This window comes from Melanostigma gelatinosum (assembly GCF_949748355.1).
Source record: "Melanostigma gelatinosum genome assembly, chromosome: 11".
In the NCBI taxonomy this organism is placed as follows: domain Eukaryota; kingdom Metazoa; phylum Chordata; class Actinopteri; order Perciformes; family Zoarcidae; genus Melanostigma; species Melanostigma gelatinosum.
In genome coordinates this window covers 6,642,123-6,714,211 of record NC_136644.1, presented here as the reverse complement: position 1 = coordinate 6,714,211, position 72,089 = coordinate 6,642,123, and the positions used below count along the sequence as shown (strand labels likewise).

Below are 72,089 nucleotides of genomic sequence, written 5' to 3'. Positions count from 1 at the left end.
TACTGTTCGAACTGCAATGGTAAGCCTCATCAAAACGGTTTGCAAGTACGTTGCATGACTAACTGACTCATTTGACAATTATTTCAGCCCTGCATAACTCAATACTTAACTCCAACGCATATAGCTGCATGTCATGGCCATCGAGGTTCCAAATATTCATTTTGAATAGCGTGCAGAAAGAGACACGGCAGGCTCCGGTTGCCTGATGAGCTACGTTTCATACACACGAGTTGTAAATCTGTAACTCCAACTGCAGCACTTCACACCAGACGGGTCTCGTCTGTCATGCAGAGAGACCCCAGCATTCTGACACTACATGCTGCCTGTGTGTGTGTGTGTGTGTGGACATGAGAAGGTGTGAGAGAGATGGAGTGTGTTTTTATGCATATTAAGTCCCCGTAGAGTCACGGTGCGTCTGCAAGAAGGAACAGCAGCGGAGTGTAACTACGTCTTCCTCTCACTCCGCTCTCCCAGCCTATCCATCTGCTTCATCCTCCCTTCCGTCATCTCCCTCTCCACATCCATTCACTTGTGTTCGTTCCTTCCCTGCCTCTCACCCTTTTCTTTCTCACTGTACGCACTCCCTCCCTATTCCTTTCCGCCTTTCTTTTTTTCTCTCCTCCATTTATCTCTCCTTTCATCCGTCATAGCCGCCGCCTCCTTCCTCTCACCCTCCCTCGCCTCTGTTCTTGTATTTGCGTGGTGGGTCTGCGGGGTCCTTGTTATCCAGCACCTATCCAGACATCCCTTCCAGCTGGGAAGCCAGACAGCCAGACAGGATGACAAAAGAGGACCGGAGGAGGGGGAGAGAGACCGACAGCTCGGCAGCTACTGCAGCAAGACCGACACGAAAAAATAAATAAATATATATATATATATATATATAAAAAGCTACCGGGCGGGAGGCGTCCAGAGAGGCAGGACTGAGACACCCAAGCGAGTAGTTTGACAAGACAGACAGAGTGTCAGTAAGAGACAAGCAAACAGGTAGGGAGGCGGATATACAGGCAAGCAAGTAGGAGGCGGACAGGTAGGCAGAGCAGCCAGACGAGCAGGTCGCCACAGGCCGGTGCGTGGCAGCCAGCCCAGAGCTACGAGCCCAGCATCCCAACAGGCCAGAGGGTCAGAGAGCCGCACGGCTGACGAACACCGCCTCCGTCTGGGCCTGGCGCGGTACTGCAAGCGCCGAATGATGATCAAAAAGACGCCACCACCTCCTCCTCCTCCTCCTGAAACCTGAAGTAAGGCTTCGGGTGAGGACGTTAGAGGAACCGGTGTAAGCGTTAAGGTCACGTTGGGGATTGGGGTTGGACTCCACATATGTTAGTGGGAAATTGAAGTTCAACACTGTTTCAACACAGAGCATCAACCAGAAAAATAAAGTTCTTAAATGTGAATATTTGCTGGTTTTCTCAGAGCAAAATTAACATCTTTGGGTTTTGGACTGTTGGTTTCAATGTCCATTTGGGTATCAGGGAACTGAAATGGTAACTTCTCAGTATTTATAGTCATATTATAGGCCATAACAAGTGGATTATATAAAAGGTCCCTGTCAGATTCATTTAGAATAAGAATAATGACTTAGTTTCAGCCCTACTGGATAGGTTTGGTGTAAGGTGACTGACTATTAAAGCAACAAATCCAGAATAATCTTTCAATCTCAGATAAAAAATATATTTCTTAATTCTTTAAGAGATACAAAGTGTAGACTTAATGGACTATGAACTGACACAGTGGCCTCCTATACTAAGACATACAGGAGTAAGTGTCCACAAACTGGACTGTCATTCCCCCAAAGCTTCAAACATGCCGCAGTAATTCAAGTCAGGAGGAAATACGTTCAAACATATGTATTTCCTGAACTGTGCCCTAATAGAAACTGCCGTCTGACAACAAGAATGTCACATAGAGCCGTATTACAGCGACGCTCAGGAAGTGAACTGACTAGATCCAGGCGTTCAGCGCTGGTGCAGCGCTCCAGTTTCACCACATGATGAAGATTTCACTCCAGGCCCAACGCCCTCTGATTCCAATCACTCTGACTCAGCGAAACAAATCCTTCCTCTGCTCGACAGATGTGGCAACGGCTTCTTTCGCAGCAATCCACCCAGAAACAGTAAATATGCTAAGACTTAATTACAGTGCACCTAGATCTGAATTACAAATACCAATAAACTGGATCAACCTTAAACGGCTGCAGATGACACGGTGAGTAAGATAACCTACTTGGAGGAAAAGTCAGAAGCATTGCAGCACTTTATTTGGGGGGGGGGGGGGGGGGGATGTTTCATCACAAAGTTAAGAAACAGTGTGCTTGTGTCACCAGGCAGCTGGAACCTTCACAGGCACGGCTGCCAGCTATTTCCACAGGCGATGTGCATTTCGTTTTGGATGATCTGTCCCCCAGATCCCTAGAACCTGGCCGTCTTCCTACTGGGTCAAAGTCACAATGACAGGAAACCGCGAACCCTCTTCTTCTTCTGGTCCATCGACATGTTCACATCCTCACACAGCCGACAAACAAGCCATGAAATACTATCCACCATTTCCAGAAAGCTTTCAAGTGCCAGGGAGTCATTCAATTTAACGCCGCCAAATTAAATACGCGCTGGCACGGATCGAGCCCGACTGAGGCAAATTTTCCAAAAGGCCCTCGTAGTTTCCATCTTTTACCAATTTCCACTAGTGCACTGCAGATAATTGTTCCAGTTTACCAGAATCCCAGAGCCCCCAAAACAGACAATTTCTTGATGTTCTCGTGCTGGTTAGCTCTGGCCTTGGTTAGCTAACCACAGGCGTCTTCCTGTCCTTGCCAATGTACTGTTACAAGATCAATCGCGAAAAGGCACGGGATTAAAAAGAAAGAAAAGAATAAAATCGTGACTGGAGGTGAGTCACAGAGGAGAAACGGAGCTAAGCGCCCGACTGAACTCGTCTGAACTGGATGTGCAGTCAAGCTCGGCAGGGGGTCATTAAAAGGAGGCGGGACAGGATCCAACGGACACAACACATTACTGGTTGTTTGTTTGGAAGAATGTGAGGGAACAGAGGATTTGGTGACCTAATTGCATCCGGCATCTATAAAGCCTGTTGGATTGGGAGGACATAATATTATTAAATACCGTGAGTAGAGTATTTGGTTACATTTTGGTTCCCTTTCATCGTACACATACATAAGTTTGGGATTCCCCAAGCTCAAACCTGATAACTTGTTTGAATTGCAGTCACAGAATATCTGTCAATATTCAACAATGTCCGTTATTGATTCTCTATGTGGGTTTTTTTTGTCAGCAAATCCCAGGAAAAGACCAAAACCAGCAATGTGTTCGTATGTCTCGCAATACCTTCTGGTTCCCCAACTGTGGCACTCTGCCCAAATGACCATTGCTTCCAAATGACGATATATTATTTATATATATCATAAAACGGGGCTTAAAGATTCATTTCTACAACTTGAATTACCACCTCAGTCAAGTTGCAGTTTCATGTCGTACACACTTCTTCATTTGACCCCATTAGACATGTGAAATTGTCCTAATTAGCGTATCAATTATTACGCTGTGGACAAAAAATGTGTTTTTGTGAGGTCACGGTGACCACCAAATTCTAATCAGTTCCATTTTGAGTCAAAGTGGACGTTTGTTCCAAATTTGTAGAAATTTCCTCCAGACATTTCTGAGACATCGCGCTCACACAAATGGACCGGACGGACAAAAAACGAAAACACAATACCTCCGGCCACGGCTGTCGCTGGAGGCATGAAAAGAATCAGAACACAGCTGGGCACTGTAGTTTTTAGCAAAGGCTACTCAAACAGGAGATTTGTTGGAGACTATTTTAAGCGGCGGATCTGGTTCTCTGGTGACTGATAATGGTGGCAGGACGGCGCTTTAGTCAAGACTGCACGGGTGTGTGGCTCGCTGATGTGTTTCTAATACTATTTGGACGTCAAGACAATACTACACTGTTGGTTCTGTTCCATGAGAGTTGACCTGCAGTCACCACGTGTACAACGAGGCCGGGCGTTCGGCTGCAGCCTCCACATGGAAGCGCACGAAGGATTAGCGGTTCAGGACTGCGGGTTTAGAAAACAACGGTGACAAACGTCTGTCCGCTGCGCCGCAGCACGTTTGCCTCGGTCAGCTGAGAATCCTCCTTCTCTCATCGTCCTGGGTGTCTTCCTGAGCCAGGCTAACAAACCATTATGTTGGCAGATAAATGAAGACGCTGAATGCTAGATGACTGGCCACGCTGGAACCGGAGGAAATAACTGGTGCTGCTGGTGGTGAGTCACATCTGACAAATGTGGCACTTAAAAAAAAAAGAAAAAAAAAGGCCTTGGAGCTGATTTCCCAAAGTCATCTCAGGAGTCTATCTGGCAATCAATACAATAAAACACTGTGGGTGGTCAGTGTATTACCAATACTCTAATAATAATGATGTACTGATGTACAAGCAGAGAGCTGAACTTGACCCACACAGTAACAGCAGTGTGGACGTGGGAGGAAAGGCAGGATGTGGAGAAACGGGTCCATTGAGACGTATCGGGGAATTAATCACTCATCGGGATTACAACACACAATGCAAATCTGATCCCCCCCCCACACCACAACATCATAATGCAAGAGCAGCACAGCTACTGCAGCAATCCGAGGGGAAATCCACCCCAAAGACAAATTGCTTTTGTTTGTTTAAATGCCAGTTTAGTCTCTCACAAAAAAGCTAAATGTGAGCTGCCACAATGACAATGAATAACAGATGGGTTTTGTGAACAGAATCCTCGTACTGAGGGGATTTTTAAATTAGAAAACAAGCATTTTATTTTTTTTGAGTGAAAACCATTTAGGTCACATGCTTGTGGAGACAGCATCGGTGTAACACTTGCCGTCAAAGAGGCTTTGGGTTTGAGAGAGAGAGTTCTTCATGCTCACTAATGATTATTAAACCGTGTTGAGGTCAAACAAATAGCACATGTGAATTCTGTTTCGGAGCAAATCTTTTTCTCTTTAAGGCGAGCCCGATGAATGATCATCGGCGGGATGAATTAAAGAAGACGGTGATGAAGACATTCACAGTCCGACAGTCGGTCCTCCATCCATTTAGTAAACTACCCATCCTGCTCAGGGGGTGGATGGGCTAACGGGGTTTAAGTGCTCAGTGACCATTCAATCCCCATCGGAAGTGTCGGCGAACACCAGAAAAGTACGACATCATCTTCCCCCATCATCACCACCACCACTCCTCCTCCTCCTCCTCCTCCTCCTCCTCCTCATTGGCCCCTCACGTCAACAATGAGCTTTGCATTGATGTTTGGGGAACATCAAAAGCTGCTTCATCTCTTTGATAGTGAACGACCTGATGCTGTATACTTTGAAGGGAAAAATAAAAATAAACCCCAGCGCTCTGCTTTTTTAAGAATCCGACTACAAAGTCTCATCAGAGCTCACGACTGGAGATTATGACCTCAATCTATTATTGACATGGCGTCTGTGGACATGAATGATTTAGTGCCATTAGATGACATTAATCAGTCTAGCAACAGTTTCTCTGCATCTCCATCTTCAGCTGCATTGTGAACGAAACACGGGGGGGGGGGGGGGTCTCCCAAGTCCTTGGGAATGAACCCGATGAACTCCCAAAAAGGTGTGTGGAATAACTGAGAGGAAGCTTCATCTCACAGCGGCTCTCCCATCTAGTGGCCAAGAGCCGTCATCGCTTCTAAAATGTGCCAAATGAAAAGCAGTGGGATGTAAACAGTGGTGTATGAAGCACCCAAAAGCCATACTTGAGTAAAAGTAAAGATACCTTACTGGAAAATGACTCATAGTGACTAATAGTCACCTATTAGAACACTACTTGAGTAAAAGTCTTAAAGTATCTGATATCAAAAGTAATTTTCTGATATTAAATGTAATTAAGTACTGAAAGTAAATGCTGTTGATAAAAAAGCAAGATTATGAAGTTTATTCTTTTAAGTGCTGTGGCCACCATGACCAAGGACATGGAGCTGTGTTGACAATAATTGGGTTGGCTGTGATCCATTCAGGAGCAACAATGTTCAACATAATATATTGTACATAAGTATACTTTTGCATCTACTATGAACTTATCATAATTCTCCGAAAAGCAATATGACACTATGAAGGAGTTGTAACAGTGCGTTTATAAGTATGCTCATTCCGACTAGAGGATGTAGAGGCCAAATGCATAATATTATGTTCAGCAAAACATATCCACTTGATGATCAGGTCAGTGTTTAGAGAAAGGACACCTGCCTTGTAAACTCCTGTGGGCCTGATTTGAACACAATAGACAAAGGTTTTGCTCAAGCTGAATCTGCAATTGGGCGACTGCTACCATCATAACTCCATCTGATCATCCACAACATGACTCAAATATCAAAACATGATCAACACTAAAGCAGCACCGAAAGTAACAACCCAGTCATTACTTGAACCTGAAAAATGTCCTGTTCATCTTCAAAATACAATTCTATTGGAATGTAAAGAAGTTACATTGTATTAGAATGTAAAGAAGTTACATTGTATTAGAATGTAACTTCTTGACATTCTATTAGAATGTCAAGAAGCTACAGTGTATAGAATGATTCTATTGAAGTTATTCCTTTTTTAAATGTTTTAGACGAGTCACGAATCACTTTAAAAGAGTGATTATAGCTGATTTAACTTACAGACATGAGATTGATCTTCTCATGTCGTTCTTTATACAATGATATAAATTCATCCCCGTTTTATTGATATCTTACGACAAGTTACTCATTTTTCGTGCGTTTTTCCTGCAAAAGTCCAGCAACATGAGTCTGTTTTGGCTTGTTACATGCATACTGTCTTTTCAAAATAAACTTCCATCTTCACAGGAAACAACTCAGGTTTAGGCGATGAAACTACTTAGTTCGGTTTAGGAAAAGATCGTGGTTTGCGTTAAAATATCTACGGAAGTGGCGTTGCTTAAGTACGGAACTCACGTCACAAATAAATCAACATTGGCTTCTCGTTTCACACACGGCACAAACTGCGGCCTCCTGGAGGAAACACCAGTGTTTGTTTGACCCATCCACCTCTCCTCATCCCACCCGTCCTGTGTGGAACGCTACTCATGTTGTCGCTCGCTAGCTTATAGCATGTAGCATTCTGGGCATCACTGGGAATCACAACACCGCGGCTTTGAGAGCACTTGTTTGCAATTGCGCATTAACGTGATTAACCAATGATTTAACTTGCTGCTAGGACCACTGATTCACCAAACCTGCGTGCAGTCTGTGTTCCACCACAGTCCCCGACGCTGCTCTCGTGATTCATTTTGTTTCTGAAGATAGATTTGATTTTGTAGCGAGTAACGAAGGTTTCAGGGGAAATGTATCGGAGTAAAAGTATCAGTTTTCTTTGCAAAATGTAGTGAAGTAAAAGTCAACAGAAATATAAATAGTAAAGTAAAGTACGGATATCCAAAAAAACGACTTAAATGCAGTAAGGAAGTATTTCTACTAAAAAGGTAGAAGGGAAATTAGATTTATTGCGGTTGTGAGAAATGAAAGCTGTCCCCAAATTTAAATTGTTGCTTCATGTACTTGTTGTGAACGTGCAAATTCGATAAACAATATAAATTGATAACTAACTATGAAAACAGTGCTCCTACTTCAGGCATTTTAAAATGCAGGAAAAACATGTACATAAAAAACTATTACTTCAGTTCTTGGAATTCGAGCGAAAATGATGAAGACGTGTAAAGAAGAGTAAATGCAGGACCCTCTTCAGTAACAACACTGAAGCGGTACAACAGCAACGTATAGAAGTTTATCTAAAATCATTCCTTAAGATCACAACAGCCTAACAAATTAATATGTTGCAATGTAAAATCTGAATATAAAACATAAAATAAAAGCCACATTGAAAAAAATAATAACCTGAACGCAACCCAAGTGCCACCCTGCAAAACCTACGACAGCATTAATATTTGATTTTGAAGCTTTGCATAGATACTAATCTAAAGACAAAATTTAATTTTCATCCACTTCAAATGAGGTAAAATAAGACAGATCCTGACCAAACTAATATTCTAAGCAGGATCCCCAAATCTGGACAATGCCGACGCGGACGAACTAGATTCACAGCGGAACTCCTCGGCTTCTTTTTTTTGGAACGCGAACACCGATTTCTACCAAACCTATCACACGGCAATACGTCTGGCTTACTCGTCGGCGTCCGCGAACTGGTCTTGGTCGGTGGGGGTGCTGTAGCAGCACCACTGGACGGGGTGCTGGTGGTGCGCGGCCGGGCTGTAATCGGCCATCACCGGCAGGTCGACGGTGTCCGTTTGCTGACGCGTCGAATCCCGGAGAGAAAAGTGGATCACATCTTGTGGACCTGGAGGAGGGAACAGAATACCAGTCAACCATCTGTAGGAAGAGCGAGACAAACGGAAAGGTGAAATTGGTGATATCAATGTCTTAGTTCCCCTTTAGTTGCTGAATTATGTTTTTGTCTCAGTCATTATTGAAGGAAAGAAGAAAGACATCAATATAACAGGTGACTCCAACTGTGTGTATATACTATATGTATTACAGGCATTTTGTGACATCAGCATATGGTGTACATACAGTGCTGTGGAGGCAGAAATTGTAATATTTAGATGTTTTTTCTTTACCGTAGGGTTCGAAGCCATAACAGTTCTTTTCCCAGTCATTCAGAGTGACCTCCTTGATCTCCTTTTCCCAGTCCTCCTCCTCTCGCGGTGGCATCAGTGGGAGTGGAGGCTTCTCTAGACAGAAGAGTGCCGTGTTTCTAGAAAAGTCACCAAGGGAAATTAGATATCAGTCGTAGATATGTCTGCCTTCTCTGCTTAAAGGGGCAAAACAATACATTTGAAAAGCTCAACTCAAGATAATCCACAGACCTTGTTGTGAGCCGTCTCATTATATTGGAGAGAAAGCAGACATCTCTACGGACGATATCTCCAAAACTAAGCAACTCACACACCGAAAAACAATCTTGATCGATAAAAAAGGTAAAAGGAAAAATGTGTATTTCTGATTTTGGGGTGAACCGTCCCTTTAAGTGAGTAGAAATCAAAGGTTGCATTTTTCGCATCCCTGTTTGCGGTCACATTTTTTTACGTCACCCGTCTGACAGAACAGATACATCCCCATTGCAACCGATCCAATTGTCTACACCAGCCTTCCTTCATCTAACAACTAACAGCCGTCGTTCAAGTCATATGGGGGAGATTCGACTGATAGGCGTGAGCCTCCATGCCTGAACGATTTATTCAAAAAAGGTAGGTGGCGTACCTCTTCCAACGTTTGTATCTCTCCCTTTTCGTCTGGTTCCTGGCCGTTTGCGACAGGATGATTTGTGGTGCGATTCGTTCAGAACTACAGGGCGAGGCAGCAGCGTCCCCCTTCACCGAGATTTCACCGGGACAGGCCGCACTGCGGACCCCGCCAGCTGCTGAGGCCTCAGTGACGGCTGAAGCGGTGCCTCGCTGTTTCCCGAGTGTCCTTGGGGCCGCTGCTGCCTTTTTACTCTTGCCCTTGTACCAATGGTTAACGTCACCATTAACCACGCACGGTGGTTCGGCACCATTCACCGTGCCGGCCGGCGTGCTCTCGGTGGCTGCGGCCGGCCACCCATTGTGAGCACCGGCTCCATTAACCACACCCGTGCCCTGATTGTTGGCTCTGCAGGTGCTGTGACGCGTTCCTCCTCTTCTACCGGCATAGTTCATATCGTTATGAGGCATCACGACACCTGTGAGGCATACACGAAGCGTTTGATGTCAAAGGATGAAAAAAAAAAATACAACTTGACAATAACTAAAAATCCACCCCAAAATGAATTAATATTGAAAATGAATGTATCAACTATTTAAGATATTCGTGGAAATATTACATTTGGTAACTGTTGGATGCATTGGCATGGAATTTGATACATTCATGGTCCCCAGAGGATGAATCCTAATGACTTTGGTGATCCCCTGACCCCGAAAAATGACAAAATAATACGACCAGTAAATACAACTTTAACTTACACCCTGGTACATTTCAAAATATGTTGCAAAAAGCACTAATATGCAATTTGAATTTCTTTGCAAATGCTGACAGAAATTACTCCGATTTGCACAATTAAGCCAAATATGTTTTGGATGGTCTTGAATAGCTACAGAGGAGAGAAGTGGGAGGATTAATGTTGGACGTCACGGGGTTATGGAAGCAAAAGTCATGTTCTGCTTCAATGTTTGGTGGCTTGGATTTCTTTTTAAATTTGGGCCTTTTTCTTTTACAGCTTTTGCAAATTAGCGACACATACCTTTATTTGTTTTGGTGTGAATTAGGATAGTTATGTTGATAAATTGACATAATTGTGATGCTGACCCCGAGGCCTTGTATGACTACAGTATTAATCCCCCTAAATTAACCTGTATAAATTATTGATTTAATCTTAAATTGAGTTGATATTGTCTTTTGCGGCTGGATTTGCTTCAGTGATTCCTTGAAAACGTCACTGTTTGATACATCAAAAAAGTGAGTAAGCCATGCTCTCTTTAACCTAGCTCATACACTCGGTAATTTAACGCTACTCCCAAGATGTTAATTGGATTTTTCACACCATCGTTTTAAACGTTTCGTCAAAGGTAGCAGCTCCTTTCAGAAACATTATTGGTTAAGCTAGCTAGCTAACGTTTGGCTCTGTAGCTACCTGGTGACTCAAAGCTAACGTTAGCTACCTGCAGCAAGCTAACTCATTAGCTAACTTAGCCTTGTGATTGACCGCTATTGTCGTGTTGGCTGTTGACAGCATGGGGGGAAACAACGATCCAGCGAACACAATACAGCTTCGGGAACCTCACAACCTAACTGTACCACTTACCTGTGCTGTAGCCTGAGGCAAACCTCCCCGGTGTGGCGCACAGTGCGGGAATGGGACGAGGGAAGCGATACGCCCATAGGTGTCTCCAGAAAACAATGTAGTATTTGCAGAGTTGGGTTTGTAGAGTAATTTTAAAATGTTTTAAAGATATCCTAAAATCAGGTTCGAGTATCAAATCCCAACCCCTGTAGGCTTAAATGGTTATTCAGTTAGTTTGTTCGTTCCTTAGCAGAGGAAGATGGCAGAGACTGCCGTAGTTCTGTAATTATCTTATTCCGGGACGTTATTGGTCAAACAGCGACCCCTTGCGGCAGGAAAAGGAGCGTCTCAAACAAAGCGCTTCTCTGCTGCCCATCAGCGCTTACTAATACTCAAATTTGCGCCACATCAAACATATAACGTTACATATCTGTGAAATGTATAGCATTTGTTTTCCTTTACATCATCTGTGACGCAGCAACAAGCCGAAATGTTTTTTTTCTTCCATTTTCCTAATAATTAGACAAAGGAATAATTTGATATCATATAACAATTTTAGACTGGGTTTAAGCTAGGCCCTAATCACACGTGGGTGTAATATTGGGGTTCATACTTTGTTCTGCTGTTCATATGTTTTTTAGATATCTATAGATACCAAGATAAATCCATCCCTCCCTTTAACATGTCTCAACTCCAGCCGTGTTGTCCCACCGCTTCTTCTTCGAATGTTTAAATCTCTGATGGAACCAGCTCTCAATAAACAAGTGATTGTAAATTCTGAGATCAGTGATGTATACCTGGGATAAGTTTTTATTTACAGCTCAGGATGCACAACACAATCAGCAGCATACACTGTCAGCATAGAACAAGGGATTTGTTTGTTTTAGAAATGATACAAATGGAAATATGGACACAAACATAATAGAAAACAAGAAATTTCACGAGACAGCCTCACTGCCAAAGCCATTTTTATTGCTGTTTATCGTGACTACATTGCATTAGATAGCCCTAATAATTCAAAATTTAAGAGCTACAAAAATGAGTTTGCGACAAATTGTACAGCTTAAATTACTGCCTTTTATTTTTAAATCTCGATATGGAACGAGCAGCTATAGAGTAAAAAGATGTGTGAAGCAAAACAAGACACAAATCAGCAGGTATTGGTAAATAAGTTAATATTGCTCATAATGCTCACCATTTGTTTAAGTTAGGAAGACAGTTTACAACCATATAAAAGCCATTTGAAAGCAGATTGTGAAGCAATTGACTTACCAGGGACTAACAAAGAACTGAGACCTGAAACACGACATTCCCGACCGCATTATAAAATCATCACATTGACAAAATATTCCCAAGACGCTAACCTGGCCTGCGCGCCTTACAAAGCGTTGCGCTAACCCGCTTTTCTAATAGGAAACCGAAAAGCGACACGCCGGCTTCCTTCTTGACAAAACTGTAGAAAATAGTTCATATAGTATCAATCTGAAAAAAGAGTGGTGAGTGGCACATGAATACAAAGTATCACTATATATATATATATAATTACAACATTTACAAGTCAAGGAAATATGTCTGACGCAGACATAGAACGCACCTTGGAAAAGCTCTGTGAATCTATAGCGACGTCGTTTTGAAAAATGTCCTCAAAAAGGCACAGACAGAAGAGAGAGGGGAACCATGCAAAAAGGAAACTTCTTTTTTTTTTTTTGTGCAAGGAAGCAAAACTCAAGTTTGGAATAATTACATAATACAGCAGATTGTAATAGTTTCCCTTCTCGCGAACGATGCCCTCTTCATTACAGTACCTGTGTGTAACGACGTATCTCAGAACCAGCGACTCAAAGTCACAGAAAGTGAAATATCCAGTTGTACATTCGTGATATTTACAGTACCAAGAGAGTTTCAGAGGGCTTTTAAAAAACAATCTGCAACCTGTAGGCTTCAATGAGATTGCCAATTCCAGTTTGTTTGTACCAAAAAGTGAGTCTCCTGTGCTGCTCACATACAATATCTGAGTTGATTTCACTGAGCATGGAGACACGCCCTGTACATTCATATCCTTACATTTCTGTGCAACGTCATCGTCTACTGCTAGCAACGATGCACTTTTTATTTTCGAGCAGATTCATTGCTAGCAAATAGCAGCCGTGGAAGTTACAGTTCAAAGACACTCCTAGGTCGCAGCTACCTGCTCCTTAAAGTGACGCTCTAAGGGCCACTTACCGGACTGATTGACTCACTGGAAGACATGTTCTCAAGAATTAACAAAGACAAATTCACCTTCGATTAACCATCACCGACTTCACTTAAAACCTTCCTTCGCTTGCCGTCTGACGCCCCACACCTTCCGCTTCCCTTGTAGTGGTAGGGGCTCTTATTGTTTTCTCCCTCTGACCACTTCTGACACTTTTCTCTAGCCTTTCTTAAAAAAAACACGGCGGTCCGAATTAAATGTCGACATGCGTTCTTCAGAGAACGCCTACGTGACAGGGGAGAAGAGACGGGCAGTTCACAGATCAGGCGACGCTGGTCTGGTCTGCCTTCATGCCTCTAAAAGGGTCTGGGTTTCACTGTATTTTCCTAAAACATCCTATCTGTGGACAATACAGCCGGTATTACACCAGGATACAGGTCTGTCACATTGTTCCAGTTGTCATGCCAAGGTACAGGAGTCCAGTGTACTACATCGGGTGTGTTAAGTGCAGGATGTTCCAGTGGAGAAGTCACCTGTTTTGTCACGCGAGATCAGAAGTTGTTGACAGTAACTACAGTTCACAGAATAGACAGCGGATGAAAACGGAGCAGGGTAGAAGAGTCTCAGTAGCATTGACCGGCAGCCAGGGAGCGATCCCTGCTCGAGAAATAAAACTCCCTTTTAGTTCAGCGCAGGATCCCATTCGAGAGGTTCTCTTCCCGCCACCAACAGCAGGTGGCGACGCGTGTTTATTTATATGTTCCAGTTTCGCGAGCCTGGCTCTGGTTCCCTCTGCTCTCCTGTACAGGTTCCTGACTCGGGATGCGGGTTTCTGTCCAATCAACTGGAATGACCCCCTCCCCCCCCCCCGATTCTCATTCCAGTTGAGTCACTGCTATTCGCCCTTGATCTCCAGGATGGAGGGGTTGTGGTCCAGGATGGACAGGATGATTTTGTCCATGTACTGTCGCAGACGTATGTTGATTTCCTCCTGCTCCTTCAGGGCCTCCATCAACTGTAGAGAGAGACGATTGTGAAACACATTGTCATTTCAGTTCGCCAACACCTATCGCGTACACAAGAGTCTTGGTTTTGCTCTTGTGTCTATTATGACATTTAAAAAAAAAACAGTTTTCTAGCACACAAAACAAAGAAAAGCAGCTACATCTCACCTTACAAGAGGTGGAGCCAGAGAATGTTTGGCATTTTGGTTTAAACTAGATTTACCGGCCTACGGTTGTGTGCCTATAGTAGTAATAATAGTAACTCAGTCAGAAGCTGCTGAAGAATGAAGTACGCCCGTATGTGCACGTGTCCCGCCCTGATCTTCACCTGGTCTCTGGAGGCGTTCTCTATCTCAGCGGCGAGGGACTGGGCCTTGGTCTGCGTGGCGAACAGCGTCTTGGCTTCGTACAGACTGAGGCTGAGGATCTGACCGTTGAGGTCATCGTTCTGCTCCCTCAGCTTCTGGTTCTCCTAAAAAAAGAATACAGACAGAGAATGAGGTCAGTACCCGGACCACGCGAGCTTTGTCAGCGGCGATGATGCTTTTTGATAAAAATAATAATAAAAACGGCCTCTACTCAAGCCTCACTCAACCCACGCGACAAAACACTGCACTTCAGGTGCCTCATCCAGCAGCAAACACAGCAATCTATTTCAGCAACACCTACAGGACATAACATGGGTTACAGAACAAACTGCTCCCCTGCCTTTTGTTGTTTTTTTGCCGTGTTATGAAAGCTCCGTGATTAAGTTGCCTTTGAGCGCTGACAAGAAGTCAGTGTGCCTTTCCCTCGTTCCTCCCCTGAGCCATTGAAGAAGGGAATTGCAGCACTGACCCCGGTTCAGCTCGGGCACGGTCACTCTACTCCGTCGTGATTAGTGGTTAATGGGGAGGTCACAGAAGCAATTTTACCATCAGACCAGGACGGAGCCGAGCCCCAGACAACACCAGGTGCTGGAGTTCGTGGGGGAGAAAGTCCTGGGACACAAATCGCTGGACACACACACACACACACACAGACACATTTACAGAGGTGCATGGGCAAGGATAAGATAGTGAGCTAATCGTCATGGATGTCACAGGGCAGTGCCTCTCACATTACATCTGGATGAGACTCTGATAGATTGAGAGAGGAAGAAGTATCTGCAGATTGAAGCAGGAACAAAGAGAGTATTATCATTCCCCTTCTGGTCTGAGGCCATGGGGGGGGGGGGGGGGGGGGGGATGGAGTTTATTATCTTAGTCCCCGATAGGACACACACACACTGATTGATGCACTTAGCAGCCAGGAGAATAACAATAATTCATCGTGTTAAACGGAAACTATTATAACTTCAGAGTTCTGCAGGGATGCATTTAACTCTGAATCACTGTTTAGGAGCATTGGACACAGTTAAAAGGCTCTAAATTGGCCACTGTGTGTGTGTGTGAGAAATAATTGTTCTTAGACATAATGCGAGGATAAGATGAAGTTGTGTTCATCATGGCGATTACGAAGCTGCAAGTGCCTGAAGGGACTGACAGAGAGTCAGAGACTTAAGAGTAAGTAGCATCGAGCTCGGTCATGTTGAAAAATATGTTTACAAAGCTAAAGTGAACCTGTACCTCATTAAAAATGTGTCACAATTGAAACGCACTTTAAAATAAATCAGGTATTCACACGTAAAGTTCAATCTGTGAGGGTATACTTATGTAGGATGCTTCGAGACCTTGCATCTCATCTAAAGCTGTGCAGCAGCACAGTCTCTCAAATCAATGTGAAATGATTACCTCTGCATCTTAAAGCACGACGCCGCATCACTGTGCTCGAACAAAGACAGCCTTTGGTCAGTACCTGCTTCAGCCTCTTGACCTCGTGCTCGAGCTCCACCTCCCTGGTCCTGCTGTTGAAGTCCGCCAGCCCAGAGGAGAAGCTGCGACTGCGGCCGGTCCTCTCCGCCTCCAGCTTGAAGAGCTGCAAATGCTCCAGCTCGCGGCGCAGGTCCTCAATGAGCTGCGCACAGAGACAGGATGTTACACAACGTCAACGCAGTGTTCTGCAGGTGCACGAGGCGGCAGAACAGACGACCCACTCCGTGTCTGATTGCATAGAACAGCCCCATCCCACCTCCTGCATGGCTTCCTTTTCTTTCTGGAACTGCTGCCTGTTCTGTCTCAGTTTGTCCATCATTTTCTTGTAGAGGTCCATCTCGTCCCTCAGGCGCAGACTGGTGTCCTCCAGCTTGTCCGTCATCCTTTGCTTCTCCTGAGGAAGGACAGTTAGTTTTTGCGCTCGTCAAAATGGACACGCAAACAAAGTTGGCCCCTCCTCCTCAACACCACCAGATACTACGATGTGTAGAAGGACAGAATGACGTAAAAGACAGGATGAAAGTAAACATGGCTTACCTCATCCAGCTTCTCCGTCTGTGATTTGAACCGGCACAAGCTCAGACTCATCTCACTGTTCTCCTCCTCCACCTGCTTCACTCTAAAAACACAAAATCCCGTTACGTCAGTTTACATTCTGCTTTCTCTCAAAGCGTCCAGCTCTTCACACTGAACACCCTCTGCATCGGACTATACACTTCCACGGGTTCATACATTTGCGTAACAACATGCGTGTATGTGTGCTCGGCCATCGGTGTGTTCCCCACCGGTTGGTCAGCAGCTCTATCTGCGTGTTCTTGTCTCTCTCCATCTTGCTGTAGGACTCCCGGTGTCGTCTCAGGCCCTCCTCCACGCTCTGCTCTGCTCGCGTCTCCTGGTCTTTCAGCTGCTCCTCGAGCTCGTGAACCCTGAGACGGTTGAACACGCAAAAATCATTCAAAACGGTGTCACCACTCAAGCTGAGGGTGGCTTTTGTTTTGCGAGACCCAGTTGTCTGACTCTACCTGTGTACTATTTGCGTGTTCTCCTGCTTCAGCCTGGACTTGAGCTCTCCGCTCATCAGGATCTCGCTCTCCAGTTCTGCCACCTTCTTCTCCAGAGAACTCACCTGAGAGGAACAGAGACAGTTTACTAAATCCTGAATTCCATGGTCGTAATTAATGCGATGATCATATTAAAGGCATTAAAGATGATTTTTGATGGTGATGAAAGTTATCCCTCAACAAAAGAAAAACAATATCACATTGGCGTTAAACAACAACACTTCCCTGACTTCATAAAAGCCATTGTGCAACTCCAGAGGTCTTAAAGGATAAATAATGATAACCCTGTCCCTTTTATTGGCAGATGTAAGAGGAATCCTGACGGGGCTCATCCTACGAACAAGCATTCTGAACTTAAGCTGCGCATCCACCGGGAGCGACTCTTTACTCTGTGATTTTAGTGCTAAGAGCTCGAAGAATGCTGAAGGGGAGATAACTTTAATGAGTTTTAACTATCCACACAGAAACAAGAGAGCAGTCCGCTGACACAGAGCAACACATTGACAGACAAAACTACACGCACACAAACGCAATCGTACCTTCTCGTTGATGTCGATGTCACAGGAGTCGATGCTGTCTCGGAAAAGGTCTTCCGTGCTGCAGTTACTGCTGCTCAAGTTGCTGTTGTGAAGCAGCTGCCTGCTCAAACACACAGAGACACACATACACTTAAAGAACCTTCCCCGAATAGATCCAGGTGAGCGATCGATAGATAGATCGATAGATAGATACACACACACACAAGGGGTGTAACGGTACGCGTATTGAACCGTTCGGTACGAGGCTCACGGTTCGGTACGCATGACGAACCGAATAAGTTTGGAAAATATATATATATATATTTTTTTTTACTTTATTTAACCAGGTAGTCCCATTGAGATTAAACATCTCTTTTGCAAGATGTAAGTAACAATACTGCATAACATTAAGGAGCAGTTTTTGTTTTTTATGCTGATGCACACACACACACACACAGAGTTGTAGATGCCTGAAAGTGTGACATTCATGCCGTGATGCGACTACAGCTGCCCTCTCTGAGAGCAGTAAGCTTCTGCTCCATCACTGAGATTAGCAACATGGAGAGGAATCACCGCCTCATGGTTGTACGTCTCTGCCAAACTAGTGAAGCCGCGGTTTACATCCATGTCTGTCCAACATGTCATCACTTCATCCTTTTATCCTATCAGACATTTGAGTGAAAATGTCATAATTAGCATATCAATTCTTGATTTTTGTGAAGTCATAGTGATCAACCGTGAATCCTGGTGGACGTCTGTGCCAAATTGGCAGAAAATTCCCTCCAGGCGTTTCTTAGATATCGCATTTATGATAATTGACCGGAGGTACGTACGAAAACGCAAACGCCTCCGGCCACGGCTGGCATGAAAAGGAGGAAACAGGAAGGAGCTGGAGTAGAAGAACAGATAGAGAGCAATAAAGTAGCAGAAGTAATAAAACCAGACACAGAGTACAGTCGCGGGAACGAGGAGAGAGAGCCAAACCGTATATTGAACACATAGATTAGGTCTGACAGGTCGCTACAACTCAGTTACTGCGAGTGGAAATAGGACAAAAGCCTGGACACAAAACAATTCAGTCAGTACAGACCAACGGGCCTTGAAGGGGAGGGGGGGGGGGGGGGGGGGGGGGGGGGTACATGGCTGATGTCCAAAGTCTTGTAGTTTTTAATCAACTCCAGAAACAAAAAAAACTAAAGATTTTACAGCTTCAGATCAGATTAATTCCATCCAGATGTCGTGCGGGGTTGATTTTGTTTCCTGAATAACCAGTTACTAATTAATGGTCTGGCAGCCGAGTGATAACTAATCTTGCTGTGTGTTTGTGTGACTATGTCAATAAATAGAGCGAATGTGTGGTTGTATAATGCACAAGCACACGGAGTACACGTCAGTGACCTTCCCTGCACGCACGCACGCACGCACACATGCGCTCAAGCGAGTGGCTTACCTTCCAAAAGCAGTGCTGGTGATTTTCCTGTTGGGGCTGCAAAAAGAGAAAAACAAAATGACAGACATTTTTTATTACAGTGAAATGGCAGCGATACGTCTAGACTCACTCGGCCCAACAATAAAGTGGAACTAACTGCCGAAGGCAATTAGGATTTTGGCTATTCAGTGTGACAGACATGCTGGAAAGAGGGAAAGAAACACTGAAGGACATGTCAATGATAACACGATATCGCTCCCGGTTCAGTGAGCGGAGGTTTCTGTCAGCTCAGCAACCGTCTCAGGGGAACAAACGCCCAAAGAGTCATTCGGTGTGACGCGTCTGTCTGTGTCGGGGCTTCACATCGGATGAACAAAAATGAGCAAACATACTGTAGGGGCCAACACAAATGGGCCGCTCATGTCGTATACTTTAAGAAAGTGTACGACAGTTCAAACAATTCAAACAATCATTCTGCTTCAACAGTATCGTTCTGAGTCACACAAACAAAATGTCTTTTTGGCAACGGTGCGGCGCAACATCAAGAGGCTTTACTGATAAATATCTGACAAGGGTGGAGATCGAAAAGGCTGATGTTAGAGGAGCATCCGCTTGGCAGAGTTTTACAGAGAGAGTACAATCCTGAGTGACAAAACGATTCCCCTGCAGCTAATGTTTCACTTAACCTAATGTCCTCGTTAACGTTTCAGAACCTGAATGGAAGAGGAGAATTACTGCTTGCAGCGTTTATCTTAAATCTCTGAACTGCACAAAACGCACTCATTTATTATTGAACATTTTTGTGTGAAAGTGCCGGTGATCTGCGAATGCAAGTTCAACATTTTAAGTTCTGTCACTTTGCATGCGTTTCGATTCATTTTTTACTTGAATCTCTTGGAGCTCACTGGCTAATCTTCAATCTTTAAAAAGTCCACATGAAAAACATTTAAGCATACAATCACTAACTGACGGCGTTGACATGGAAGTGTAGCACCCAGCCTACGGTTCCCCCTTCCGGTAAACACCGTTTACTCTGTCAGCACTGTTAGCCGCAAGCCGTCGCCAAGTTGAGAGCCATGGAGAGGCAACCAAAATGCTCCCGTATAAAGAACCTTTAAATACCATGGATTCTATTTCTTCCTCGTTCTTGTTGTACTAAACATTCAATTTTTTTGTTTTATTTACGTTTAATACCAATAAAAAACAAAAATCCTACCATTTCATGACATTTAAAATAATTTGATAAATATTCATGACACTGAGCTTGTGGATCTGCTGCTCAAACATACGTACATTTGAATTAGTTAACACTTCATGTGATCATTTGTGTGGAATGAAACAGGCAAACATAGATTGCTTTCCACTAATTGATAGCATTCCTGCTGAAGCTACAATGAATTTAATGTACGTCCTCATCTGTGCCCCATTTTCAAACCCCACCCACTAATTTCATGGGTTCATCATTACCCATAATTCCCTGTGGCCAATTTAATGTGATTAATCGGGTGTGAAGGAGCTTGACACGCACAAGTGATCCTTTAAATACCGTACGCTGCTTCGTGGCAAAATCTCCTTCCTCTGTCCATTCTGAATCCATCGAGCCTTGACTAAAATCCACCGTTCTTTGGACTGAGCTATACGATGCCTTTTAAAAATAATTTTTGACAGTTTCATACTCATCCTTCCTCATCAAGATCCAGTCCCACCACTAGTCTGTATCCACTTCCTACGAGCTCACTCAATTCTCCAATCAATTTCATTTCCCCTCTCCCTAACCTCTTGCTCTTCCCACTCCCTAACTCTTCCGCTCTGCCCATCTCTACTTCATTATTTATAAGGGGGTTGGCGTATGTCTAATTAGGAGAGACGCGTTGGATTAGCGAGCCGTTTCTCTCTGGGGAGAAACCCTGCAGAGTCAGCAGTGTGTCCAAGTAGCAAAGCAACAAAAGTAACTTCCCGCTTCACGCTATATCCAAAAACATTATTCTACAACGTCGTGTCGTCTCTGTGCCTGCACTCTTGTGTTCGCAGGTAGCCAGCGGTCTGTATTAATGGATTATGTTTCCAATAATAGATTCACTATTACAATGGTTGGGGAGGTCAGCACAGGAGCGACCGCAATACGTAACAATCGATCAGCGTTCGTGTGTGTGTGTGATTGCATAGGAACAGCAGGAGGAACACTTCAGACATACCGCACAACACAAATAATAGCTGGCATTAGTTACAGTGGTGACGGCGTGGTGTATAGTTCCTGTCGCACTTAATTAAATTTTTGTGTTCTAATGTACAATGGTTGTGTTCAAAACGGCCGGGATAATTAAGGATAATTACTCACCGAAGTAAGTCACTCTACCGGTTTGTGTCATCTGGTATTGCGTTTCTGCTACAGTACATTTCACTGTGGAGTTATCGAATACAAAGACATGATGGCGGTTTGATTTGGCGGGTTTGCAGTCAGGATAAGAGCACTGAGGACAGGAAAGAGCTGAAAACTGTGTGGAAACAGCTCACAGAGCCACTTCTTATTGAAGCTGTACTAACACCTGGGTTTTGGTAGGTGTAGATCTTGTGTGATGCTGTGTTGTTTGCCGGTGTGTGTGTGTGTGTGTGTGTGTGTGTGTGTGTGTGTGTGTGTGTATCCTACCTGTTAGCCTTGAGGTTTTTGAGGCGAACCTCCAGGTCGTTCAGCAGGTTGACCTTTTTGCTGCACTGAGAGCAGTAGACATCCATCATTTCACCGGTGTAATGCTGACGCACCTTACGAGGAGTCTGGCCCGCACTACACACACACGCACACACACACACACACCCACACACTTTTTATCTGCTCGACACGCTGAGGGGGGGGGGGGGGGGGGGGGGGTTACATGTGCATGCGTGAGCATACGACACTTCGAGTGCGTAGAAGAGTGGGGCTGATATAAAACCTGCAAGTTGGTGCCAAGACACCAAGAAAACTCCTTTGCTTCAAAGGTACTCGACAATAGCACTTTGTTTGGAATGAATATTTGAATCCAGAAGTTTTTCTAGCAGCCTCTTGGTTATTGTGTTACAGTATGTTGGGAAACGCTTAAAGCAAGATAGCGAAACAATGACCTCATTACCAAATCTGTTGCCAAAATGAGGATCGTATTGCAGCCATGAAGATACACTCCCCGTTTTTGTTATAGTTTCCAATAACTTCCCGAAAGTCAACACAGACTTCTCAAAATCACAACCTCCAAAAACTCTAAGAAATTGGTTTAGGAGGCCAAAATACCAAACTTAGCGCGTGAGTCTTTAAACCCACTTTGTGCCGTAGTCACTCAAACGTCTTTCACTTCTTGTAAATCCGGGGCCTCATTTTGAATTTAAATCTGCCAGCTCCATTTGGTGAGTTTTATCTGCTTGGTATGCGAGAAAGGAGCAGCATTCCCAACTCTATCAGCCGGGAGACTTAATCCCATTAAACACAGGCCTTTGTTGAATATTAATGTGGCCTTCGGGGCAAGAACTCCTAAACTACACTTCTACAGTCAAGACTCTAATAATAATAATAATAATAAGAGTCAGGAAATGATTCTGCGGAGTGGAGCCTCAAGTCCATAATATTTAACAGAGTTGGAGCTACAGGAAATGGTCAAAGTCTTAATCAGAACCTAACCTCCAAGAACCTTTCATCTGCACTGCTGGGCCACCAAAAATGTGCTGCTGGCCCTGGAAGAAATGCCGGATAATATTTACGCAAATAACAGGCAAATTAAGGCTATTCGTGCAGTAACTACGCTGACTCTGCACTTTCACCACATCACTCCCTGTCACGCCCAAAACAGGATAATGATTTTGTACTCACGAGGTGATCATGTGCGATTATCCACTTAGCAACACAATCATTTCAATGAAGGAGTTTAATTAGCCAAATTCCTTTTACTGTTGCAACAAGCCAACGCCGAGAGTTTGAGAGAGAATTTGACAAAACTTGAGTTTCTTCAGAGGATGCTGGGGAGGGACTTAACATAAGTATTTAAATATTCAAATGTTTGACTGTTATTGTGACACCAAAAATAGCCACCGCCACCATGTTGACCACTTTACAACGATATAGCTTTTACTGTGTTAAATAGCACTTTGTTGACGTTGTATTCTTTAAGTTGTAACCAGAGGAGGTCGTCCTCTTAGGTGAGGTGGCATAGACCCATTGTGGATTTGGTTATTTTAGTGGCTCAGGTATACAGTGTTGAGGTGCCGACAACCTACTAGTGTCCCCCTCAGCACTCAAACCCGAGGAACGATGTCGCTCAATGTTTCCCTCTCTAACCCTCTCTTACCTAGAGGGAACGGATGAGCCGAGGTCGGAGCACCCGTTGGTTCGAGTCTCGTCGTCCGGGCAGGGGCTGCTGAGAGCGTAGTCCGGTTCCTCCCCTTCTCCGTAGTCCTCGAACTGCTCCTCGTTCAGGGATAGGTCGGAGGTCACTGAGACGGTGGTCTGACCACACCTGAGGAAAAAGAAGGGGGGGGGGGTGTTATACTTACTTAATTGAGTTTAGAGGATACATTTTCCCCAAAATGTCCCTGGCGGATTGATACGCTAAACAGAAAAAGTAGCAGAGAGAGGCTCCTGTGGCTGTATCACTTTTGCATTTATTTGAAAAATAATGTTTTTATATTTTTAGTCTGACAGATAATTTTAGAGAGTCTGATTGAGGAAACAGCAGCGAGGAGAATCAATATAAATAGAAACAGATGTTTGTCCCCATGAATGAAGGTCAAGGAGCATCACCGAACGTGGACTGATTTAGAGACAGTGAGACAGTAAAGAGATGGAACAACGCGTACTTTTCCCCAGGGAAAAAGAGATGCCCCAGCGCGTCTTCCTTGTCTTCAGGTCGGATGGGCCCGTCGGAGGTGTCTGACCCTTGGGTGCTTTCCACGGCACTGTCTCGGTCCGATTCCCTCTCCCTGCCCTCGTCTGCCACCTCCTCCTCAGGCTCCTCCACCTCTCCCGGGAACAGCTGGCACTCAGGGACGAGGTCAGGAAAGGCCCGTGTGCACATGATGACCGGACAAAGCCGCTCCTCCTCACCGCCCTGGAGAATGACGGGGAGAGTCCGTTTACAGACTAATTCACAGGCACCGAAATTGCAGAAACAAGAAGCAGAGTTTGAGTGCGGCTGTTATTGTGATGACGGCTAACGCTGCCAAAATCCTGCCTCGCGACTCTTTACACCGATGGCATCATTTCTATCATTTCTAGATAGATTTCTATCACTTTCGAGTGCAAGCGAACATAAATCCCCTTCATTGTAAAAGACACTACTTAAAATGTGAAGATGTTTTGGTAAAATAATCTTCAGTAATAGAGCAGTCGTTGTCTTTATGTGTAGACAGAGAGCAGGGTCGTAACCTTAAAGGAACATCGTATTTATAAAAACACTGCATTGGCACCATTATGAAGATGTGGGTTTTAATTTATAAGGGACATTTATGGAATGGTTTAGATTAAGAAATTAAGAAAAGCACAATTATGAAACAATAAAAAAAAATTCATACAGTTCATACAATGGAAGTCCTTTGTTATTCATTCAAATAGCACGACTTGTTTTTAGTTTTAGGAGGGCTGCTCACAAATGGTCCTCCCACTGTGGGAATGGTGTTAACCTCACATTGGGGGCCTGGAGGCCTGGAAAAGGTGAAAGGGCAACGGGTCACAGGTCCCGCTCCGTCTAGTTCCACTCTTCGACGGCTCAAATCTCTTCTTATGCAACAGAGAACAAGGACTTATCTCAGCATGACTGAGCACTGCAGAGGGCAGGTGAAGAGGTAATCAGATCCCATACGAGGGGTTTAACGCAAAACTGAAGTTCACAAAAATATGTCGTCGGATTTATAGCAGAGGTGAGCGGGGCCTTAAGCAAAAGGTTGTTCGAAAACGTACAGATTGTATGTAACAGTATGAATGTACAACAAAATATGCAAAATGATAATAATTTAACCATGTACCTGAATGATCAAATAACAAAACATGATTTGCATTTGATTCTTGTCTACAAAAAAAAGGGGGAAAAAATCAGGAGGTCGAGAGGAATGCAAAGCTAGGAACAATAAATAAATTGATTCAACAAACAGGCCATGATAGCTTTTTGGGTCATATTGCTTCATTAAAAAAACAAAACAAAGGTTGTGCATACAGATCCAGATGAAAATAAAGTTGTTTTGTCGTGTCCATGAAAAAAATAAATAAATAAATTTGCATTTCCTTCTGAGATGTCTGTAAATTACGATTACCGCGGAAAAATCGGAATGCTGTTTGCGTTTGTTTAGAGATGATTATTTGTTTACATCCCTATCCCATAACCCCCCCCCCCCACCCCCAAAAACACCCCCAAAAATGCATGCCTGTACAAGTAAATTAACAATTTGAACTCATCAACTCAGGCTCTGTACTGTAACAAAGAGACACCATGGAGTCACCCAGAATACAACCAAGGATAAAGGCCTCTTTCGCATTCCTTAGGCAGGAAAAAAGAAACAGTGTGAGGCCCCCTCTGTACTCCAACACAACCTTTAAAAACAAAAAAAAAACTGACCAAGCTACCACAGCAGGGAAGTTGGACACCTGTTTGTTTTGAGGAAGAAGAAGAGGAAGTTTTTTTCTAGCTACAGAACTAAGCTTCCCAATGTGGGATGAAAAGGTGAGAAATTCTGCCTCTGCAATACAATAGACTACACTAATGCAATATACACAGTAGAGGTTGAATTTAATTGTCATTTCAAAATATCTAAAGAGCTTTATTTTCCTGTTCAAGTGTTCAGTCAGTCAAGTACCATTTTTGGGAGAACGGGAGCATCGTTTAGGCCGCCAATCAAAGCTTTTTCTGAAAGCTGCTGACATCCTACTTTGCACTATGATGAGAATAGTGAACAAGTGATGATGGAGGGAGGAGCTGTGTGTGTGTGTGTGTGTGTGTGTGTGTGTGTGTGTGTGTGTGTGTGTGTGTGTGTTGACAGTATGACTCTCTCTGTACTTTGGGGGTTGTGACTGCCACAACATGAGCCTACAGAGTGTTTTGAGTTGCTCCATTCCCCCTCGGAGCGAACACATGGCTGTCCTGCCGAACAGCCTGAACCGAGGACGCAGAGATGTGCCGCGCTTTTTAACTGCAGCGGCTCTGCCTGAAAGCCTGACGCGCCTTCACATCACCCTTTGGTCTAAGGAGGAAGTTTAGTTCATGAAATGTTCGCTCGGGTTTTTAAATCAGCTCCATTATTGATGATTTATCGGCAGGTTTTTATGAGCGTCTGAAGACTTTCAGTGTTTGGTAGCACACCTCGTATATTACACCAACATGTATTTTACACTGGACTGTATTTGTTCTGCAGCGTGCTACGTTCACATATGAACAGCACTCTAAAAAACATCATGAAATCAGTCATTAAAATGCCTTAAATCTATACCACATATCAAGAAGATGACTTCTAATGGGTCTGAATGCAAAACAGAACAGTATGAAGTGAAAGAGAATTTACACTGTTGTACTTTGATCCACGTCCATGTCTACAGATTATAAAGACATTGGAATTAAATAGCTTTAAATAAAATAGGCAAAAAGATGTGTGATCTCTCTGTGGGTCCGTTGCTGCAGGGTCCGACCTAGTTAAAATACAGACATCCGATCTTTTCCCTGCTTCTCTTTCTCTCCCAGGTGAGGCTAATGCCAGAGAAGAACCAGGAAAATTCAGCTCCCATTTTCTGAGATGAGAAGGTGATAAAGAGCCGTATGCCAACAACAACTATAGCCATACGTCCTGTGTGTGGATTCTCTGTCCAGGTGCTCGGCTGGATAAGCGTGTGAAAACTCTCTCTGGGAAGATGCAGGTCAGACACCTGGAGTATGACGGGCAAAGATCGGTGGCCCAGATTTATATGACATGAGGACAGAAGAGGCTCAAACACGGCCAGGCTCTCGGGGGGGAAAGATGTATTATTTACATCCATTGCATCTGCAATAGAGATGAAAGCAGTGAGAGCTAGAGGGACAGAAAGTAAAGAGCAGGGACGCTTCTCTACGGGACTCTGAATGGAGAAAGAGAGAGACCACCACACGTCAAGTGGAGATAAATAAAATGAAGGTAGAGCAGGGAAAAGACCAGAGACAACTGAAACTAACAGCAAGCACCGCCCCAGTGTGTATCTGTCAACACACACGCCTCAACTTGAGTAACCAGGGAATCATTTGGCAGCGACGCTGGGTTTTTTTTTCAGATGAGTTCATGTAACGTGAATGATGACTACAAATCACACCATGTTGACAAAGTGCTGAAGCTCCAAACCGTTGAGAAAATGCATTCGTCATGCTGCAGTGGTTGAGCAACACTGTGGAGGATGACTGAGCCGAAAATTGTGAGGCGCAAATGAAGTCACTGTACCGCGATTGCTAGCGAGGCCGGCACACGACATTTTTCATGTGTGCGAAAAGTTCGAGCGGGAAGCAATCTTGTTGCCTCCGACGTGACCGGCAGTCAAATCATGGAAAACATCCAAATAAATACACGATGCAAATTCCTCATGGACATGCGTATCACAGAGGCACAAACTGCAACGGCTACTCTCAGGAAGTCGAGTGAAATCGAGTCGTTATTCGGAGGAGACTGAATGCCAGATGTGCGGTGTGTCGTTCTACGGGGCGAGGGCACAGTTTGTCGTTGTGTTGCAGAAATGATGACGTTCATTCTGTTTCTTTCTCTCCGTTGTCTTCACTCTGGCATCTCTTCTTCACAATCAGAACCAGAAACAATCTCGCTGGCCAAGTGTTTTGACACAAACGCAGTGCCAGTACTTTCGTATACAATCAAAGCTTGCATGCACTCACACAAAAACACACTCGTGGAGAGTGACATGAACTAATTACTCACTGAAAGGCCAATTAGTGGCGGGGGAGGTTACCGGCCAATCTCGAAGTCGTCAAAAGGCCGGAACTCTTTAGCAGGTTGGACGACGGCAACGCCGTTGCAGCCGTCAATAAAAAGATAGACCCTCAATCCGCCTCTCCTCACACCCCTTTAGTCGATGCAGAGTGCCGATGGGTCAATACCGGTTTAGTGCTGAACAAATCACTCATCATGCCTCCTGGCAGAGTGGAGAATTACGTGGATGTCGATGCGTTTCACGGTCCGATTGATCTAAATGTAAAACAAGCAAGAGCGGCGCAAACTGAATGTCTTATTTCCTCAGCTGTCAGGAGAGCGACATTCCCACAACTGTCTCATTCAATTTCACTCATTTATCATAATCGTTTGGGGTTGTTGTTTTTTTCGAACTACAGAATTTTCCATCAAAAAACTAAACGAAACATTAAAATCAATAAAAGACAAGAATCAAGGGAACTTGTGATGCGGGTTGATCCTCGTTAAATCGCTTCAAATGTTTTGCGTTTGAAAAGTTTAAAGGGGCAGTTCACCTCAAAAGCAAAGATACACATGTTCCCTCTTACCTGTGGTGCTGTTTATCAGTATCGATTGTTTTGGTGCGAGTTGCCTAGTTTTGGAGATATCGGCTGTACAGTGTTGCTCAAAGTGCCAAAAAAAATGTATTGAAAAAACTCACAATTCTCTCTTGACCCGGTTACTCAAGATAACCCACAGACCTCGTTGAGCCATTTCATGTAGGAACTATTTTCTTTCAACGATAGTTTCATTCAGTTTTCAGGGACATTGTTGTAGTTTTGTCATTGGAGCCAAACTAGATCAAAGGAATTATACAAGCTTATATGAACTTAAAGGTGTTGTTCCTGTTGTCGTGTGTTGCACAACTAGTTGGGACAGTAACAATCACGAGTAAACACGGAGGACAAAAACACCAGTGCGGGGAGGGATCACACTGACATCGACTGGATCGATCCACACTGATGAAGCTTTGATTTAGTGGGAGTAAGCAGAAGGTTGAGTATTTCCCCAAAAAGTGGATTGCTCTGCTTTGATAGTCAGCGTTTTGACTGTGTGACCGGTGGGTGCTTCTGCCGTCCTGAGCCTCAGATCCCACCGGCTGGTAACAAGAGGCTCTGGGACAAGAGGGCATCATAAGCTTTACAGAACCGTAGAAGGATATTGTGACTCACGAATGTGTACAAAAACAGCAGAAATGATTACTTGATTAGTCAGTTATGTGAGTAATTCAACTGTTTTCTAGTTCCATCTTCTCAAATGTGGAGATTGTCATATCTAACATCAAAGTTAATATGTTGTTGTTTAAACTTGCCAGGTGAGACTCTTGACATGTTGTAAAGAAATCATAGACTATATAGAAGGAGTGGACGTAGCTATGTGACTTCAGTATGGTATTTTTGTTTGGCTTTTTGGGCGCCGCCATCTTGGTTTCTGGCCGTTGCAGTCTTGTTGTTTTCAATTAATCGAGACAATAATAACAGATTAATCTACAATAAAATCAAGAGCAAGTTGTTAACCCTAACGTTCACATGTCGCCTCTTCAGTTGTTGAGTGATGATCATATTCACGCCTGTATCGATTGCTTCATTACCAGTTTTCCCGAAACATCATGTCAATGAGTGTGTATGTGCATGTTTCTGTCTGCGTGTCTGTTATTGAGCTCCTATGGTGAGCAATACTCTTCCTACGAATGCACACAGGCAGCAGACATTACACAAAGGGGAAGTCATGACTCATATTTCTCTCAACCATTTCGTTAAGTCAACACTGTGTGAAACTTTGAGCAAATGAGAGAGACACACACACACACACACACACACACACACACACACACACCTTGTTTTCCTGTTTACCCCAACAGGTAGCTGCTGTGGACTACCAGGAATGTTGCAGTGGACAAAGGACAATAAAGGGTGGGGCCAGACCCGCACACTGGAGACTGTGTGAAGGAGTCCTCAATGAAACACCCAAGCAACCCCAACAGGTGAAACAGTGTGACTGCATGCGTTTCCTCATTTCTGAATCTGCAGAATGAAAATGAATTGGCCTTGAAAAGATGAGGAAAGTATTGAGTTCATTTTGGCTAATTCTGACTTCATCAAGTACTATTGTGTATTTTAAAAAAAGGTCGATGTGACAGCTCATGTTAGCGGGGACAAGTTTTGAATCCTAACGTGTGCATGTGTGTGTGTACCTGTATATAGTCGGCCCGTTAAACAAGGATAACTTGAAATACATCCCTTGATTATGAGCGATTATACTGAATCAATGTACGTACTACATCTGTAATTACAAAATAAAACACCTGAGCACATGACGAAGCACCTTAGGTCTATTTCTTGTGGATGACAGAGCTGCAGCGCAAAGCAGTCTTTGTATCCTGCTGACAATATTCTACATGTTCCAAGTCTGTTTGTCAGAAAAAAGGCAGAATCTGGTCGAAAAAGTTAAACCAAGGAGCTGCTCAATCGCTAGTTTGAAGTCTTCTGATGTTCATTTCGTCTTTCACAGTGTGTTTTCAGCTCATTGTAATATTTTGGTGGCCTAAAAATGTCTTCTTCAGCGTTCGGTTGTACGTAGCACCAGCCTCTCGTGACATGACTGGCTCAGGTTGCAAAAAAAACAAAACAAAAATTGCCAAACTTGAGGCTTCAAAACGGCAGTCCACAAACCAATGGCTGACGCCGAGATGACGGTGAAATAAAAACATTCAGCATCTACTACATAAGATGCTAAGTATTATTCTAGTAATGTATGTATATAAAATGCAGCTTTCTCTAAATATTATATTCTAAACTGAAGCAACTTTCTCCTGTGAAACGGCAAAAATATTTTAACTTTTGGGTGGCAAAGCCCTCCAGCGGTATTCTCTGCGGTCTCGACTAATTTTCACCGACCTGTTTGTCGGCGCACGCGTTCCAAAAACCCAAATGTCGGCCTCACAGTATCACTGACATATTGAAATGTAATTTAGAGAAGCTGTCCTACCAGGCAGGCAGGTGCATGTTGGGTTATAAGTGCACGTGCATCTCTGTGTGCCAAACACCTGTTTTGAGCTCTTTGTTCAGTTTGGCAACTACCTGCAGTTTGTTTCAACAAAAAGTGCTCCTTCTTCACGTCAAAACAAGGGAGTCAGCATTAACCCTTAGAAGGGAAACTAAGGTCATGACTGTGCTTCGTTTATAGCAGACTCCAGCAGGCAGCGTACGACAGCTCAATGGAGCTGCTGCTAATGATTACGGTCAGAGAAAGATTCGTCAAATTAGCTTCATCGTCGCACAACGCCCGACTCACATTTAGCTGCACATCGTTCAAATGTTGTCCTCTATCAGCCAAAGTGTGTTGTGTCTAGCGCGCCGATTGTCCTCTCCGTGTCATCAAACTCATGAAAAGAAAAGAAAGTCTTTCACAAAGTGCTTTGTCTTTCTCTTAAGAGCCCGTTTGTTGGCTCTCCTGCTGCCGGCCGTTGAATGGGGGCATTTTCAGGGTGGGTTAGTGGCAGACCCCTCAGCAGGTGGTCGGGACCTGGCCCCCCTTTCAGCCGTTGCCTGTGAATTTTTGTGATTTGGAATTCTGCGGCAAAAACAACTTTAAATATTTTCTTAAAAAAAAAAAAAATTAAAAAAAAAAGGAGAAACAACTATAAAGAAGTTCGGAGACAATAAATGACTTGAGGAAGATGTGAGCGTGTTAAAGATAATCGTTTGTTTCGTCTGGGGATTAGTCTTTCTTCTCTCTCAGTAGCAATGTGTTGTATGACGGACATCATAGAAAGGAGTGACTGTTCTAAACTCATGCAGATTAGCCTCCATTCACCCTGTACAGCTCAGCACTGCATGCTAATCTAGTTATTCTAGTCCTGGTGTACACACTGCTGCACTGTCAAAGACGCTTGGCTGAATGTCGATCTTGTTAAAGGAAACATTATCAAAAAACTGGGGGGGAAAAAGCGATAACTACATCACCGTAAGCAAAGTGTCTTTAGTGGACGACGAGAAGTTTTTTGTATTTGTTGTTGTTGTTGCTCGAGACAATTCGACAGAGAATTTCCTGCTCGGATGAAGAAGAGTTAATCTGGTTATGTAATGTCCAGCCACAGAACAGGAGCATTCAAAACGACTCGTCGTCACGTGTTGCCATTGACGTCCTCACAATAGAAATAAAACTCACCTTGCCTTTCTATTTCTGGACCAATGAACGGATATCACAAGGTACAATAAGTATCCGTTACATTGTACATTTAGATCTCCTAAATTCTCTCGATGATCTCATTACCGTAAAACTCCACCCCCCCCCCCACATTATTTTTTATTGTTTACTGTGATATTATTTGCAACAGCAAAAAAAAAAAAAAAAAATCATTCCTCAGCCCTGTTGTGTGGAGTCGGTTCAAAACACAACGGGATTGTTTTGGTATAAACTTCCCCTTTTTCTCTGAACTGCGGCCTGAATTAGCAGACTGGAATAACTTGATTTACACCTAACGAGCGTAATGAGCGGGAGTATTTACAGTGAAGATGTTTAAAAACACGTGATGAATCACAGCCTACGCTCTTATATCTAAGTGCCAAACATCATTCTCCCATCAGACAGCAGACCGACGCTATTCCTCCGTCCTTCCCGTCCTGTCCGTACTTGGACGTGCTATGCGCCCGGTTCCCCGCACACGTCTTTTGATCTCACTCGCCCTGTCATTGCCTTCTCCTTGTGGACACAGATGCTTTCCAATTAGTCCCATTACCATCAGAGAGATGTTGAGCCGCAACCGATGAGCCACCGGGCGACTGAGGCCGGGAGAGGAAACGGTGGTCAGGGGGCGCATTGGAGAGCAGACGGGGATGAGAAGGGACGGGACAGAGCAGCGCGAGGACAGCCGAGCGAGACAGACAGGGAGGCTGTGAGGCAGGGGTCAACACACACACACACACACAACTGGGGGGGACAATGGACTCTGCACAGCTGTCGGATTGCCCCCCTTTTTTAACTCACCCCTTCACATACAAACTATCCCTGCTTCCTTAATGTTTACGCCTCTCTTTCACCAAAGCCCTCACGTCCCCCTATTGAGTCTCTGTTTTGTTCTCATTCTGTCAAGTGGTCTCTCATCAGCCCTATTTTTCCAGCTGGTTGCGTGCAGTCTGGTTTGCTTACCCAGTTTACTGGTGAGGGGAGTCCATGGTCGGCAGTCCCCCTCTTCCCACCAGCGAAACCCTCGTCCACTGAAGTCATCCACTGTTCACCGGGGCTAAGTCCGTTGTCTCGGCTCTCACACACACACACAGGCGCACACACACACACAGGCGCACACACACACACACACACACACACACAGGTGTTCCCTTTAAAGGCAAGTGGAGTCAGGATAGTCCAAAGGGTGAGTCCTTGTTCGTGGTTTAGTCCAAAGTAGAGAGGCAGAGGAGCGGATGTATCGTTCACTTTAAAAACACTGCACCGGCTGCCGGGCGTCTCTCTCACACACACACACACACACACACACACACTCGCTTGCACACACACACACACACACACACAAGCACAGACTCTGCACCTCACGCTCTTTCCCTCCCTCGCTGACTGCGCTCGCCGGCCGACTCGCATTCACACAGTGAGAGCTCAGATTCAGTCAACAGTTGTTGAATTCACGGCCCCCCCCCCCGCCCTTGCGGGCGGGGTTGCTTAGCAACTGGCTTCTGTGGGCGGGGCTTGTGAGAGTCCTCACATTGCTGCGCACTCTGCTCGCAGGCTGCCGCCTACTCAGGCTATATTTGCATGTCAAGCCCTGCCCGCATCAGTGTGTGAGAGTCTCTGCCGTGGAAGAGGCCAGTGCCTGTGTGGGCTGCGAGGAGGGGGAGGGAGGGAGGGGACTGTTGTCACTTTAGACTTGAACGGTTTGTCTTCAGTGATGCAGCAGATTCCACAAGATGGGTCAAAAAGAAAAGACGAGTACTGCTTGGTCACAATGGTAAGAGAAAAGAGGGGGGGGGAAGCATTCGAGAGGAGAGAGGTGATGGCAGAGCAGCTGGAGGCATTCGTTCACTTCACCCCTATAACTATAACATCAAGCTGTATCATTATAGTTAAGAGCTTAAACAATTAGTAAATTAATCAATTAGAAAATTAATCTGTACCTATACAATAATCCATCAATTGTTAACTATTTTTCCAGCAAAAACTCCAAAAAGAATCAAGCTCCTCCCATGTGAATACTTGTTGAATTTCTTAGTCTTCTATGTCATTTAACTGAATGTCTTTGTTCTGGAGTTTTGGACTGTTGGTCAGCAAATAAAACAAGCATTGAATTTAGCATTTCAGCATGTGAACATGGCAACTTGGGTTTAAAGAAATTATGAATATTTTCTGACATTTTCTGAACAATCAACTGATAAATTGAGAACATAACAGACTGATTAATCAACAATGGAAGGATTTTTTAGCTGCAGCCCTACACCGCATTAGAATAATCCAATCTCATATCATTGTAAGAACTACATTCCTCCGCTCCAACATGAACTCAGTATCCAGCGACATATTAGCTGCAGAGTGAGACTCTGGCTAATCCAATGAAAGAGACTTATATTCTTTTGTAGGATCATATGATTCAAAGTGGAGAAAATCCTCAAATATCTTATGAAATCCTTTCAAAAATGTGTGGCGGTCAGTATGCACATGAATGAGTTTTTCATAATTCCTGAGAAGTTACATACAGTGTGTTGTATTGATGTAATAATTAAGAAACGATGTGACAAAACTCAAATCCTTCATATTCTTCTTATAAGAGTGGATCACTGCTGGTTGAAGGGAAACTCATTCCCTTCGAACCAGCCCCTCTTATAAGCAAAACTATTTTTGCTTTGCTAATCTTACAAAAACAACTTATTTTTTATGCCGCGCCTTTTCTTCTACATTTCTAAATAATTTCACAGAACTTAAGGTCTTACTGATGTGCCCTTGAGCATTTAATATATTCCTCAAAGAGGAAGTTTTGAATAAATGTGGGGGAAATGTTCTTCGAGTGGGCTCCCCGTAGTGTTTACCGCTATTTCTTTCTCAACTCTTATCTCAGCTCCGCAGGGCATTTCAATCATCACAGGCTGCCCCTCTACGCTCTGCTCCTCACTTGCATCTTTTAAATGGGCCCTATTCTAGTCGGAGGCTGACCAGACTCTCTTATCGGAGTCAGGGATACAGAGAACAACTTGGAGAGCCCCGGCTTCCTCTTATTAAATGCGAGCATCACGTGTGCCGCTATTGTTCTGGTGGCGTCTGTTCCCAGTGGAGCTAACCGTGAGACGGTGAACGTGGCTCCGACATTCAAATTCCAACCGACTTCACAGCGTCATAGGCCACAACTGTAAACGAGGAGCACGTGGAGGTTACGGCGATACGACGGTATTGATTGCGTATTGAGCATTGGTTAGAGAACGCCATCAGCGTGCTTTAGCGACCGGCGTATCTGCGTCTGCGTGCAGCTATACATTTACCACAAAGAAAACAAGATGACCTGGTTTCAGCTGTGCTGCACAAAGCAACACAGGCGGAGAAGTCTCGTTTTATCAGAGCGATTTGAAATCTAACACGTGCCACTTATTATTGTTACTTTGGTCTAAGAATGGCTCACGAATTTCGGATAATCGTTCAATTGCGCCTGTGAATCTGAATCTATTATATTTGTGTTCTGTGTGTTTGTCCGTACACACACTATAAAGAACTGATGACAAACAAGCTTATGTTTCACTGGGAATCATTTCTCAGCCATATTTCTGCCTCATTGTGCCTGGCTGAACACGCCGCTGTCGTGATCCGCTCTCTCTTAACATTGTCACCGGAGAACCTCCCTGCCTGCCATATTTCTGCTGTCCTACTTTCATTTGAAGGACCTGTTCCCCGCACTGTGGGGACATAAATCACACACACACACACACACACACACACACACTCCATTGCAATAAATCCCCTCTCGTCTCTGTGCCACTTGAAATAAATAACAGAAGGATTTATTTGTGCTTTTGTTTTGTCGGTTGTGCATTTATTTTCAACTTCTGGCTGTTTATATACATGTCTTTAAATTATATTAACCTGTATTGTCATTATTATGATAAAATCACATGTTTTCTTGGTGTCCATTTCAACGTTTTTGTTTGTACGGTGTCAGCTCAGGTTTCACCGCTTCACGTCTTGTTCCAGTAAGTCTGACGGCGGCTGAGCCGAAAGTCATAATCATAATTTGACTAAAGTTACAAAGAAATGTCCGTGAACTTGTTGCCCTCTCTTCCGCCTGTTTCATGACTCACGCAATCTCCGTTTCTCGTCCACTGTGTCAGAGAGATGACGATGCCAGAGTCCTGACGCTTGCTGTGAGAAGTCTCATGCTGATGGAGAGGAAGAGATGGTGAGAAAGAGGAAGAGGAGGAAAGAGATATGATACAAGCTGAATCAAACCTGATTATGTGGAAAGGAATGCACCCTTCATACAGACTCCTTTCTCTATCTCTCCCTCATGCTCTCTTTCTCCTTCACTTTTAAAAGATGTTGGCAGCGGCTCAACCAATGGCCTGCTTCTATTTGTTTATGTGCAATTTGTTAGAGGGCTGGCCCTTTTCCCCCTCTTTTCAAATTGCGAATGGACGCAGGGCTAAAGCAGACACAAACACACATACAGTCGTAATAATTACAAAAACAACTGACAAATGTGCATGTTGCAGCTGAAACAGCTCTGTGGGGATTCTCAACCAGCTGCTGGGGTTCGCAATGCAGCAAGACGAATGATAGCGAGAGGGAGGGAGGGAGGGAGAGGCCTCATAGAGTCAGAGGGAGGGGAGAATAAACGAGGACAGATACTACCCACCAATTGCTTTTTTGGTGTTTGCTGTGAATGCCGAAAAACGTGGCATGTGAAAAAGTCAAAATTCATGCCCAGATTCACATCAGCCGTAAACATGCATGTGTGCACTGCCACAGGACTGCAAAATTGTCAGATCGTTATTGCTACCACCGTGTTCCTATCATCTCTCCAGCTGTTTATTCTGCATCTACTGTTTACATTTCTCGTACTTCTGCACCTGCACCACTTGTACCTGGACTGCTTATTGTAACTGTTGCCTGTGTTTCATGCTGTTCATGGTGTATTTATATCTTCCACTTTCATTTCATTCTCTATATGCAGTGCCCACTGAAAACATGTCCGCTCAGAACGGGCTGAATAATCGGCCTTCGCACTCGACACTGCGCTCCCTTCGGAGCAACACGCCTGCCATGATATGAAGTTGCATAACTCACAAAAGTCACAGCTACTCAAGGTCAGAACGGACAATTTGCACCAAATTCCGACAGCGCACTCCACCAGGTCCCCAGTAACACACCCGCCAAGTGTGAAGTAGATCGTAGGAACCGTTCTGGAGATATGTGAAGAACACACAGATTCCTTGCTTAGTTAGATATTACTGCTCATTCGGTGTACTCTGCACTTTACCTTTCTGTTTGGATGCTAAAGTCCATTTTGTTGTCTCATGACATGTACTCTGTGTAATGATAAGAAGTTGAAATTGCAGTAGTGCAGTATTTCATGGACCTCTCTGCAATATTATCTCCTGCTACTGCAGATCTAGTAAGAACAACATATACTGTCTCAAAGAATATGAGCCACAGTCATAACAACAAGGGTTGATCAGCTTTCACAGGATTGTAGTTCAAATGAAACATAAGTAGCAACGTATCCAGTAATATGTTGAAGAAATCCTGCAGGTGAAATATGTAACGCATGAGCCTGACTTCCGTGGGTGGTACGCAAGCACACACCCACATAAGCACTGTGACAGGAGACGTATGCAGTGACGATGCAAATGTAATAGAGCGCCCCGCTGCAGTGATCACATATCTTCCAAGTCACGAGTACAAAACCCTGTAAACAGACACCTTAAAGTCTATGACAAAGAACTTGTTTGTTCAAAAATGTTCCCTTTGTTTTCTTTTTATTTCAATTTTAGGTGGAGTTTTGACTTATAATTATGTTTATACGCTGTTGGGCAACATAGAGGACTTTAAGTTAAGCCTCTTGGCTGCAAATCACAACAACGTTTTGTGTTATTTCCAATTGGCATACGGGCATCGATGACAAATAGGATGGATGGATGTGGTCCAAGCCGCCATTATGTGCAAACTAATTACGAGTCAGCATGCCTCACAGCTGTTTCATCCATGTAGGCCCATGTGAGCCAATGCAATGCTGTGGTATGCTGATGTCTGCTACGTTAAAGAGAGCAACAAATAGATCGTTGGTGAAAAGAGACGACACCAACACACAAGAGTCTTCTCAGTCGGCGTGCTGAGCGGGCCCGGCTAACATGTGACTGACAACAGATCAAAGCCTGATGATCGATGCACCGCCTGGCACGTCCATCTATCAAATCACCACTAGACCAGTGGGACAGTAAGTGACAGAGGGATCAATGAGGAAGTCAAGGTCTGATTAAGAACAGACAGGAAGGGGGGAGAGCGAGCGAGAGAGCGAGAGAGACAAACGGAAAGAGAAAAAAATTCTGAAGATTTGCATTTGTAAGTTACACCACCTAAAAGTTATTTGCAGATGAAGATGAAGGGGAAGCGCTACAGAGCTTCTGCAGGATGTTCGGTGGTTTACACTTCCTTTATTAAAAGGTTACTATGGGCAGAAAAGGTGCTCGGTGTGAGCTGAACCGAAACAATGCAAGTAGACAATGGCTGCTAATTAGGCCTGACGGAAGGGAAAGACTGAACCATAAAGAAGGACTTATTGACCAAGCTCATGGCATATAAACACACTTTGCAGAGAGATGAATGACGACAAGTATTTTCTCCTAACTGGATGCTTTAAATTCATTTGTAATCATGAATGAAGACTGCTGCCATTTTCACATCTTTGTGGTACTTTGCAGCCAGCGTCACTTTCGTTTTAACCGCGGCGTTTTATTTTGTAGTGTCGTTCCAGTTGCCCAGCGAGCAGTGCAGCAACGTTGTGTCTGTTCCAGTCTCGGTAAACGTTTACACCAGAACGACTCCTTTCCTGTCACAAAAAGGATTTGAGCCAGCTGTGAGGTTGCTGTGCGTCGCCCTGTTACGACACTGTGGAGGATGCAGTTTTTTTAAACAGTTGGTGCAAGCGTTAAACTTCCTTTTATGGCTGCAATGCAACCACCTAGGTGGAGGCAACATCTATGTGTGAAATTGCCTCGTAGACTTGCGACATGCGCTGTTCACCAGTTTACCTTCTAACAGCTGAACGAAGTCGGTGCTGGAACAATTTTAAGTCAATCATCATTGATAGCGGTGTCACAAAATATCAAAAAATCAGGAGGTGATTTGTTCATTATCTTTGCCAGGAGGATCATGCGATCTGTCGCGTTTGTGAGTGAGTGTGCACCTCTGTGTCTGTCCATTGATAAATTCGCATTCTGCAGCAGCAAATTGCATAATATTTCGGGTGGCCAGTTATTGCGTGCATGTTGTTGGACCTCTCGTGGTTGCAGCGACTTTCTCAAAACACCTTTTATCGCCTGATTTAAAGTGCCACTAACTGCCTGCTGACTCCGAACTCGCTACTTTTAATAAGAAGCCCCATTACAAACATTACAGCTGTGGGCATTCCAGACACACCTGGCAGAGATCTTCCCTCTACCGAGTGCACCTTTCTAGTTTTTAAATGGCTCACTTCTCTTAATTCAAAACTATTTAGTCCCTTAAAGGTGTGTGGCCCTTGAGGTAATTTCCAGCCAGTTTGGTGAATCAACCCCCAAGTGTGATGCGATGCAATAAACTCCCACTGTGAGTAGGAGTGTGTGTGTGTCTGAGTTGTTTATGGAGGAGGCAGTGATCCAGAACTGACCTCTTGTGACAACTTCTCTATTCAGTCCACACATCACAGGACAATCAGCGACCTAATTAAACAAACATGAAGGACAGAAAACGAGGGAGTAAGAGAGAAAAAAGAGAGAGAAACAGCAAGGAAAGATGACGGGGAGGAATAGAGAAAGTGATGCTGGAGGAAAAACAAAGGATGCGTGGACTGATTGAAAGCTAGTGACTAAAACAAAGGAGAAAATGTGGATCAAAGAAACAAAAGAACTGCAAAGAGAGGGAAAGAATGAGAGGATCTCAAGAGCTTGTGGAGAAAATCAATGCTTTAATTGGGCAAGGGCCAACTAAAACATGAGCAGCCAAGTAGAACGAAAGGGAAGTGAGAAAATGGAAAGATGGTAACAGGGGTAGCGTGGAGGGGTTCACACACTGGACTTGAGCAACATGAGAAATGCTGGCTCAGATTTGGGGGGGACAATAGTGCTGTTGCAAGCAATTCAGTTTACCCGCTTTGAAAAGAGGAAGACAGGGTCTAACACTAATTATAGAGACCAGGACAGACAGCAGAGCTTTACCCAGACCTCCAGCACTGGTCAAGGGAGAGAACGGTGGAGAGAGATGAGGAGAGTGACAGCAAATTAAGGAGGGAAGAGAGTGGGATGGAACGTTTTTTCCAACGACCTTAAAGAACCAGTAGCAGTCCGATTTCCTGTCCGACCTTGCAGTAGAGCATAAACATACATACAGTACACTCACATATCAGCTTTGATGATGATGATGTATTTCAGTGTCCATGCACTGGTGAGTATTGACCGTGTGTTTTGGTGTTTTATATAGACAACTGTATGAAGAACTATGACTGCAGATCTGTGTTCTACGTTTGCAACAATGTCAATGATCCACATGCACAACATTCTGCTGAGCACTGCGACACCTTCGTCTTCATTCTTCGCATTCACAGCTGTGCCAGTCGGCATGCCGTCTGTTCTGTCGTGCGCGGAACGACAAGAACTGGGAAGTTGTTTGCTAAAAGTGATGGCAAAGCAAAGCGTTAAGACAGAGAGGCGTCATCAAAAAAAAAAGGAATAGGCCAGAATAGATCACCTATGAACACACTGAGCTAGATGGTGAGGACAAAGCAGCTGCTTAAGCACATACATATAGTTCGTCTTTATTCCAACATTGTCTTTAGTCCTGCAGATTAAATGGCGAAATACGTCTTTAGTCCACACCCTCTATGACATCTTCTGATCCGACGCCCCCTATTGGCAGGACGTCATCATTTGTCTGTGCCTTCCATAAGGGTTAAAAATAAACCGTATTCATGGTTACAGAAACATTGTGGTTTCGGTTAAGGGACCTCCATCATCATGGTTGCAACAATAAACATGGAGTTAAGGTGAGGGAATGATTGGGGTCATGTCAGTTTGAAGGCCAATGTTTTGTTGACCCATCCAATTTACCCGGTAAAAACGTCACCTGGCTTCCCGTCATAATTGTTCCCGTCATAATTCCTACGCCTCTGTCACTTAAACATACATAATTGTTAGGCACTTGCTGAAACAACGGATGATGTCGTTCTTCCTGGGAGGACAGTCTTGTTCATCGCTTTCAAACACACGGACACTTGCTAATCATTTTAATTCCATTAAAAATAATATATATATATCTCAGATTGAGTGGAGGTAATCTGTGATATTTTAACATTTTTTGCCTTCAAAAAGGTAGATTGGGGAGGTAATGCGGTGATTGATGCAGTCACGTGATGCAGGTATGCTCGTGAGTAAAAGCTCATGCTTCATGCTCTCCATCCAGATGCTCCTGGCAGGAGGTGACCTGGGGTTCACCAACAGATGGTCTGGACATTTGGCAACACTCACTCACTCACACAGGGACAGGAAGAGAGACTCGAAGCTCAAAGTCAGAGTAAAAGTCATGTAAAGTTACACTAGAACTATCTGAAGGTGCTTCATTCCAGATTTAGAGCATCTCTACGATTGTGGGATTGTCTTTAAGATGCAGTCAACATGGCGACGACTGAGCAAAAGCGCTGACAGAGCTAACAGTGTTTTTTCCCCCGTGCGATCAGGAGTTTTCACAAATTCTAGAAATGCAGATGGGCCCTCTCCGTCAGAGGTCATTTTAGTGTAGAGAGACGCAGACGTACAGATAACTTTAAATAATGCACAACTGGAAGGCTGAATTGAAGAATAGACTGTAGTTCTTACTATACAGGAGCTATTTGGCTCAGAATGAGTTTGCAATCAATCAGAGATTTTATTTGGGGCACCTAATAATATTTGCAGAATTTATCCCAGTCTTTTATTTCATCTTTTGTTTAATAATCTCTTCTAAATGGCTGGTTTATCTGTTCAAGAGAATACAAGGCGATTGGCAGTAAAAATAGTCAGGACTGTCGGAAAGAATACAATAAAAGCAAGTTTTGAAACTGTGAATAAACCGTACACTCAACCAAAGGTCAAAACAACCTCAGACAATATAGTGCATGTACCATTTCTCTCACTCTGATCTTCACAAGAAGCCCAAAGATGGTCAAAAATCTCGATGAACAACAATTGAAATGCAGTGTTTAACCGTATGTATCGTAGGTCTTCCGTTAACATGAATTAATCCTTTTTCAGGGTCTGCCAGCACCGTGTTAATCTGTTGCAGAACGCTTGACCATACCGCCCTGACCACGACGTGCCTTTCTGTTTCCATCTGCACCGAGAACTGATTGGGAAGTGGGGCCCGACGCGTGTCACCTGCACTAATGAGCCCCGTCACTCACAAGCACAGGCCAAACGGCTCGCTCATTAACAAATCAGATAAAGCTGCTGCTGCTGCTGAGTTTATCTATATGTGAGCCATTTGCATCATCGCATTGCCGAGAGGCAAACCAACTGATGTTGACCTTTTGACAAACTTCCGCTAACTCGGCGGGAGTTGAAGTATAAAAAGAGCAAAATACCAACAGCTCTGAGGACGGCTTGTTGATAGTCATCATGAGGAAGTGTTCATGCTGCAGACAGAGGGATGTTGCCTCCTCTCCATAGTGCGGCTCGGCTCGCTGATTTTCACATCGCTCTCTTGCACAAACAATGGTAAACAGCAAACATGCCCTTTGCACTCACTCACTTTGTTCCTCGCTGGTTCCCTTTTTCACCCCCTTTTTGTTTTTCCCTTTGTTCTTTGTTTCAACTTTTGTTGTTTCTCTCTCCTGTCGCGACTCCCCCCCCCCCTCTCTGCCTCACTTGCCTCCCATCACATCACAGTTCTTTAAATCAGACCACGAAATGACTGCAGAGACCGGAGGAGCAATCTCCTCCTCACTGCTCATCTGAAGCGCTACTGTGGAAGGAGAGAGAAGAGGGGGGTGGAAGTGGGAAGAGATGGAGAAATCAAAAGGCAGGGAGTGCAACATGTAGACAAGCAAGGGGAGGAAAGAGAGGACATGAAGCGATGAGCAAAAGAGAATTCTAGAAAAAGGATGAGAGAAGAACAAAGTACGAGCAGCAGAGCGCTGGGGAGGGATGGGTAATAAATAAGAGCAAGCGATGTGCTCTGAACACGAGCGTATGAAACAGACGAGAGGGGAAGAAAAAGAAAAAGTGAGGCTGACATCATGACAACTATTTCTTGTGCTTACGTCTGACCTGCAAACCGCACTTCTGCAGCGATCACACACACACACACACACACACACACACAACCAAACAGTATCGTATGCATGTTCACTGAGAGCACAGATATCAAACGAAACAAGCAGGAGATGAAGAAAACACGCAGAAAGTGCACATGAGGTTTGACAGGAGAGCAGATTAGAGGCAGAGAGCTCGAGATGATTCCTCTGACCTGCTAGAAACCATGCGGAGAAAAAAAAAACATCAACATCTCTCCATGTGAGGGCAAATGAGGCGTAAATTATTGATTATTTTTCTGCAGCGGCTCAGCAAATCTGGGCCGCCGTTTGGTTTTCACATATTTTCAGGATCAGGGTCTCTGAGGTTCCCTGCCGGTTAAGGAATTGTGTGCGTTTGGGTTCACACTCATAATTATCTCCTGCTGAACCTGAAGGGGTTGAAGATATTGTTCCAAAATGTTGTGCTTTGTTTTGCATTGATCAACATCGAACTATAAAGCACACACACTATCCGTGTGTCCTGCGCATATCTCCAGAACCGTCGAATTTGGTGCAATTTTGTCATGAGCACCACAAACACAGGCATCAAGCAATCAGTTTGAGTTGCGCCTATATTTACAGATCAACTTGTATTATCGCGACTTCTCAGTGTTGACAACTCACTGGCAAGTGAAACGCACTCATCAATCATTTGAAAAGAACAATGGGTCAAATGACAGCGTCTAATGAAAATAAGACGCGTGGTGACACACCCACAGATAATTATCCCCCAATTGTGCAGAAAAGTTAATTGATGCGGCTTTTCATGAAACATGATTGATCATAAAATAAGTTGTTCACCGTCACTCGTCTGCGAGTCCCACAATGCTTCACATGGAGGAGCATTTGTCGGTGCACATTGCAGGACAATATATACACGGCTCAGCTGATTCTAATATTATTATGGATGTTTGAATGATTTAAACTCAGTTTATTTGGAGATTATTCACTTTTTGTCTTTTGCTCCAGTCCATAAGATGTATCATTTACAGCCGCCTCCTACTCTGTCTCCTATTGATCCTGCTCTCCCTGTCTCTGTTTACCCTGCAGCCGAGCATCTAGGCCAAGACACCCCCCCCACCACCACCAATGTCCTCCCAGGTGCTTCGTGTACCAGTTCAATCCGTCTTTGCTACAAGCCAAAATTTATTTCAGCACCTGCGTTGGACCTGCAGAATCTTTCCCGTGTACTTACTGATATTTCTGGATGTGTGTGCTCGTGTATGTATATATGTGTGTTCAGGTGTGTGAACCCAAGCAGCAAGAAAGAAGCTAATAAATCTCTCCTATAACATCTTTTGCAATAATGAGGCGCGCGCGCACGCACACACACACACACACACACACACACACACACACACACACACACACACACACACACACACACACACACACACACACACACACACACACACACACACACACACACACACACACACACACACACACACACACACACACACACACACACACACACACACACACACACACACACACACACACACACACACACACACACACACACACAGGGGAGCTCTGGGATTCCTCCCTCTTCTTGCTATGGCAACACAACTTTACGCCTGAACGTTTTGTTTTCTCCCACAACCGGACACCCCGGCTCTCAAATAACTGAGCTTCTATGCATCGTAAATCGAATTATAAAAAGAAATATGCCACATATCTTCACCCAACGAAAGAGAGAGAAGTCCTCTCTAATGTGGGAATGAGATAAGGAGACGTTTACAGAATACCTCCAGTAGATAAGGAGAGTTTAAATAGCTGGTATTAGTGTCACGTTATCTCTGTCCACCACAAGAGGAAAACTCCTTAGATAACCGTTTCTATGTAAAAGACATTGCCGTAGCTTCAACTGGCTGCAGCAGTTCAGAGCTCAGAGAGTACTTCACACGTTCAATAACACACAAACACAAGGTGAAAAGAAGAAGTCCTGTCCACAAAGTGTTTCAACAGCAGAGCTCTGCACACACTCCCTGTAAATGACCATCTCTGCTGCTGAGCACGACAGACAGATCAATTATGTATACACACCGGCCAAGTAGCTCTCATATTCACAGCTGTAAGAGCTACGATCACTTCAAACAGCACGAAAACGCTTTTCCTTTTTTATTATCTCTGCGATCAATCGCAGAGTGACCTTTCCATCTCGCATTGTGCTGCAGCAAACTGCATAACATTTTGGTTATTAATATTTGCTCCGTTATGGCTGCATGTTCAAGGACCTCTTTGCGGTGACTCACATTTTCTGAAAACACTTTTTACTGCCTTTTACTGCCTTTTTACTTCATTCAAACAAACAATACAGCGGTGGTCGGAGCAGACACACCTGGTGGAGATCTGCACTCTACTTTCTCGAAAAAAAAAATTGAATTAGCATTGTTGGTGGGCGTGTGAGACTTAAGATTGTCATTGCCAATGACTGCTTCTCCGTGCATGAAGACAGAACTTCAACTTGGTGTGGGTAACAATATGAAATGTCATCCTTAATCCTCGTTCTGTCTACACTGCAGAAGTACAATACCGAGCGTATTTCCATCCTGGAGAAAGGCTAATTTCTTGTTCCCCAGTCATCGCACAGACATTTCTTGGGTTAAAAGCTTAAAACACAATGCATACATATTCAAACAGACAACTAAAAACCCATAACTGCAACACCCACCTGTCACTGTGTGGAGGAAATGATAAAAGGTGAAAAGTAATCCTGAATTATAAAATGGTACGTCTGCCACCAGAATTTCTTTTATAAGCCGGGTCTCAAAGGGAAGTGCGCAAATGAGACAGCATTTCCAAAAAAAAGGGAAGTGCCTTGTAGTGCCTGTGAAAGACACAGCAGGTAGCGACCGTATTGCATTTCACCCACTGTGAATATTTTAAGAGCACTTCTCTGTTGGTATGATGAAATGGTATACTGTACCAATGGCAGCAGAAAAGACTTCTCTAAACCTGTGGATTCATGCCAAAAGACTATTGATGCAAACCTGAGTACCCTGCAGTTATTGCTCCACTATGAAGTGGAGCTGATGTTTAAATGACTTTGCAAAGTATCAATGTTCTTAGAGGAAGTGGTTTTGCATATAAAGTACCAAATTTCCAAAGAGATAATCTCTGGAGTTTGTGGAATAAGTGTCGCATGTAACAGCGAGGGGTCTCAGTTCGACGATGATGTAAAGAAGCGATTATCTCAGCGGACACGGACGTCAGTAGGAGTCAAACAAAAGGCCGCGTGGCAATAAAACCAAATGAGTACATCTGTACAAACTTTCCATCTGAGGGATAAATTGAAAAATCGGTTCAATTCTTTGTGAAATGTTCACAGTTGATGTTAAAGGAAAAACCTTTACGTTGGACTTTTTGTATCAATTAGCTAAATGTCTTCAAAGCTAAAATAATACACGTGGAAGAACAAATCAAACAGTTTTTAGACACGTGTCTCATCCACTCATTTGTTTTGTACAGATGACACACAAGCAAGACCGTGTGTAAGTTCTTTGGACATACTGCCTGTCTTCTACTGTACAGCAGCAGTCTAACACTACCACCAAGTGGACAGAACAGTAAAGTACAAGCTGCACCCACTGACTTTACTGCAACATTGTAGCTGATGTCGTTTTAACTTTCAACCCTCCAACTCTCTCAGCAGGGGGCGGATCCTCTGGTTGCAAAAAATGAGTCAGACTGTATAGAAGTCTGTGAGAAAATGGGCGTGGCTACCTTGTGATTGACAGGTTGCTACACAGTGTTGTCCGGTCTAGGAGTTGTCTAAAAAAAAACACTAAAAACTTTAAAATGAATTAATAAATAAAAAGCATTTTTGTCATTATTGGATTTAGTGTCAGACCACTATGTATTTTACATGTATCCATATATAAATTATAACCCACTGACAGCATGCTGGGACTCCTCTCCAACAGGAAGTCACAAGGAAGCTGCAGAGGACATTCTATAATTTCTGACTGTACCACAATTAACCTGCTGCTCACTTTACGCGCTGCAGTGCCGATATTCACCCAGATGTATATGCAGCATTGACATGTAAAATGACCACAGATTATTGTCTTCTTTCCGGATAGTTCTAAATCATGTGACATTTGAGCGATTTGGGGGCGATATATTTCAGTTCAATTGGACTCTTAATAAAGTACACATGCACACACAAAACTTACCCGATAGCAACTCATCGCTGCCTCATACGGCCCTGTGATGAACCGTGCACCGCTTTTCTTTGTTACGACTCCAACATAACCTGCAAAGAAAAGAAATACAAAGCAGGCATGACTCATCTCAGTCTGTTTGAGATTCTGCAGCGTAATCATTTCCTATCCAAGCCGCTGAACCCGAAGGTGCTGCTAAACACACAATATATGTTCTGCTGGAACTACAGCTCAGGTTGCTGCAAAGCCGGCAGTTATACTCACACTATTTGGTCCTGTGTTCAGTATTTCTTGGTGAAAGTAGTTTCCAAACATTTGGTTTTCATGAAAGAATTAGATTTGGATAAACTGTGTAGGAAGGACACACCGATAAATGTGACAAGATATGGTGCCTATGCTACATGGTCTAGGGGTAAAACTGGTATAATTTATCATATATGGACTCTGTTTCTGGATTATTCGGGAGCTAGAATATACAATATATTCCGGAGGGTCATTTTCTAGGCCGAGGAATGATGGCTGAATGCTGGGGAGAGGCTGTTTTTGGCTGCATTATTCTTTTTGTTATTTTTCCCTGTACTTTTAATACTCCACCATGCTTGTAAACTAAGACTGGCTGTCCTACGAGTACCATTTTGGTGTGTGTGTTCCTGCGGGGCAGGGTAGAGGATAATCACATAAAAATCTGGATGTGAAAAAGACACATTGGATGCATAATTCATAATAAAGATGTGTTCCACAAAAAAACCCACAGCAGGTCAATTTTAGGACAAAAAGCCAAACACTCCCTGTGATAAAACTAGCAGGCGAGAGCAGATAAGTGGTGTAATTTATGAAGCCGATCTATTATTTAGGAGCCAGAGTACGAAGAAACAGGAAAACAGCTGTGAGGGGGCACCAATGGGAGACCTCACAGAGTTGATAGGAGGTAAAAGATGCAGCACTTTATCCAGAAAAATGCACAATGAATAAAGACTTTAGTAACACTTTCTACAATCCATTATAAACACTTATAAAGGGTTAAAATCTGCTTATAGCACTGCAGAAATATAGTTAAGCACTCACTGCTTTATAACAATAATCAGAACATATTACAAAGCATGTTATGTTATGATTTTTAAGGGCAAGTATCATAATTGCTGGTCATTTACTAAAGGATGTGATAGAATTCCGATAGTTGTAATGCATTATAATCTTAATATGCATTATAAAGGGATTATAAGTTACTATATTTGGTCATTTTATTATTTAATTTGATGTGGCTATTTTTATTTGATTTCATTTACACTTTACTTAAAGCAAACAATGACGTTAGAGCTTATATTTACATTGTAATTAATTATAACAGCTGTTATAATGTATTGCATCTATGGAGGAAACACAATACACAATGCAAGTGAACAGGTGAACATATTCATAACCATGTAAGTTGACACCCTGTTAGCGATAGTATCTCATGAACACATCCGGTAGTTCGAGAACAACAGCATCATTCATTTGGAATCGTGATTCTGTCCAACACTCTCATATCAGGTGATAACTCATGAGGTTCATCACCGTCACATTTTCATTTGATACATTGTTGCTATAAAAACAAGTGATAGCCGCTTTAAATGTACTCATTACGCGACCGGCCGTTAGTATACATGAGGGGTAGAAGATCTTTGGTGTAAAGGAAGTCTCATGGATTGTCATTAATGGGACACTCCAGTGTTAAATGAACATTGTATTATTGAGGCCAGGTCAACTCAATAGCACTCAGCCATGCAGAACCAGAAACCCAATTTGTTGCCCCTCTTACTGGGTGGCCGTACCCCGGCTCTGTCCCCTCCTGTGTCCTGGTTAGCCTGGTGTACTGTTGAGGGTAAGCTGACCTGGTTTTACACAAGACTCCCAGTCTGGGCAGAAAACAAAGAGAACAGACCCCCGAAAAGAGGAAATATGATGAGTTGGCACAAACGATACTTCATTCCACTTGGTTACGCAGGGGTAGCGTTATCAGGGCTTCACTGGATTCATCCATCGCACTCTAAGCTTACCAGCTGACTGTTCTGTAGAGGCGTCTCCTGGTTGTTGCTGTGAAATACTTAAAAACAGTGGAACACCAACTTGTGTGAGTTTGCTATCAGTCGATCTGCTCCAGGGATGCCTGCAGGTAGCTGAATGGATATAAAAGACTGACGCCGATGCTGGAAATGTTCTGCTATAGTGCAGCAAAAGCGCATTTGGATTATTGTAGGAATTGAAGTCAATAGAAATAGCCTATGCTACATTATTACCAAAAGCTACTGTTGAAGGCAGCAAGACACAGTAACAAGTGTGTTCTTCTAAAAGCCACACAAACATTGTGCAGCCCTTAAAACTCTTCCTCCTCACACGGACACACATTCTCACCTTTCATGGTGAGCACGCCGCGGCAGAAGTCTTTGAAGTCGATCCTCCCGCGAGAGTCGGGGTCCAGACATCTGGCCAACTTCTTCACCTGAGGAGAAGGCACGGCGAAAATATGACCGAGCTCATTTCTGTCGATGCAAAGTAAAAATGTTACGGATGAGGTTATTCTGCTCCCTGTATCGGTCTACGCTCGGGGCCCGATCCTCTGTTTTTATTATCAATGCAAACAACAGTCCAACACTACATGACACCCATTTCCTATGAAATGTGGAACATGCAAGCCGTAGGCACGTAGGCACGAGCAACATTTCCACAACAATACCCACGGAAAAAAAGTGAATTTCCTCCTCATTCAACTCTTTTTTCCATCTTTACTGTATATTTGAGAAATGTCTTGATAAAATGATCAAAAAAGGCATTGCAGGGGAGGATTTTATATGTGAGGATATTCCTTTGTTTCTAAAAGCAATCGTGATGTAAACAAATACATTTAGACAATGCAGTGTTTGTGGATATCCCTGCAGTTGTGGTTTTGAACTAAAATCCTGAGACAAGGCCGAGTGAAAATGCGCTCCATTCAGAGACCCCGAGACTGCTCAAGTACTAAAACACCACTGTGGCATTTTAAAAATGCAGAGCTACACTACGCACTCCATGCAGAATGATAACTTATGCAACCCGAACAACTGAGCGCCAGAAGTTTCCTCTTCTTCAAAAACGTACGTTTGAATTTTCCTCCAAAGGAACTACCATGCAAAGTCATGCAAAAAAAGATGGGATTTGAAATGATAATAACCCTGTAGGATAATGACCAACAATAAATGTCTAACATCAGTTTACTGCCTTTATCATCTTCAAAAAATTGCACGCACAGCACAATGCTGGGTGTTAGTTTGGCCCAACAACATGTTTCTATCATTGCATAGCCTGAGGAGCACTGAGTGTAACCTTAAAGAGAATAGTATAAATACAATCAACATGGTCTATCATCTGGGCACATTTATGGCAATCTCCTCTGGGCACCCTTTCTTAAAATATGTTCTTGTTCCTAATGTGATGGCCACGCCTGCTGCCACACCGCCGATATAAATGTCAGTAATCCTCCAGCTCACGCTCTGCTTTTAACACAAAGGTCCATTTCTCCTCAGTTGAGTTTTGTTGACCACCAGCGAACAGATAAAAGGTGGCCCATAGCTTATGTTTAGTACATCATGTTCAAAATGTATTTAGTGCTGGGAGTACATTAGTTTCTATTTGTAGCGTGCACATTTAGTCAACTTCCTGTGATCTTCTTCCTGTCAGCATGGTCCCCCACACATAACATGAATGTACAAGATGTCACCAAAATTATGAGAAGATATTTTCCGGGGAACCACAATAATAATAATAATGATAATAATTATGTGGACATTTGGCCGGTAGCTCTACTCTTCATGTTGATCGATGGATAAACAAACAATAAGACATCGCCATCCTTAGGCCCTCACTCACTGCATCGCTGCTGCCTTTCAGCGCTCTGCACCACGGCTGAATAATGCATTATTCTCTCTGCAAGCTACCCACAACCATTTCAAATTCAACAGCACTAATTTTAGCAAAGGTTTGTGACTGAAACAGAAAAACAACTTCGGGGTTTTCTCAGGTTAAAAAAAACAACCTAGAATCACAGCCTCGCGTTGTATTCCTCCGCCGACCAGTGATGTGGCAGTTTACATCCACGTCTGTACAAAATGTCACCACTTCATCATTTTAGATGTTTGTGTGAAATTGGCATATGAACAATGTGAGGTCACAGTGAACTTTGAGGCTGCTTAATACAGGAATCTATCATCTATCAGAAAGTGGGAACCAAACCGACTACACGTAATGTGCATGCGTTTCTTTTTCTGTAGACACTCTGTACAATGAATACACTTTGGGTCACATGATCATAGAATAGATGTTTTGTGTGTGACTTCTGAATCATTCTCACCAAAAGAGTGGAGAGAATATTTATATCACGATAAACAACAAATAAAAGCTGACACAATGTGGCGTGTAACATGTATTGCGTGGGATCTACGACCGTGGAGTTAAGAGCTGCATCTACTTGATCCTGTGAATCAGTTTCCCAGGTCAGTGGAAGGCTCCCCCCCCCCCCCCAGGAGCTAATCAGTGTCTCCTCGATGTTCCCGCCGATGAGCAACACAACACCGGGGAGCCAATCAACCGCAGTGTTCAATTACCCCGGCACGCAGTGAGACACGAGGGACGTCCACTGTGACACTCGCACTGATGAAAACATCTAAAATATGAACCAGTAATATTCCTCATTTGTTCGCAAACTAGAAGACGTAACACTTTTGTTTTTTAGGTTTCGTTTTTGCATGTCACGAAAGTCTCATTTTGTCATACAATGGTTGAAGTAAAAGTCTGTGAAAATGCGTAATTAGACTACACAGCCAAAAAGTCCTTAAGTGGCGTCTCTCTCTGTTTGTTTTGTATGTACTCCCATCAACAATGTGTAAGTCGAAGTTACCTAGCTAGCAAGCCAAAGTAACGGCCATGTTGGCAGTGGTGACGTAGATGTGGTGGTATGACAGGGGACAGGGCAGGCCGAGGCTAGCTGGTTAGCATGCTCCATACAGCAGATATATCTGCAACACAATACATAGACGTCTTTGACATAACGTCTACAGTCCAACCTCTTCACATTCTGAAAATAAAGTTCATGAATTTTTTTAAAACTAGAATTCAGGAAATATCTTGCACAAGGCACCATTAAAAGTGAATTGCTACTTTCCTGCTTCAGAACATAACAACCACCTTATTCAACACACACGTTTCAGGTCACAAGAGGTAAACTGAAGGAGCACCAGACTGTTTTACTGGAAAGACAAATAAGCCCACTGTTCCCACTGCATTAAGGAACAAAAACATATTCCTGCTTTGGCTCCAACCTGTAGAACTTTCAACAGGAACCTCCTCTGCATCTGTTTGTCCCTGCAGCTCGAGCTGACCTCATGTCAAAAAATAAAAGGTGGGACTTCGTGTAAGCTTTCTATCACATAACAATGTGAAATACGTAATTAGATATTTTCAAGAGACGAGATACAGTGACCTACGTTCTTCTTTTTGTATTACGAAGTTCAACAAATATATGTATTTAGTTATTCGGTTGCTTATGTAACTTGAATGGCGGGCGGTAGCCTATAGTTTAAGAAGAAGAAAAAAGACGCATGCTCTCACCTGTTCTGCTCGTCCAAACTGAGAACCCAGCTGCACGAAGTGTTCAGGGCGGATAAACCCGTCCGAGCCCTCGTCACACGCGTCAAACACCTCTCTGAGTTTCCTCACGAATGTCCGCAGACGCTCCGGCTCAGGAGCGAAGTCTTCATCCATCTCTTTCATGCTTTTTTTGTTCTTCTTCTTTCTGAGGTGGTTTCACCCCGACGTCACCCACAAAGACATCACGTTGTTGGGAAACCGCTCGGGCAAGTGCGCGCTCGTGGATGCTGCTGCGCGCGAGAGAGAGAGGGGGGGAGTGTGACGCTGATGGACGAGAGAGGACAAGACCCGTCCCAACCCGGAAGCAAAACGAAGCACGAAAGTGTTTTTCATTACTTGGAAAGTAAAGTAGTCCACTTGTCTCTCACCTCCCCCCACTCAGTTTGTAATCACTTTTTCAGCTTCACTGCAGTGTTTTTAACAGCTAATTCCCAGAGCAACCAATGCTGAAAGTAATATAGCTGCAGAGTCTACAATAAACTATATTCTGTCACGCGGGTTCAACAAACCTTAGCACGATGAACAAATCACAAGAAAAGGTCAACTAGCATAGCATAATTAGCAATGAACACAAAGTACTGATTCTGATGGGAATCGTTTTTTTTTAAGTTAGCATGAAGCAACTTTTTTGACCGTTTGGTGGCGCTAGAGGAAAAGTCAGGGGATCAATTTAATTAATCCAGGACATCAATGTGTGCGACAAATTTTATGTCGAGAACACTGCAGGGATGATCTATTTTTGTAGGCCAACCGGGAAGTTAGCATCGTACCGGTTACCTTGACAAAAAGCTAATGGGTCCACTGGATCCACTGGATTTTGAATTATTGCAGAAATTACTTACACACTTTGTTCAGCAAGATCATTTTCACAAATAAACACCACTTTTAGGATTTTTGCACCCTGAATGCAATCGGCAGAAGTAAAAAAGCTAGCTAACTTCACCACGGTTGCATTAACACAAGTATACACAACAAGGATGTGCAGGCTGTCAGCATGATGACGTTTTGCAGTCTTATTTAGCCTCTTGTTAAGTTAAGAACCGCCTTTTTATAAGAAAATGAAAATGTATGAAAGGGGTATCTACTGACGTGTTTTATGTGGAAGAATAATATCGTGAAAAAGCTCTTCAGCTTGTCTTAAGCACAGACCTTATTTTAGGCGTCTAACCAAAAACCCATTTAAAAAAAACATTGACTTTGAGACGAGGGAACCAGAAGTGCTCAAATGCTGACATGCTCATTCCTGCAGCGCTCTCTACATCCAATCGTTGAAAAGACATTTCTTACAAAAGCAACACATTTGAACCTCATGGTGGCACCAGAGCAAAAGTCAGACCTAAAGTCCACCAAAGTCATTATGATTTATCAGCCAGGTGCCATGATTTAAAAACTATGACAACAGGATTTAGGATTCATCATTAGGGCACCATGGATTTTCTTGGCATCGGCTGCATGTTAACTGTTTCATGTGAATAACATGTCTCTGGTGTACATAAATATGTTGTGTCTTATGGAGTAAAAGTTCTTTAAAAGTTGCTACAGGTTAAACTGTTTGTGCATTCGTGGCTGTATTTCTCAATACACTTTAATTTTAGCATCTCATCAGAGACAGTTTTACACCCAGGAGGAAAGATAAATGCTGTTAATGTAAATGTTGCACCAGCATGTCTTATAATAATGTGTCTACCCCGCCTTGCAATAGCCTACGTGAATAATAATGAACTCATCTCTTGGTTGAAATAGGGAGATTGTTTGTTTTACTCAGAAAAATGATGCAGCGGTGGAAAGAACAAAGAACAACGCTTAACACGATAACATTACTCATTACCTTCCTCAAAAATTCACCACCTGTAGTCGCCACTGAATTTGACCTGCATCTCTAGAGTATGTAATAACTTCCCTGTACATATGTGCTCGTATTGTAAAACATGATTCCTTGGAAGAGATTAATAATCATAATAAATGTGTTATCCTGTTAATCCCAGATTCATTACTGACCGTGATCTCTAAAATGCAGATGACGTGTTTTTAAAGGTTTTAAAATGTTGCTGCACCTGATCACTCTTTATAAGAGGAGGCTCTTAAAGAAAAAGTGCACCCTCAAGGATCTGCACTCTGTGATAAGATTTACTCCTCTATAACTGGCCTCACTCTCAATAAAGTACTAGTAGAAGCAATCCTTCTTTTGATGAAGTGAATATAAATTACAACTTAATTAGGTTGCGAGTGACACGTTGCCAGAGTAATGTGATTTAAATCTGTACCGTCATCTTCTTTCGGAATATTTACCACCTTGAGATGAATTTGATGTGTAATGTGCACTTTAATTCTCCTCTAAGCCAAACTCAAGTTTGGAGTTGTTGATACAGTTTATAAATATCTTGTTCCGTCTATCAGTAAGCTAATTCTTGGTCTCTGTCATCCAATTCCTCTTTTTTTTTATCATCTTGCAGATGTGGCACACAAAAGAAGTTAAATTAAATGTACTTAGTTACATTCCACCGCTCTATTATTATCGTGCACACCTATCACATCCTGATGACACCGGATGACATGTGGGGGAATTCTGGATCTGCTGTGTCTGACACATAAATATTTTTACATGTGAGTTACTGAGAAACAGGACCTGCTATTTATTCTCATCACGGATCCGACCAGTGGACTCCAAAAAAGGAAGTGTGTTTACTGGTTCCACTTCCCCCAATCGCTCTGTCTTCAAGAGGATGTGATACATATTAAGAAAACAGAGAGAGAGAGAGAGAGAGAGAGAGAGAGAGAGAGAGAGAGAGAGAGAGAGAGAGAGAGAGAGAGAGAGAGAGAGTCTATGCTTGTATGTGATTTCTCACACTATTCAGTTTTCTTCTTGTGTCAAATATGCAGGTTGTTAGTGGTGGACAATCCCTTTGGATATATCTGTTATTCACTTCTCTACAACTTTGGGGTAAGTGTTGTACCATAGTTGTTTCTATTATTATTATATTCATCACTGAGTTTTATTGTTTTGTTTAACAACAATAAACTTCCACTAGAAACATCTATTTGCTGATTTTTGGTGGATTAAAGGAGAAGCAAACAACGGCGAAACTGCCATTAAACGCATAATCATCGACACAAAAATTTCCAACAACTATGCTTGTAAATTTACTAAATATTGAAGTTACAGGCAATATGTCTATTTTTGAATTTCACATTCCACTGTTACGTTGTCGTCACCTGCAATCACCAGTTCGGTACAAAGTGAGCGTCACTACATTTAGCAATCACAGTTGGTGCTTCACTGTTGCACCAACCTCAAAATGTATGAAACTCAACTGATTCTTTCTACATATGAAACCTTTCTCTCTCTCTCTCCCTCCCTCTCTCTCTCTCCCTCTCTCTCTCCTGTCTAGGAAGGCTTTCTGCTTCCACATCCTCACCTCTGTCGGCGCCGGCGCCTACACTTTACATCCATGCGAGGTCAAAGAGCTCCGTGGTTCTGGCTTGCCGGACACCAGAGGGCCACCGAGGGGATAAGTTCATGTTGTTCCGGCACAGAGAAAAGGTATACGTTTCTTTTGAGGATGTGTGTCGTGTCTTCTAACACTGGGCTCCTGTGGTTTTACTCTTCTCTGTGTGTCCATTCGTTTATTGAGGTGGACTCTAAGGTGCTGCAGTCCGGCACTGAGGAGGTTCAGTTCAGTGTGAGGGTGAATGAGGGGGATCCAGTCCAACTCTTCTGCTGTCTGTACCAGGACCAGGACCGTCCTTTTAGTGCGTTCAGTCCCTATTTGCAGCTAGAGCCCCCAAAAGGTGTGTCCATGTTTTGTTTTTTTGTTGTTTTTGGATTTGATGGAGGCATACTCTGGTCGATGTAGTCTAGGCTGTAGCTGCTCTACTTCTCATTTAACGTGGAGCAACACAGTTTGTGCAGTCACTCCGTTCAGTCCGCGCCCACAAGTGATTCGACATGTGTTATAACATAATAAACACTCCCTTCCGCTGTGCTCCAACCCCCTCAAAACACACTGCTGCATGCAGGTGCTCTCTGTGGTCTCTTATTGTCTTCCACTCTGTGGGTGTGTACAGTGGTAGTTACATCCTGCACTTCATATAGAAACCACACACCTACGCACACACACACACACACACACACACATAAACATCAAACACAATGTGTGCTGGCTTCCAGGGTTGACGGTTACAGAGGGAGGTTTGGCTGACTGTGGCAAACCGAGGTTGTTCGCATTATTTTTTACATGGTTTACGCAACTGTTGTGCCAAACGATGTCAAAGTAACGGGGCCACACAAATGTAGAGATAATTGTTTCATTTTCCTCTCCCTTTCTGTACTTTTCCCAGATGCTGCCCCCACTCGCTCTATCCCCTTGTTCCCTCCCCCAGTCTTGTCTGTGAATCCCTCTACCGGCGTGGTAAAACGTGGGGACATGCTGTCCTTCAGATGCTCGGTCCCTCTTCCGTCCCAGCCTCAGTCCCAGCCGAGCCATCACAACAAACCGTTGACCTTCCTGTTGCTGAGGGCCGCTGAGCGAACGGGGGAGGCATCTGTCATCCTGCAGCCCCGGGCCAGTCGGGTATCAAACCCTGAACCCCAGCCAGGAGTCTTCAGTGTGGGGCCGGTGAGGGGAGGAGAGGAGGGAGAGTATACGTGCATTTACCAGATCACCAAAAGAAAGGCGTTGGTGAATTCAACTGTCAGCAACGTGGTTCAAATCGCTATTACAGGTGAATATGTTTGCTCTCAGGGCCCCCAAACTCAGCATGCCTGTTGTTTATCTTGTTACGACATTGACTTCCTTTAAATCTTTACTAAAAACTAACATTTATAAACCTGCTTTACATTAAGTGGGCTTTTCTTTTGATTCATTTGCTACACGTCAATCAATCAAACTGGTTCTTCTTCGTATTTTTCGTACGTTTGTTTGTTTTTCCACGTCTGACACACCTTTTAATGTCGTTTTACATTCATGAATAATATTGTAACTACCATTGTGATGCATTCTGAAAATAATATTTGAATGAATTACTGTATGAATGGGATAACATCTGCAATGTTGAATTACAACAAGTATTACAACGCTCACCCAATTTAGAAAATGTTGTAAATAGCGCTCGCGCTAATAATTATTTTCATTATGTATTTTGTTTATCAATGAATCCATAAATTGTTATGTTTTTAAAATGTTATTGGGTTTAATGGCTTCTTTCAGCCCAATTCCCCTAAAACATTCAGTTTACTATCATATAAGGCAAAGAAAAACAGAAGATATTCACATTTGAGAAGCTAGAAATAGTGTCTATTTTGCTTTAAGAGCATATATATATATATATACTGGATATATTCTGGCTAATGTTTCATATGATTTTGATTTCAGACGCGTTGCCAGTTCCCACCCTTGTCCTCCAGCAGCAGACGGACGTGTGGCATTTGCTCTGCACAGGGTCGCCCGCTTACCCCCGCGCTGTGTTCTCCCTCTACCTGGCTGATAATGAACTTCCTGTTGCCACTCACCATGCTACCATGATCAACCATCAGGTCACCTTCCCAGTGCCTGTCCAGGACACCCCTGTGGCTTTGTACCAGTGCCAGTACGACGTCCTCATGGGAGGCAAATGGAGCAAATCTGAGCACAGCCTCCCATTGGCTGTAACCAGAGGTGTAGATTCACGGTTATACTGCATGTGTGTGTGGTTTTAGTAGAGCATCATCTGACATAAAATGTGACTGTTTGGTTCTTTTCTCATTTTTGTAGGAATTCATCCTCCATCATCTCCAGGTAGAACTACATTAACATGTCATTATTTCATATGTAGATGAATCTATTATGAATTGTGAGTGGCAGGAAGTAAAATAAAATAAAATGACTCAGACTTACGCTAGTGTGATGTCTGCAGATTTGTCCGGCGTGGACTGGCCTCTCGTACTGGGCTCTTTCTCCGCTGTGGTATTGTTTCTCTGTTCAGCAGCACTCGTGGTTGTGTTGGCACACAGGAAAGGTACATCTGGCACATGACTCTCAGCTTTCTCACATGATACATTTACACTGTCGTGATTGTCTTCAATTGTGAAACTTATTATTGCCTCTTTTTCTTCTCTTTTCGCTCTTCTTTGAAGTAAAAGCAGCAGCCGAGGAAAAGAAGAGAAGGTATTTTCTTTTTAGTCCCCATTCGTCTTCAAGGCCAGTAAATGATCACTGTGTTTGTCTGTCCACAGTCATTTTGTCTCCCTGAAGTTATAATAAGCAAGTGTGAATTACCATCAGCACCGTGATAGCAATGAAACATTAGCAACATTTCGAGGCGGCGTTAACTGCATATATTTTTCTCAATTTGGCAACATAACAAACAGTTTAAAGCAAAAATATCACTAAGCCGTACAGTTTGAAATTGCTCAGAATTTGTCCAAATATGAAACACTACAAATAAGAGTTCCAAACTGGTTTATCCTGAAGGGCTGAGGTTCTGGGTAGGGTTCTGAAGAGTGTTTTTAAAGGGTTCTCTGTGAGACTAAGGGTTCCATTAATAACACTTTTTATACAAAGAACCCTTTTTGGAAGAAAGAGTTCTTTAAGAATTGTTGAAATCAATATAGGGGACTATAGAGTAAAAGGGTTCACGGTAAAACTCACCCCCAAAGACTGTGATGGTGAACCATGATTGATGTGGGTTGTGGTGCTCTAGATGAAACCTGTGGAAAATAAAACTTGTAGTACAAAAATGTTTCACAGTACATCTCACTGAGAGGGTTTAGCTCTCGGAACCCCCCCCCTGGGTGGGTTCTTGTTAGCACCCTCAGAAGGTGGAAAGGTTCTGGATAAAACCTCCAGAGAGGGGTCTGGGTAGAACCATACAGAACTTTCCGTTGAACCTCTCATGGGGGTTCTGGGTGGAACCTTTCACAGATTGTTCTTGGTATAACCCTTTACACTGGGTTCTAGGTAGAACCTACTGAATGGGTGCCAGGTGTGTTTTCCCATAACTTCAAAAAAATGCATTATTGCATTGCAGAGTTGGTATTGTGTTATAAAATGTTGCTGTGTTGACTTGTTTCAGACAGGAAGCACAGTTCTGGACTAAAGTTCACACTAAGGACCATGTTGTTGGTGAGTTTTACGATCATATTTATAACTTGTTAATTGTCTATCCATTCACTTCCCTTCAATTTCTTTGAGACGATTTGTTAGTTCTGCAGTAAATTGCATGAAAGTAAAGAGATATACAAACAGTGCTTGTTGTTTTTCTTCTTTGTTTTGCAGACCTGACACTCAGGCGTACAAGCTTTACCTCTCAGGTAATTATTAATCAATACCTGAATCTCCAAGCAACAGCTTACATTTTACATTTGGATAAGGCTGAATGGCTTTTTGTCATTGTCAGCAAAAATAACCAAAACCAACAATGTGTGAGGCCCCCCTCTCAATACTTTCTGACTTTCTTAGTCTGTGGCTCTCAGCCTCGAGTCCAATGGTTCCTACTGAAGATGTGGATCTAAAACAGCTGGACAGTTCTTGGCAAACAGTACTCAAATAGGAGTAAATAGTACATTTTTTGGAGACAATTATCAGCAGTAGATTAATACGCATTTGGTGTTTTGAGTATCAGCAGCAGGACAGTGTTTGGATGCACATTACTTGTTAGTAGGAAGAATTCATTGATGGTTTTGGTCTTTTCATGGGATTTGTTGACAATACGAAAAACAGAATATGACCAGACTTATCCTATGATGCATGTTCAACTTGGCAATTTGAATACAAAAACTATGCAGATCATGTGCAGTTTACTAATTTCTGTTCTTTTGGTATTTCTGGTATTTCTGTGGCCTCTACAGAATGTTTCTCCTAGATTCACTTTGACAAACAACTGTAAACTTCCCTGATCCCTTTGCTGTAAACAAAACACGCACACACGCACACACACACACACCCACACACACACATGCATACATACATACACTGCATACACATGCACACACTGCCAATCACACAAACATACTGTCAACCCACAGATATTGCTCGTTAGTGCTATAGCGCATTGTTCGCCCCTCATTAGTTGTAATCACGTTCATTAATTAGCTTGATGAAGGGCTCTCGTTACAGTGAAGACTCTCGCCAGGCTCTGGCTTCCTCTCTGTGCTCTGTTACTGAACAGCCACTTTAGAGGACAGAATGCTGTCATCGCCAGCTGATGGAAAGACTAACCTGTCTACATGAAATGGGGAGATATAATTCTCAATTATATCTCGTTTTCCGACATGCTGTCACTGCACAGAAAGGAGAAACGTAGTTTTGCAAGTTATACAATTGCAATTGATATTAGTTTACTGCTCTTTTACATAAGGTCATCTATAATAAATGTACATTTGAAGATTATTTTTGGGGCATGTTATGCCTTTATTTGATAGTGATAGTGGAGAAGGAACGTGAAATGTGGGGAAAGAGAGTAAGGTAATGACATGCAGCACATCGTTTCACCAGCCGGGATTCAAACCAGCTACTCAGGACGTTCATACCCATGTAGTATATGCTAAGCACTCAGCTATTTGGTCACCATGATGTGACCCTTCCAATGGAGAAAACATGACAAAGTGCCTTCTTGGATACCCTTATGGTAGAGAAAACCTGATGAGGTGTCCTCTCGGGGGACTTTCCAGTGGAGAAAACAGGATGAAGTGCCATCTTGGATACCCTTCCAGTGGAGAAAACCAGATGCAGTGCTCTATTGGGTGCCCTTAAAAGGAGAAAAAATGGCACAGTACCATATAGGTATGCTATGAAACATACTACGCCGTGGTGGCCAAACGCATGCAGCTGATGCTCTTTTTATTTATTTAGACAGCCCGAGTCCGTCACTGCTGGAGACGAAGAATGTAGAGCACGTCATGTTTTAGGAGTGTCAGAAAATAGAACATTTTTGCGATGATGTGACGACAGCGATGAAAGTGATACTACCGATATATGAAATACACAAGATAATGTGGTGTGCTGCTTTCAGGTACCCAGACACAGAGAAACGTGTTAGAAAGTAAAAGCAGTGGTTTGAACTATGCCACAGGATATGAAATTAGGATGAGATTTTTAACCAGCTTGTGTGTGTGTTTCTTTGTGTTTATGTGTAGGAATGGGCTAGCCTGGACACACCTACGGAGAACGCCTCCAGATCTCCTCTATGGAACTCGCACTCCACATTCACAACCACGATCCATCCGATCCATTAGAAATGTTTGTTTTCTTTAACTCCCTCCGTGTGTGTTTATACTTTCTTTGAGTTTATCAATGTAGCATCAGTCGGAGTTACACAGCAGGACAGGAAGGGCTTTTTCCTCAGTTCCTATTTCACGTGTAGCGGTAACATTGTACAATTTGACAGGATATGATGTTCGTTTGATCTTTCATGTTACTGAGCCAGTGAATATAAATACAGATCTTTCTTGTTAGTATAATTATTATTCATTTTGTATGTGTTTTGTGAATAATTGTACCTTAAGTTTACCCGCAATGTTCATTCTTGACCTAAGAAAAAGCTGATGACAAAACAATTTCACCGCAAGCTTCTTTTAGTAGCTGCTCTGGAGCTTTCCATTGTATTACAGAATATTTATATGCAGTTAGACCATACCAGATTTACTAACAGCTACCAAGTGGATTGTATCAATCTGTATAATCTTCCTGGTTTGACTAAGAATAAAAAAAATTCACTTTCTGATGAATATGGAGCATTGAACCTTTTTTTGTTTTTGCAGTTACATAGTAATGGTGATAGTAATACAGTTTATCTATATTGTACTTACTGAATAACAAGCAGAGATTTCAAAGTGCTTTCCATGGAAAAAAGAAAATATACACGTCATATACACATATGTGAGAATATCTATGCATACATGTTATGTATGTACTGTGTTACATACATTCAGTACATTTATAGACCTACACACACACATCAATACACATGAAAATAAATTACCTTAATTAAACAAGATGATAAAAACACATTGCATTTTCAGAGGTGATTTAAAAGGCCATACTTCTTTTGCAAATCAGGCAGGAGTTGCGATTCCCCAAACAGCAAAAGCTGGAAACAGCAGACAGCTTCCTGCCTCGGATTGCGTACAGGTTGATAAGGGCAGTGAAATTCACAAGTACAATGTCAATCTAGGCCAGGCCATCATGATGCATCTCATAAATGTAACATGTGTTGTGTGCAGTGAGGAAAAGACTACGAACAACACTGCTGTAGTTTTGCTAAATATTCTGCAGAGGGCACCGTTTGGACATAATTTGAATGTCAAAAACACACCTACAGTGCAGCGCAATTTAAAGAGTGTCATTTATCAAGTTGATTTCCATTACAATGAAAAAAACAGGCCCTTTGTTCAGTGGAACAGCGTGACTCAGAGGTCCATGAAGCCGAGCGATACCGGTGTATATGCTGCACTGCAACAGCTGCTTAAAGCACGAACCCTGAGGACATTGAGTCCTCATATCTACAGTGTATTAGTTGTTTTTTTCCTACATTGTAAGAGAATGTGCTGAGTGTTCAATCCTGTGCGAAAGTAAAAGGACTCAGGAGGGAGAGACGCCTCCCACCTGTTTGTGCGGCCTTTATGGTGGACATTAACTCAGCAGAGAAGGGCTGTCATAGGAGCAGAAAGTCAACTCTGTAAAAGTACTGAGTTTTATCACATTTCACTGGCCTCTATAGTGGCACAGGGCTTTCTATCAGCAGCAGGAATGCATAGAGGGGAATGTATTTATGCATTTCTCTTTCATACGTGCAGACAATTTATATTAGGATCGCAAAGTCTGCTTGACTCATCATACTTGAGTCACAGTTTACTCTTTTCACTGGCACACTGCGAAGATGATATTCAGCTCCAGATAATGGCCTTTTGGCGGATTTCTTTGAATAAGGTGCATAATAATGATAAGTGGCTTCGGCGATGTGATGAATTTAAGCGGCCCCTTAATTTGCACACATGGCACACTGGCTGCTCCATAATGTGGCACATGGAACCACGAGCCGGGTCGATATTAATTGACATCTGCCAGCTCGAAACTAATGATAATTTCCCTTTTAATTCCGCCCCATGCTATGTCTCCATGTGCTAGCTGAAGGAGTGCGTGCAGAAGCTGAACATGAAGGTGTGTGCTGAAATGTAAAGACTGTGGGAGTTTTGGCAGTTGGTTTGGGTTCATAATCGTACTCAATTCATGAAGTCATGACATAGAGCAAGGATTCAGCTAGCAATCGTCTCATGTGATTATCTCAAAGAGAAAATGCTGCGATCAGTCCATTTTTTTCTGACTACTTCAGACACATCAACTCAAATCTATGTCTCTCTGTCAGTGTTTCTTTTTTTTGTTATTCATATTTCAAGGGCAAAAGCAAATGTGAGCTACTGAGTTTAATCTTATTTTTTACAAAGCATGACAATCGAGCACAACTTTTTTAACCTTGCACTTTTCACGATCTGACTGCCAAGCATACTGTGTATGCCAAAAAAAAAAGTCAGTGATGAATATTGCAATTGACATACGTATTTGTTATGGAGTTAATTTCTCTTATTATCTGAGTTTAATAAATGACCAAAACATTTTCCTGTTCATTCTGTATTGAAGAAGACTTGAAACTATGCAATTGACACCATACACCCATATTTACAATGTTTACTGTGTTAATAAGAGAGAAGTACAGTAGGATCATTGTCTCATAGACTTCGATACAATCTTATTTCTTTCTGCAACCAGGGGGAGTTGCCCCCTGCTGGCCATTAGAGAAAATGTAGGTTTATGACACTTCCGCATTGAGGTTGCCGCCTGGCTGGAATGTTAACATGTACTGTAGCTAGCTAAAAACATCAGATTCCATTATTGTAGCACTCTATGTCTACCAGGGGTGCAGTCAATAACTGCACTGATCGGACACATTAGCTGTTAGCGAGCTAATGTTAGCTATATGTTAGCTAGTTACTGTAGTTCGCCAAGTTACCTGCAAACATCATAGTGCACAGCGTTCTGATTTCCACATTCCACTACAACACAAGTTGAAGACAAAAAAAGTCAAAAGTCAAAATGTTTTAGTGTAACTTAGTAAGTTATACTGAAGCCTAAAACTGAAATGAGGACAAAATGGTTGCTGCTCACGTAATGAGTGAGTCAATGGAAAGAGATGAATTGTTTTCTTCTACGGTGTGGGCGGGACTTAAATGTGCTCTGTCTCTATGTCCACCCACAGCTTGAGAACTACTTCGGTGAAGGTGCACCATATTTATCTCACAAGCCGATGAAACTGGGCTTCATGAGGGAGGCTTAAAGACACAGGCGCGACAACTGAGTGTTTCAGATATATTCAGACAGACGGTATGAAAAAATAATTATGTTTTTTGGACACGTGAAACATGTGTAAACATGTTCTAGTAGAAACCCCAAAAAGTTTGAACCTGAAAATGAGCATGATATATCCCCTTTAAAGATACTGGCATTTCCTGAAAAAGTCTCATTTGGAACGCATACTCTCCTGAACCACCCTAGTTTATATATAAATAGGTCCTGTCCTCCTCTCCAGACAGTAAGACAGATTGCAGGAATGTTCTGTTATGGTGATTCTCTGTGACTCAGCTGTGCCATTTTATTCCCTCTTCTCTTGAATATCAAAGTAACACAACACACACCCACGTCAAACATTATGATATGTAAAAGAAGAAAAAGAATAATCTCTGTATCCCTTTTATTGTCTGTTGATGCAACGCATACACATATGACAGACTAGAGGCCTGTGTGTATTGCATCAAACTCATTTCCTAGTTTGTACATTCCTTTCCTCACCTCCTCCTCTAGTACCGACCATAGGAGATGCGAGCGGAGGAGGCGAGGAAGAGATGCGAGGAGGGAGCAGTTGAGGCAACAGACGTTTAAAGAATAAGACATTGTTGCCCCGCAGCCATCATTTTAAGGCAACTGCAGTTGTGTGGCTCAGATGCATGTATTCGCTGTATTTTATGATCTCTGTCTGATGAGCATAACAGTGTTCACTGACATAATTACTATTCATTCAATTCACATTGTGGCACAATGTGACAAGAATGTACGGATGTCATGTATTTGTATTTGACAGACACTGCCATATATATACTGTATATATATATATATATATATACACTAATGTTGCACTAATGTTTGTAAGAAAAGTACAATACAAATAAAGTGTGACATTTGATTGAGTGATATGTGTATACACACACAAACATAGTCCTGTCTCTCTATATAACTGCACATATTCTGCACAAAAAGTGTAATGCAGAAATAAATCTAGTGGCTATACAAGGCAATGATTTAATGGCTATGGCTTCAATGTTTTGAGTCTGAAAGGCAGGGAGAAAAGAGCGGGGAAGGTCACAGGTCACAAGAAACAAAACTCTAAACAGAAACGAAGACAAACCAACAAAGAACAGAGGCACTTGGCCGGTATCTGTGGTGACTGACTAATGGGGAAGTGGGAGCAGGTGAGCAGGGAGTCAGGTGACTGCAGGGCTAACGAACAACAGGTGAAACTAATCAGGGCGGGGCAGATACTTAAAAGTGGCGGGAAAACACACAAAGGCAGGAAGTGAAGTGTTCTGGAACCGCAGGAGAGTTGAGTAACAAAATAAAACAAGAAATACATGAAAGACATGAAAGAGCGACTTGAAACAAGCAAAACACAACCCAAGGGCAGGGCACATGATGACAATACTTTTACTTTGTACTACACTGAAACTTCTTGTACAAAACGTTTCCTGGAAAGATAGGTAATTTGGAACTTATCATATGGGAAATAGAGACGGTTCAAACTTTAAGTGGTTTCACTTCCAATCAATCAATTTAAATGAATTCCTTGTATTAATTAATTAATCAGTGCCAAGCAGGTCAACTTTAAGTGCAATTTAACACATACAAAAGGGTACATTTTCAATGATAAACGAGTGATGAATGAATATTTACGTGGGTGTAATTTGAGCTATAATTTGAAGGAATGCAGTAAAGCGTCACAAACATTTCTCCTGGAAATTTAGTGAATTGAAAGTAGCAGCAAATGGCGGCACTCAAGCGCGTACATACCTTAAGTCACACCAACAGTGTTTGAGTGAAAACACTTAAGTTACATTCCACCACTGCGAAGGAGAGTTTATCTCTACGCACACGACAAACACACATTCATTTGAGGCACAAAATAAAATCATACACACGTGACAATTCATCTAAAAACCCATACAAACACACACACACACACACACACACACACACACATCCCCTTCCCTTCCTTTTGTCCCCTCCACAAAGAGGCATTACAAGAGCGCCGGCTGATCCTATAAACGCCTGACTGCCTCGCACAATGCTGCTTCGATGACTTTGTGCCAGCCGGACTTTGGAAGCCGGTGATAATGAAATATCATGGAAATGAGTCTGGAGCTGAGCGGGTGACGGACAGGTGTACAGGTTTATTTTTGGGTCACCACTTCTGGAAAGCAGCCAGATTTTATATATATATATATATATATATATATATATATATATATAGAGAGAGAGAGAGAGAGAGAACTTGGAAGGAGCAGTTTAACCTGTATGGGTTGTCATGTTTGATTGTCTGAGCATTAAAAAAATGAATCTTTGATCTTTGACTCTGACATTATTCAGCGAATAAAACAGAAACTATACTGTGTGCTTCAGCTCTTCTCCTCAGCGGCAAGCTTTTAGTCTTGTAGGGAGCGTAGTTCGTTTGCTATAATTTGTTTTCAAATATGTTCACAGACTGCACATCACATGCTGTGATGCCCAGACATTTGGTAATGTGCCATCAGACCTGGCAGCGGGGCAATATGAGGAAAGTTGCCTTGTGAGGAACGAAGCTTATTCATAATTTTGAGCACTTAAGTGGCTGCAGCATAATAATAATGTACTGGCAGTGTCGGCGGGCTGTGTCCAGTCAGAATGAGGTCATGAATTATTCACAGGAGATTGGGAGGTCACTGAAGCGTGGTCTGCTGATCTCGCCTCACACACCCACACACCCACACACATGCACACACACTGGTCCTCTGTGGCATTTATGCTGCTTAATTCTAGCAAAGCATCTCATCTTCTTCCAAAGCTGTATCCATGGTGACACATTTTCTCTTCGACCCCCCGACACAAATAAAGACAGAACGTAGAGAAGAGACTTGTTCAGAGGAGCAGTTACATGTATGCTGTGGCCAAAACATAGCGTCGGTCAATCGGGTCAAACTCTGAAAGAGAACGTGGCTCCATTATGGACTTCAGCAAACCTTAAAGGGACAGTGTGCCGCATTTGGTGCCTTCTAGCGGTGGGGTTGCAGATTGTAACCAATTGAATACCCCTCCGCTTACTATTCCCCTTCCAAGACTGCGGTAATGTGAGCGTAGTTTCAGGTGATTGCATTTCACTCTTAATGCTATTTTGATTCAGTGTCTGAGGCAGTGACGCTCCGATCGAAAAGTGGCTGATGGTATGCTACTGTTGTTCAGAGGTATGTACCTATCCCAAGAGTGGTGTGCTACTGTTGTTCAGAGGTATGTACCTATCCCAAGAGTGGTGTGCTAGTTGTTCAGGGTTAGGTACCGATACCTGGAGTGGTATGCTACTGTTGTTCAGCGGAAGGTATCGATACCTGGAGTGGTATGTGTTGAAGAAATCATTCAAGTCCAGTTCAGAAGTTGCTGTGATGTTGTGAGTTTATTAAAGAAGTTTATTTATGCAATCACCTGAAAAAGAAGGACCCATTAATGGATTACGACTGGTGCAATAACAGAGTTACCAAATTATAAGGAAGACAATAGCGCCGAGGTTAATTATCTTTGTGAAGCCGGCCCTTTTTTTCGTGAGTGTTGGTGTTGCACTGGACTCCATTATGCTAAAAAGGTGTTTCTAAGTTTCCGTCTCTTCATATATGTAAATAGTCCATTATAATGCCGTCAAATACAACCCCACCACTGACTATTGAATCCACAGCTCTCTGACACAATGTCAATAACAGACTGAGATACACAAAGGATGTGATTTATTGCACGGTCAACTATGATATGGGACCGCATTAGACTGTACAGGTGTAATAAACAAGAATCTCGGTGTAAGACATCGCTGAAGACATAAAATCGGTGATGTCGCATTGTTTTTCGAGCTGGAAAATGTTTCACTCAAGCTATTTTCATCAAACAAATAACTCATTATTATTCCAAAAATCCAAATGGTAAAGAACTTCATTAGAGTTTGAAAATCCCATTCTCCCTAAATTTACATTTTTCTTTTCTCCAGTGCAGTTATTGTTATTTCTTTGCCTTTTTACATTCATTAGTCTCAGAGTTTTCCAGCACCAGAAACAAACCAAGGGTTTATCCACTAATAGGTGGCCCTCCTCCTCCTCCTCCTCCTCCTCCTCCTCCTCCTCCTCCTCCTCCTCCTCCTCCTCCTCCTCGATAAAGGACTCTTCAGGGTTTTCAGTCCACCACCAATCCTTTTCCTCGCTCCCAATCCTCCTGACCCCCTTTGTAGCCTCAATCCCTGACCTCATTCTCGCTTCACATTCTCTCTTTCCTCCTCTAGTATGCTCCCACTTTCCTTACACTGCGCTGCTTTTTTTATTTCACAGTCTTTCAGCCCTTCACTTAAAAATAAACTACGGGTCTCGGGTAACCTTCCTCCCTACTCCAGTTTTTCGCTCCATCACCATGTCCTCAGTTGTCTTCCATGTTGTGTCCGTTGACTAGACCTGACTCCCACTGTTGTACCAGAGGGGTCTTCTGTCTCGGGGTCCGGGGACTCTGGGGGACCTGGGTGAAAAGACGGGAGTAAATGACAGAGGGAGTGAGTGGTGATTCTGAAGTGAAAGATGACGGAGACAGGATGAAAGCTGGAGTAAGAAAAGAGAATTAAAGAGCAGGAACAACAGATGTGTGGGAGCAGGAGGTGACACCAATAAGCCAAAACAGGGGAGAAAAACGGAGCAAGAAAAGATTAAAAAAAAGAAACGGATGGATTTATTTCCTCTAGACTAGAGGACATCTCGTTGGATGAGCATCATTAGCTCTGCGAGTCAGCGGGAGGTTAATGTGACTGTGATCCAACACCGTGTTCGGTGTGACTCAGTCAACAACTGAGGCCAATTTCTCCTGCGATCCTCCGTCTATTCGTGAACTTTAATCAGGAACCAGTTTGTGCAGAAAGCAGATAACCAACCAGCAGAGAGAGAGAGAGAGAGAGAGAGAGAGATAGACGCATGAGGAAGGCAGAGGAAAGAGAGCAAAACGTTGCTAATGCCAGCGTCAAACTGAAGCGAGCAGCTAAAGTGCAGCGTATCAAAGCCAAACTGATTTAAAGAGCTAACGCAGCACTCAACTCTAATCAGAGATAACACAGTTTCAAAGAGATGCAAGACCCACAAGGCAGGGAACGTAAATCAGTGGGATTGTCGATTGACTTTTCTCTTTCTCCACTATTGACGACACACACATACATACACACATTCCCACCCACACACTCACACACTCTACAGTCTCTCCCTCCCTCTCTGTCTCAGAGCTGTCCTCCTTCTTCCCTTATCTATAAAGATAAGCTTCTTACTGTGTGTTCAGTATGTTATCAGATGTTTGTGGCCCATATTTGATGCAAAAGAGATGCCGACATCCTCCCAAGAGCCTTTCGTTGGACCCGTTTCAATTCGGGGCAGTTTTAAACACACGCTCGTATTCATGCCCGCTGAGAGTCTGAACTAAACCCCCCCAAAGCGACATTGCGATTCCTATGAACTCTCCGTTGAAGAAGCTTTATGATTGTGGAACCTGATATCCTTTTGCCTGCATTTGAGGGAGACTCAGGGAGGTGATTTGCCTACATTTTCATGTCCTATACCAAGTGTACTGGGGTTGGTGTTTAATCCGGCAAAAAAAAAAAAGAAGAAATCTCTGGTAGATGTCACCGTGAGGCCTGGTGTTTTTCCACATGGTCAAATGTTCAGAAGGTTATAGCAAGCAACAGTGTAAAGGGCGTTGTAATGTAATGTAATTGCATTAGGTAGATTGCCACTGCTGACTCACCTCTGGCCGGTCAATCCTCTCCTCTTCAGCCTGGGCCGGGGGCCACATGCCGAACTTGCCAACTGACGTGCTGCGTGACTGGCGTGCTGCGAGAGCGACCGAGAGAGAATAAATGAAAAAGGGTGAGCAAGAGTTGGCATCTGGGTAGCAATGAAAGGTTGTCCCTGTGACCTCTGTCTGTGCTCTCCACACACTGTGAGCCATATAGCCTCCTTGAAGCAAATTAAAGAGTCAACATGAAGAAGCGGAGAGGAATGAAGAGGGGATCGTGCTGCTTGTACCTGCAATCAGGCGGATGGACGACACTTTCTGGTTGGCACGGGAAAAGCAATGGAAACAAACGGCCCAACGGAATGGCAGGATGGCAAAATGAAACATATGTTTATGGTGATGGAATCAAATATATGAAATAAAATCAGTTTGTGTCAACTATTTTATGTAATGCATGTGGATGTAAAACGTTGTATTGCAAATTTAAATAATGTTCTCCTTGCGTGAAGGAGTATCATCATCATCCAGTTGTAAATTCTGTGCAGAGTTTGACAGCAATGCCGTCTGCTGTTACCTAATTTTACCATCCTGCTCTCGTCCTCTAACATGATGTCCGGTTTGCTTTCTACCGTCCGCCTGATTCCATGTGAATGCAGCATGAAGGGAAAGAAATGTGAACGTTACATTGGTGAAAGACAAACAAAAAGTAGGCACCGGAAATGAAGGAATTTAAAAAAAAGGTTGCAGAACTCAATGTCTGTGAAATACGTGATTGTTCATTTACCATCAATGAGTCATGGTCATTAACTGTCGTAGGACACCACACCC

At 43.2% G+C, this 72,089-nt stretch overlaps 3 protein-coding genes and 1 long non-coding RNA gene across 7 annotated transcripts; 2 read left to right on the top strand and 2 right to left on the bottom strand.

The window, feature by feature from the left end:
• Positions 1-13,938: 13,938 nt before the first annotated feature.
• Positions 13,939-47,574, bottom strand: rab11fip4b (RAB11 family interacting protein 4 (class II) b). Of its 4 annotated transcripts, none has more exons than XM_079278460.1 (14): positions 47,542-47,574; positions 23,743-23,993; positions 23,235-23,402; positions 21,572-21,706; positions 18,946-18,981; positions 17,517-17,616; positions 16,939-17,042; positions 16,702-16,842; positions 16,454-16,535; positions 16,173-16,310; positions 15,900-16,058; positions 14,978-15,058; positions 14,392-14,535; positions 13,939-14,074 (listed from the first exon to the last, which is right to left on the bottom strand). In XM_079278460.1, exons 1-14 carry the CDS (start codon positions 47,554-47,556, stop codon positions 13,955-13,957), a joined length of 1,674 nt encoding a protein of 557 aa, XP_079134586.1. In that variant the 5' UTR covers positions 47,557-47,574; the 3' UTR covers positions 13,939-13,954. The 4 variants fall into 4 exon arrangements, with proteins under 4 accessions (XP_079134586.1, XP_079134588.1, XP_079134585.1 ...); XM_079278462.1 differs by lacking the exon at positions 47,542-47,574 and adding an exon at positions 46,038-46,102; XM_079278459.1 differs by lacking the exon at positions 47,542-47,574 and adding an exon at positions 33,001-33,428.
• Positions 47,575-49,885: 2,311 nt separating this feature from the next.
• Positions 49,886-53,304, bottom strand: LOC306784573 (rab11 family-interacting protein 4A-like; the record flags this gene model as incomplete). The annotated part of the gene is made up of 2 exons (XM_079278606.1): positions 49,886-50,011; positions 53,152-53,304. The coding sequence occupies 2 exons, from the start codon at positions 53,302-53,304 to the stop codon at positions 49,886-49,888; spliced, it is 279 nt and encodes a 92-aa protein (XP_079134732.1).
• Positions 53,305-56,059: 2,755 nt separating this feature from the next.
• LOC306784462 lies at positions 56,060-57,687 on the top strand. Its single transcript, XR_013772362.1, has 4 exons — positions 56,060-56,131; positions 56,580-56,731; positions 56,823-56,979; positions 57,529-57,687. It is a non-coding gene; the product is annotated as an uncharacterized lncRNA (long non-coding RNA).
• A 109-nt stretch (positions 57,688-57,796) lies between these two features.
• LOC306784461 (uncharacterized protein) lies at positions 57,797-62,813 on the top strand. The gene is made up of 8 exons (XM_079278464.1): positions 57,797-57,912; positions 58,563-58,844; positions 58,941-58,964; positions 59,083-59,184; positions 59,303-59,333; positions 60,241-60,290; positions 60,444-60,478; positions 62,303-62,813. The coding sequence occupies exons 2-8, from the start codon at positions 58,709-58,711 to the stop codon at positions 62,399-62,401; spliced, it is 477 nt and encodes a 158-aa protein (XP_079134590.1). The 5' UTR covers positions 57,797-57,912; positions 58,563-58,708; the 3' UTR covers positions 62,402-62,813.
• Positions 62,814-72,089: the final 9,276 nt, after the last annotated feature.

What these genes read in the sequence shown, in the direction of transcription:
- rab11fip4b (XM_079278459.1), bottom strand. Translation starts at nt 33,078, where the DNA reads ATGACTTCAGTGGACGAGGGTTTCGCTGGTGGGAAGAGGGGGACTGCC. An exon ending in GGCTCATCCGTTCCCTCTAG is followed by an intron (nt 21,707 to 23,234) that starts GTAAGAGAGGGT and finishes GTGTGTGTGTAG; the next exon opens with TGCGGGCCAGACTCCTCGTA. An exon ending in GGCTCCGTCCTGGTCTGATG is followed by an intron (nt 14,536 to 14,977) that starts GTAAAATTGCTT and finishes TTCTTTTTTTAG; the next exon opens with GAGAACCAGAAGCTGAGGGA.
- LOC306784461 (XM_079278464.1), top strand. Translation starts at nt 58,709, where the DNA reads ATGATCAACCATCAGGTCACCTTCCCAGTGCCTGTCCAGGACACCCCT. An exon ending in CCCATTGGCTGTAACCAGAG is followed by an intron (nt 58,845 to 58,940) that starts GTGTAGATTCAC and finishes TCATTTTTGTAG; the next exon opens with GAATTCATCCTCCATCATCT. An exon ending in GCCGAGGAAAAGAAGAGAAG is followed by an intron (nt 59,334 to 60,240) that starts GTATTTTCTTTT and finishes GACTTGTTTCAG; the next exon opens with ACAGGAAGCACAGTTCTGGA.